General features: G+C 49.0%; 3 protein-coding genes across 6 annotated transcripts in view; 2 read left to right on the plus strand and 1 right to left on the minus strand.

The window, feature by feature from the left end:
* Positions 1–1,414: 1,414 nt before the first annotated feature.
* Dnaja4 (DnaJ heat shock protein family (Hsp40) member A4) lies at positions 1,415–19,838 on the plus strand. The gene is made up of 8 exons (XM_036191859.1): positions 1,415–2,051; positions 2,388–2,526; positions 9,243–9,423; positions 12,086–12,190; positions 12,867–13,094; positions 13,982–14,212; positions 17,756–17,856; positions 17,948–19,838. Exons 1-8 carry the CDS (start codon positions 1,531–1,533, stop codon positions 18,161–18,163), a joined length of 1,722 nt encoding a protein of 573 aa, XP_036047752.1. The 5' UTR covers positions 1,415–1,530; the 3' UTR covers positions 18,164–19,838.
* An 849-nt stretch (positions 19,839–20,687) lies between these two features.
* Positions 20,688–36,258, minus strand: Wdr61 (WD repeat domain 61). Of its 4 annotated transcripts, none has more exons than XM_036191875.1 (11): positions 36,186–36,258; positions 34,391–34,443; positions 33,669–33,696; positions 31,499–31,604; positions 30,837–31,009; positions 27,217–27,365; positions 26,935–27,028; positions 25,719–25,812; positions 23,656–23,748; positions 22,564–22,642; positions 20,688–20,972 (listed from the first exon to the last, which is right to left on the minus strand). In XM_036191875.1, the coding sequence occupies exons 2-11, from the start codon at positions 34,400–34,402 to the stop codon at positions 20,883–20,885; spliced, it is 918 nt and encodes a 305-aa protein (XP_036047768.1). In that variant the 5' UTR covers positions 34,403–34,443; positions 36,186–36,258; the 3' UTR covers positions 20,688–20,882. The 4 variants fall into 4 exon arrangements, with proteins under 4 accessions (XP_036047768.1, XP_036047769.1, XP_036047771.1 ...); XM_036191876.1 differs by having other exon boundaries at positions 36,070–36,258; XM_036191878.1 differs by lacking the exon at positions 36,186–36,258 and adding an exon at positions 36,104–36,179 and having other exon boundaries at positions 20,695–20,972.
* A 29,944-nt stretch (positions 36,259–66,202) lies between these two features.
* The window catches only part of Crabp1 (cellular retinoic acid binding protein 1), an 8,101-nt gene continuing 3,905 nt past the window's right edge, over positions 66,203–70,398 (plus strand). The window contains exons 1-3 of the mRNA XM_036191882.1: positions 66,203–66,415; positions 66,917–67,095; positions 69,663–69,776. Coding sequence (XP_036047775.1) covers positions 66,346–66,415; positions 66,917–67,095; positions 69,663–69,776 — 363 coding nt within the window. The 5' untranslated portion in view covers positions 66,203–66,345. The remainder of the gene's footprint in view (positions 66,416–66,916; positions 67,096–69,662; positions 69,777–70,398) is intronic.

Consider the following 70,398-nt stretch of genomic DNA (forward strand, 5'->3'; position numbering starts at 1 on the left):
TGTTTTGGAGGCCAATAAATATCCCTTCATTGGAAAGCCCCTTATCTTTCCCTGCCAAGTACCAGCCCTGCCACCCTAGGCTCTGGAGGTCCCGAGCAGTCCTCTCTCCCCTTCTCACTGCTCTGGTCCTCTGTGGCTTCAGCTCCTTTCCATTTTATGGCTGAGGGGGTATCTCTGCCTCACTAATGGCTGCTCTTCTGCTTTCCATCTCCTCCAGGCAAGTGCTCCCCACTGCCTCTCCTTGACCCTGTCTCTCTCCCCACACTTTTTCTCTGGGCCAGCCACTCAAACCTGTTTGTCAAGCTCAGCCCTCTCCATGAGGGGGCACACCCAGCTCTCATGGACACTGCTTGTTACACCACCCAGAATGTGAGGCTGTCTGTGTTCTCAGCTCTGGCTCCAACACTGGGCCCACGTGAGGGGTACATGCACTCCACCTGGGAGCTCTGCAATGTTTGGGATGCAGGCTGGAGTTTTAGAAGTTTTCAGATCAGCTAATGTAATGCCTCATGTCTATCATCCCAGCATTTGCGAGCCTGAGGCTGGAGGATCCTGAGTTTAAGGGAGGTCTAGGCTATGTTGCAAGAGCTTGTCTCAAAAGCCAACAGTGTATCAAAAACAGGAAAAGAATAAAAAGTTCCAAGTGATCCCCTTGAGCAAGCCAGGTTCTTGCGAGCTCTATAGCCATCATCCTGTTTGATCCTTACAGATGTCCTGTGAGAAATATGGGCGCTTGACAATACCATGTCCCGGTAGTGGAGAAATAAGCCCAGAGGCAGAGAGGTTCATGAAGGTGAGGAGATATGGGAATAAGATCCCAAATTCCTGACCAGTTCTGGATCTGCCCAAAGGTGATTGTTCCACAGGCGCAAGATCCAGAGGGGGAAAAAAAAATCCATGTTCCTGGGAACAGAAGCTAGAGGCCTGGCTTGATTTCTCGTGGGTATTGAGTCGTTTGTATCCCTGTGGCACGCTTGAAAGAGGAGCTTCAGCCACCGGATCAAAACCCAGGTCGGAGTATCCCGTGGACCTGGGCAGGGCGGCTTCTTCTTCCAGACAAAGGGCTGCACCAACAGAAGTCTAGGTAGCCTACCTAGGCCAGAGGGGCCTGCAGTATTCTGATAAGGATGCCACGGCTGTTCCACACCCACAGTCATGATGACACCCGTTGAGAGCAGCCCAGAGAAGTTGAAGATTGGACCAGCTGGCCTTGTCTGCTTCGGCGCCCCTTAGGTCTGCAATCCTGGACCCACTAAGTATGGTTCTGCCTCGGTGGTTTGGTGCACTGACATGTTGGGGGTGGGGTACCCACTCCTGAGAAAAGAAGGATCACTATCCATCCTTGGGAGACGTCACTGCTCACATGTGACAGACGTCATCACTGCTCACAGCTAGGAGACGTCACTCCTCACCCTTGGGGTACTTATGAGGTTTCCAGCTGTGGACAGTAGAGAGGCCAGTGTCCAAACTCAGGCCACCTGAAGACCACTGTTCACACCTGCAAAGGCTAAGGGTCACCCAGCCTTCAAGATGCCCAAGGGGAACCAGCAACCTCAAGAACTCGACACCACCACCACCGAGGGCAGCCACCCACCCCAACCCGCTCAAAAATGCAACAATCGGAGGCAGACCCCAGAACACACCCCTGCAGTGACCGAACAGAAGGCGACCACACCCCGGGGGAGAGGCCGGGTGGGGTCGGCGACACGCACGCAGTCCTCCCAGTCCAAGCTCCAGGGCCAGGGTTCGCGAACACGAGGTCCTCCTGCAGGCCAGCGGAACCCAGAGCGGACCAACGCCGCGGACCCAAGCAAGGGCAAGGGGCCGGCCTCGGGGCGGCGTGACAATCGGCAGCGGGCGCCCTCCAACCCGAAACCCGAGCCCTCCACTCTGAAACCGAAGCCCTCCACCACGAAGCCGGAACCCTCCACCCCGAAGCCCGAACCCTCCTCCACTCCTGATCCCCCGACCATGGCCCGCGGCGGCAGTCAGAACTGGAGCTCCGGGGAGTCGGACGGCCAGCCAGAGGAGCAGACGCCGGAGGAGAGCGGGTGAGCGAGCGCGCGCGCGCGCCCGGCTGGCCCGGAGAACCGAGCCCGGGAGCCGCCGGAACCTCCGCGAAGGTTCTGGGCCTTTGTGGCGTCACGCCTCCTAGCGGAACCTTCCGCCGGCGCCGAATAAAAGCCCGCGGCGGAGGCGCCGGCGGCTCGAGTGCGGCTGTGCCGGGCGCGCAAGTGGGTCCCGGGCGCACGCTCGGGACGGAGCCCCGGGAGCGGCCGCGACAGAGACGGTGACGCGCAGGCCGGCGGCGGCGGGGGCGCGGGCCGGGAGCCCCGGGGGCGTCGGGGACGCGCTGACCCGCCTCGCCCGCCCGCCCCACCCCGCAGAGACAAGATGGTGAAGGAGACCCAGTACTATGACATCCTGGGGGTGAAGCCCAGCGCGTCCCCGGAGGAGATCAAGAAGGCCTATAGGAAGCTGGCGCTCAAGTACCACCCGGACAAGAACCCGGATGAGGGCGAGAAGGTGCGGGGATGCGCGGGGCGCCGGGGTCACGGGAGGACCCGGGCTGTGAATTAGTGTCGGCGGCGCGGAGGCTGTCTCCAGGCGCTGCGCCAGCCGGAGGGAGGCCGCGGGGCGCGGTCAGTGGGGGACACCTAACCGGGTGCGACTGGTGCGGGGTGCGAGCCCCAGCAGTCGCCCGTGCCTGCATTCACTCTACAAGTGTTTTGGGAGCCCCTGCCTCCCGGGAGCCCAACTCTCAGAGTCACTGCTGGCATTCCTATGAGAGAGGACGTCAGCAAACCAGAAACCCCCGGCACGGGCCGGCCGACAGAAGCTGTGTGGTTGGTGGGCACCCCTGGCAGCGAACTACTTTTGTGTTTATATTCCATTTGTTGCATACGCCCCAGGGATGAGTTTCTGTGATCTCAGTTGTACCCTAGACAAACCCAGTGTCCCTTTTGAGAGGGACTGAGTGGATTTGATCTGTGAGGCCACCTCCTGCCTGGTACAGTTTTCGGATACTGAATCGTCACTTTTTTTGTTGTTGTGGCTATTAAACCGGGATGCAGAAGTCTGTAACCTGACACGTCTGTTTATAGTGAGAACTCCGGGTTTCCTGTGACAAATGACCCACACTTGACCATAAGTACCGGCAGATAATAGGCTGAAATGCATTGCATATTAGTGACCTAAATTAAACCTTTTCATCCTGTTTACAGAAATAAAACATTCTTCATGTCGTTCCCAAAGAGGACATGCCCCACCTGAATAGGGGAGCTGGCTAGCTAGCTATATCCCGTTTTCCCCTTCACTTCTTGCCACTTAATAAACAAAACAAACAACAACAAAGTAAACTTTGGATGTCCCAGATGAGTTTGGGGAGCCAGTGCCGTGGTAGAAGCTGATAGGATAGCAGTGTCACCTGGACCACTCCTGGAGCCACTGATCGACCCCATCTAGCATTTAGACCTGTGGAAATGACATTGGGATCAAAACACCTGTCTGTATTTGTGATTCCAAGCTGGAGCAGGCTTGCTACTTAAGGAAGGTTGGCTGGTGTCGGCAATGATAGAATATTTATATTTAGCCACATGTGCCGAATGTGGCTGTCACAAGTTTAAAATGCTTCCCTGGAAGACCATTACACCCATTTGTGTTCTTTCTGATCTATATTTAGGTGGCTTACTGTAGCTTTTAAAGTCACCGGCTTTCGGCATTCTGTCAGTGCTTCACAGATGTGTTCCCCTCCGTTCCCTTTTGTCTGTCACTGACATTCTTTTTTTTTTTTTTTTAATATTTTTGTGTGTATGGGTGTTTTGCCTGAATTTGTATTTGTGCACCACATGCCTGCCTGGTGTCCTTGGAGCCGAGAAGGTGTTGGGTCCTCTGGAACTGGACTTACAGATGGTTGTTGGTCACAGTAGTGGTGCTGGGAATGGAACCCCGGTCCTCTACAAACAGCACTTGCTCTTAGCTGCCAAGCACCTCTCCAGCCCTGCTGGCAGTTTTTCCTTTAAGGAGAGCTTCTAGGCTTCTGACTTCATGTTCACCTTGGGGAAAAGCCTTCCACTCTGGTCTCGGGTCACATCGCAGTCACCAAGAGGTAGTTACCGCTGTTTGCTTACCATTTGAGATGAGAGTGCATTTGGTGTGGTGAAGCTTTCAAAACAAATTGCATTTGCCCTCTTTACATAGTGTGTAACTTTCACCCCCTACACACCTGCCTGGGCGGGTTATTTGCCCTTTGTTTGAAGCTAATATTTCTTTATAGCCAGGTACCCAAGTTAGTATCACATAAGTAATTCTTCTACATAGTGAGATGTGACGGGTCTCTCTCTCTGTTTTTTGGGAGTGGAGCAGTATGTACCCAGTGTTGGAAATACAGTTCCTTCTCTACTTCCCATGAATGGGTAACCCGTTTCCTGTAGTCCTTCACTCTAAGATGTCTTGGCAGAAGTTGCTCCTGACCACAGACTGGCCGGCCAGCCCTCATCCTTACCCTACTGTGCTGGACCTTCTTAGTTAAATGCCTGTTCCACATCAGTGGGTGGGTGAGTCTAGCTGTGCGTATACATGGTGTTTGTCGGCAGGCCGAGTGAATAACAGGTCAGAAGAAGAAAGATTTAATTCTGTGATTCCACATGTAAGCAGGAGACTTTCCAGAAGGGGGAAGGAGAGCCTCAGTGAAGGAGGACCAGGAGGAAATTTGGGTTGCAAATTAGAGGGGATAAGGAGACCATGGAAACTGCTAGAGAGTTCTCCTGGAGGCTCATTCATTCATTCACTCACCAGATAGCTTCTATCATCCTGTGATGTGCTGGGCACACCATACAGGCTTGTCTAGGTTTTTGTGAGGATCTGTGTGTCATTTTGGACTTTTTTTTTTTTTTTTAATGCTACATGTGGGAGTTTGCCGTGTTTTGTCACATAAGCTTGTCACTGTATTATTAATGTCATCTTCACAGCTAGACTGAGTCCGTGCTTTCCCACCTTGCCCTGGGACAGCTAGGACGCCGCCATTGGTGTTGGTCTTTGTTTTCTGCTCTGTTGTCCTGTGTTGCTAAGCAGTGGGCAGCCTGTGTTTATCCTCAGCCATTCTGCCCTGTGTGGAGCCTGCGCTTTTTCTAACCACACTTGGTTTTCTGCAAGACACCAGGGGTGGCAGGTCAGCAAAAATAGTCCCTGTCAGGGATGACGGTAGGAGATTACTTCCTGAGATGTCTGGTCCTTTGGCCAGGTTCGTTGTAAATTTTAGTTTAACAGGTTTTCAAGATAAAATCTTAGACAGCAACAGTGCAGAAAGTTTCAGAGTCTGGGCTGGGGCTGCCACTCAGTCGGCACAGCACTTACCCAGCATGCACCATGCCCCTGAGTTTGGTCCATGGTGCCACATAAGCCAGGTGTAACGGTGTGGGCCTGCACTTCTAGCACCTGGGAGATAAAAGCAAGTGAATCTGAAGTTCAAGGCTATTTTTTGGCTACATAGTAAGTTCGTGGGCAACCTGGGATTTGTTTAGACCCTGTCTCAAAGAAAAAGGAAAAGCTGGAAAGTCCCAGGATATAGAGGAAAAGCCACCGGGAATATGCCTGGTCTGATGGTGTGTCTCTCCAGTCACCCCACACCTACCCCCCACTTCCTTCCTTTTGTTTGTTTTTGTTGCAGCTTTGTTATATTCTCATCCTGTAGTCAGGCTGGCTTCATGGCAACCGTTCTGCCTCAGCCTCCTTGGGCTGCAGGGATTACAGGAGTGAGCTACTATACCTGTTTGTTTGTTTGTTTTTCCTTCACTTAATAATTTATCCTAAGCTATGTGACTCTCCGAGCCATTTCTCAGCTGAATTCCATGAAAGATCTGTGGGAAAGATCACAGAACCCCAATCCCACTTGGGAAGAGAGGAGGTCTCAGTAGCTGAATTAGACGCCGGAGTGCTGGGTCCCATCACGTCTGGCCTACAGTTGTACCCCCCCAAGTGACAGGGCAGTTCTGTTCCAGTCTTCAGTCCATCTGTTAGGTCCAAGCCTCTTTTGGGGCATCCAGGGTATTTGGTGAGTGTTTGAGTGGGCAGTCTCCTGGAGCATACTTACCTTCAAAGAGACCCAGAAGCCCCTGGGGGCAGCCTAGCCTAATTACTTTCTGACCTTTCACACTGTGCCCTTAATCCCTGTGTCTCAGGTTCCAGTGTTTTTACGTTTTTGTTTTGCTGAAGAAGGGAATGCTCCTCCTCCGGGCGGTGGTGGCGCAGGCCTTTAATCCCAGCACTCAGGAGGCAGAGGCAGGTGGACCTCTGTGAGTTCGAGGCCAGCCTGGGCTACCAAGTGAGTTCCAGGAAAGCCGCAAAGCTACACAGAGAAACCGTGTCTCGAGGGGAAAAAAAAAAAAAAAAAAAAAACAGAAGAAGGAGGTGGCAATGGTAGTAGATGACACTTGCTTCCTTGAAAAAAGTATTATAGGAATTAATTCATCAAAAGACTTAACTACCATGTATAGGAGACTGATGACTTTGTGTGTGGTAGAGTGTAGGTGCATACAAGCCTCCACTCTGGAGGTGAGACCACTTTGGGAATCCGTGCTTCCTTGTGCCTTTTTTTTTTTTTTTTTTTTTTTAAAGCACTGTGTTTCTTGTTTCTGCTGCTGTACTGTGCTGTCCTAGAGCTCCAACTCAGCCCTCTGTCTCTCCTCCCGTCGCACTGGAGGATTACACATGTGCCCACCACATCAGCTTTTGTGTGTCCTGGGGATCTGAACTCAGGTCATCAGGTTTGCATGGTAAGCACTGTACCCACAGAATCTTCTTCCCCAGGAAGGCTTTTTAAGACTCCCTCCTAGGGACTGCAGAAATGGCTCAGAGGTTAAGAGCACTTACTGCTCTTACAGAGGACCCAAGTTCAGTTCCTGGCACCCATGTCAGGTGGCTCACAAGCCACTGTAACTCCAGCTCCAGGGGGTCTTATGCCCTCTTCTGGCCTCCATGGGTATCTACAGGCACATGTGCACATACACATAAATAAAAAAAAACTAATTAAAACTTTTTAATTTTTTTGTGTTGATGCTTATTAGCTGTTATTGCTTATTAGGTCTTGGTCAGGAAACTGTGGAACAAGGGGTGACTCAATGTCTCTGTCAATTTTTGTATCTGTGTCTCTGTGGCACTTATTTCCCTGTAGGTTCCTAAGAGCAGATAGGATAGTTATAGATACTTCTGTCCTTCAGAGTAAAGATCAACCTCAGGAGGGCCAAGAGTCCACCTCATTTATTCATATCTGACCTTCCGGGATTGAGTTGTTCATCCACATGGCAGACACAGTTGTAGGCTCAGGGATGCCTTTGGTACTCCAGGCTGACAGAAGCCCTGCCTTCATGGGGCTTGTCTTGCAGTGGTCCATAACATGAATTAATAGAGGGTAGAGCAAGGCTGTGTGGTGGTGGCGCACTCGGGAGGCAGAGGTAGGTGGATCTCTGTGAGTTTGAGGCCAGCCTGAGCTACAAAGTGAGTTCCAGGACAGCCAGGGCTGTTACACAGAAAACCCTGCCCCCCAAAACCAAACCATCCCAAAAAATAGATGGTGCACAATAGGAAGTAATGCCTTGGAAGGGCTGAGAGCCTTGTGGGTGGGTTTTGGGCTTGCAGTTTGAACGCTGGGACATGTCAGGTCGGGCTCCCTGGGAAAGGAGGCTTTAAGCAGAGGCTTGAAGAGCTGTGCTTGTCATAGGGACCTCTGGGGCACAGGTTGCAGTGTTCAGAAAGAGCAAAGAGGCTGCAGACTGGAGCACAGTGGGGATCAGGAACTTGGAAGATAGAGGCAGCAAGATTGTTGTGAGTTTGAAGTCCACCTGGATGACATAGTGAGTTCTAGGCCAGCCTGTGCTACAAAATGAGACCTTATACAAAAACAAAACGAAAATATCAGAGGCCAGAGAGGAGAGAAAGGCAGAGCTGGGTTGTAGATGACAGCAAGGACAGTGGCTTGGAGGGTCACAATTTACAGGCTTGGTGTGGAGCAGGCTAAAGGAGTGAGGAGGTTACTGAAGTGAATCAGGCCACAAGACAGCAAAGGACAGAATTGCGTGTTTTAGTGTTCTGCTTTATTTTAGAAAGGTCCATGTACTTAAGAAGAGTATGACAGGAAACATCCTTCACCACTACAAATAGTCACATAGTTATCCTATTTGCTAGAGCTTTTGTGAGTAATACGCAATTAAATACTATATGTAGCATGCTTTCCCTAAGAGCAAGGACATCATAGTAATTAGCAAATGTGTGACTTTCACATTGGAAACGTATGTAATATTTCCCTATTTGTTCCAATAGCATCTGTTATAACCATTTCCCCTATATACATAACATAGAGGCTCACCCTGGAGTGTATTTAGTTTTCCTGTCTTTTAGACTTATAGGGTGCCTCTCCCTCAATTTGGATTTTCTAGTTCTATTTGTCTTGAGTTTTTTTAAGACACGGTTTTTCTGTGTAGCCCTGGTTGTCCTAGAATTCACTCTGTAGACCAGGCTGGCCTCAAACTCAGAGATCCTCCTGCCTCTGCCTCCCTAGTGCTGGGATTAAAGGCGTGTGCCACCACCGCCTGGCCTCTAGTTCTTTTCTTACAATTGGATTCTGGTGATACATTTTTGGCAGGCATGCCACACATGGGGTATTGTGTCTGTCACCAAGTTCAAGAGTTGCAGGTGGGAGAGTAGCAGCACCAGGATTTGTTGACAGGTGAGGCAGGTGAGCATCTCCCCCATACTGAGATGAGGGAGACAGATACCAGGATCATCAGGACTGTGAAGGGAGCACAGGTCTACACGCAGCATCCTGCATGCCAGCAGGTGCTCACAGGCGGCTGTGGTTGACTGTCACTCTTGTAAACAAGTAAAATGTTCCTGTAGCTGAAAACCCTGCCAGCACCTGGAGCCCCGGGCTGCAGCTGTTTATAGATGAAGCCTTGCCGGGTCTCCTATCTCATGTGGGAGGGGGGTGTTTCCATTGTCTTCTGGCTGGTGTTGCCGGGGTGGAGACAAGCTTTATCTCCATCCCGATATCTAGCCCTGTTCTTGGAACAAATTTCTTTCAGATGTTTGTCCCTTGTGTCCCACTTAACAAGACAGCAGATATAGACTGACAGCTGGAGGGACTGGCTTTTCTGATTCTCTTGGAGGTAGGCTTGCTTATAGGAAAACATGAATCCTCTCTGGGACTCATCTCTCTCTCTCTCTCTCTTCTCTCTCTCTTTTCAAAGTTTAAACTTATATCCCAGGCATATGAAGTACTATCAGATCCAAAGAAAAGAGACATCTATGACCAAGGTGGAGAGCAGGCGATTAAGGAAGGGGGCTCAGGTAGCCCCAGCTTCTCTTCACCCATGGATATCTTTGACATGTTCTTTGGTGGTGGAGGACGGATGGCTAGAGAGAGAAGAGGTAAATGGTTTTAAATTAATCTTTTCCGTGTGTGTGTGTGTGTGTGTGTGTGTGTGTGTGTGTGTGTGTGTGTGTAACACCAGTGTGTAGGACAGAAGACAACTTGCAAGAGTTGGTTCTCTCCTTCTGAACTCAGGTCATCAGGCTTGGCAGTAAATACCCTTACCCTCCGAGCCATCTTCTCAGCCTGTAATGTTTGTAAAAATGTAAGCAAGCTTCATGTTGTCATGTTGCAGGGATCGAGATGGGTCATGCTTTGAAAGGGGGGGGGGGTGTTGTATTTGGGGAAAATAGTTCTGAATTTTAGTATGCAGGCTGCTGCTGGAAGCTCTTGTATACTTATCTGACACCTTTTTTATATTGCCCCATATAAAAAGGAGCGGATGGGATTATAGATAGACTAGAGGAACACACATAATACTAGCATTTGGAAGGCCAGGATAGGAGCATTGCTGAGTTCTCAGCCAGCCTGAGCTGCATAGTGATAACCTGTGGAAGGTCAAGTTCATTCTTTGTTGTGGGGTCAGGCACCAAAGTGTCCAAAGGGACATAATTGACACCTGCGTGCTTAGCAAATCTTCTATAAGGGTGCCCTTCTCCCCTCCCCTCTCACCGACTCTTGGGCCCCATCTGGGTCAGGGCAGTAGGCTCTTCTCATTATTGTGGTTGTCGGGACACTGCCCTGTTCAGGGTGGCCTCATCCCCAGCATCAGATTTTCTGAGAGGCAGAGTTAACCTGTTTTAAAATCTTTGTAAAATAAATGACCTTTTCAGAATCCACTCTGGTTAGCAGCTTCAAACCCAGGAGATAAATGAGCACCCCCACCTCCTACCCCCGCTGCCTGGGGTTCATGTTCCCCTTACCCTCTTCCTACCCCACCTTCTTTTTTTTTTGAGTCAGGGTTTCATGTGTCCTAGGATGCCTTCAAATTCCTTTGTAGCTGAGGGATGATCTTGACCTTGTGATCCTCCAGATTCTACCTCCCAGAGCTTCATGTATGCTAGGAAAAGCACCCTGCCAACTGAGCTCCATTCTCAGCCTCATTTCTTATTTCTCACCTCCAGCCGGCAGGCCTGCTGGCTGGCTCCTGTATTATCAAATTGTCTCTGGCTGATAGCCCCGCCCCTTCCAGCTCACTGCTGATAGTCCACTTTGGATCCTAAAATCATATAGACAGCCAAGCCAACTACACTGCTAAATAAAATCAGGAGAAATATACTCTTCATTAGTGTTAAGAAGTGTGGCTTTGGTTGGTGAGAAACCCTGGATAAATGTATTTGTTCTCACATTATAATTGGCCTGAAACTTTAAAAAGCATGGGTGTTGATTCTGTGTACACAGTGTACTGAAAATCACAGTGTTTATGAGGGAAAAATCCCTCCCTGCCTCTGGGTGCATTGCCTGCTCATGTAATTGACAACGTGGACGTGATTAAAACCCCGGGCATTCTCTTGCTCAGCTCTCTAGCCGTCCTGAAATAAAAAGCTTCACGCCCTTTAATTAAGTCATCTCTCAAAGTTGGCAGCCAATAAACCAGGACACCTTGTCCCAGTGACGCCTTGAACGCCTGGGCAGTAGGGAAGGTGTTACTGTGTTGGTCCCCAGGAGTAGGCATAGTGCCAATGCAGCCATGCTGCACCCTGAGGGCTAGCCCCCCACCCCCATCCTGAATGCAGGTCAGGGGAAAGCACTCCTGCTTGGCTGTATACTACAGAAGGGCTTGAAAAGTAAAAGGCCTGGTACCCATGCAAGATTTCAGTGACGGGGCTGGAGACTGGCACACCACATCTGAGGAAAGGCTTGTATCATGTGGAGGACTTAGTTTTGCTGCTTAACTGCCTTTCATCTCTTCCCGTCCTCAGATGTGCTCTCTGAAAACAAAGATGGACAGTTTGGTTTTTTTTTTGTTTTTTTTTTTTTTACCTCTAAATTATTGGATAACCAGCCCATAGCTGGACAGGTGGTAGTTCTCCACCTTGGCAGGGGACCTGTAGGATGGGTTGGTTTGATGCAGCATTATTTCTCTCGGGGAGGAGGGCCTTGGCCCCAGCTCTGAGTATTGGGAACTTTTTTTTTTTTTTTTTTTTTTTACTTTTTTGGCTCTTTGGGGGCCTGCTGCCCAGCTCCCAAATAAATACACATGGAGACTTATTATTATTTATAAATGCCCGGCTTTAGCTTGGCTTGTTTCTAGCCAGCTTTTTTTTAACTTTAAGCTATCCCATCTACCTTTTGCCTCTGAGCTTTTAGCTTTCTCTATTTCTGTATCTTTTCTTTCCTTCTTATCTTGTGTCTGGCTGGCCCCTTCTTTTCTCACTCCTTGATCTCTCTTGCTTCCCTCCCTCCTCCCAGATTTCTCCTTCTATTTATTCTCTCTGCCTGCCAGTTCTGCCTATCCTTCTCCTGCCTTGCTATTGGCCATTCAGCTCTTTATTAGACCATCAGGTGTTTTAGGCAGGCAAAGTAACACAACTTCACAGAGTTAAACAATGCAACATAAAAGAGTGCAACACATCTTTGCATCATGAAACAAATAATCCCCAGCATTAACAAATGTAACACATCTTTAATATTCACAACAGGGACTCCATGACGGTCATGTGGTGTAGTATAAGGCAGTGGTCTGATTAGTCCAGTAAATGGCTCTTTCTCCCTCGGCAGGCAAGAATGTTGTACACCAGCTGTCGGTAACTCTGGAAGACTTATATAATGGAATCACTAAGAAACTGGCCCTCCAGAAAAATATAATTTGTGAGAAATGTGAAGGTAAAACCTAATTTTAGAATGACTCTCATGGTTCAGGTCTCTTGTTTTCTACTTGTTTCTAGCTCAGAGAAAAATAGTTGATCTTTTCAAATGTGGGGATTAAGCAGGGTTTGTAAACAGGGAACCCTGAAGTCACATCTGTTTGAATGTTTATATTTTTCTGAGTTGAACATCTGTTCAGTATGTTGGCATTTATTCTAAGAGTTTCAAAATCTGGACAGTTCTCCTAATGTAGGGTATGACAGCAAACATCTTAGGCTCTCTTCTGCCATTACAGTGCAGAATGTGCCTGTGTCCCAGTAAAGCCTCATTTATATTAATTGTATATTATATTAATATTATATATTATATTAATATAATTATATATTTTATATTAATACTAATATAATTCACACAAATGTTTAAATTCCGAATTTTTAAGAAAAGAGCCATGTTGTCTCATGAGAGCTAGCCAAGCTGTGACAGCCTGCACTAACAAGGCTTGTGTCTGTCTGTAGTTCCTGCAGCCCCAGGTGCTGTGCACCTATGGTGTGGGTGTTAGTACCCTGGAGGTTAGATGTTAACGTCTGGATAGGATCTGCTTGACTGTAACTAGAGAGCTCTAAGCACAGTGGGATAGGCAGCCCCCTGCTGAAAGGAACACAGCTCTCCTGCTTGTTATCTCCTACCTCCACAGGCGTTGGTGGGAAGAAGGGGTCCGTGGAGAAGTGCCCATTATGCAAGGGGCGGGGGATGCAGATCCATATCCAACAGATTGGGCCGGGCATGGTGCAGCAGATCCAAACTGTGTGCATCGAGTGCAAGGGCCAGGGTGAGCGCATCAACCCCAAGGACCGGTGCGAGAGCTGCAGTGGAGCCAAAGTTACCCGGGAGAAGAAGATTATCGAGGTACACGTGGAGAAAGGTGAGGCTGCGCAGTTAGCGCTGTAGAGCCCACTCCGCTAATCATGGCGCACACTGGGTATAGGTGTCGGATGCGGCAAGTTTACAAGATGTCGGCTGTCAGGAGTCCCTTTCCAGGGCATCCTCCTATGACCTTTCCTGGCCTGAGGAAGGACCAGTGAGGTCACAGAAAAAGTTTTCCCAGTGCTCTGAAAGCCTTGACTTCAGGTCTGCCCTCACCCGTCCTTCTCAAAACATCCTTTAAGAATCTTGGACAGTCTTCCCAACAGCTTTTACTGCTCATTGGCTGCCAGAGCTTTTAAAGATTTTTGGACCTGTGTGCTTCCCCCGTCCCCCCCCCCCAGTCTTCCCCTCTGCTGCTCCAGAGTCTCCCCAAATTCAGTGCCTTTCCTTACTGTTTCATCTGGTACCATCATCTTAAGGCCCATTTCAGTCCCTTCTGTTTCTCCAAAAATCCTGATTCTGTGACTTTCTGATCCAGCAAATATGTCATATATTGGCTGAGACCAAAAATCAAACCATCAGCTGCTAAAAGACCTTTCATCTGCCTTCACCTGGTGTCTGTGAACATTCTCTCGGCCTCAGGCTACAGAGCCTGAAGTGGGTGGTGACCTCTCAGTGTGCACCCTTAGTGTAGCGCCCAGCACCTGGGGCTGAGGAGTGTGATGTGGTCAGATGGGGATCTTATTTGCCCTCCCCCTGCTTCACCTTTGACTCCGCCAGTGGTGGAAGTCAAGCCTTTGCTTGGCAGTTATTCCAGCTACTCCAACACTGTGCCCACGGGACGGGGAGGGTTAGTGAGCTAAGAACCCCAAAGATCTCTGTCCCTTCAGAAGCTCTGAGCTCCAGCTGTGAGAAGCGGCTAATCCGAAGGGTGATGTTCCATAGGTATGAAGGATGGGCAAAAGATACTGTTTCATGGAGAAGGAGATCAGGAGCCTGAGCTGGAGCCTGGTGATGTCATAATTGTGCTTGATCAGAAGGATCATAGTGTCTTTCAGAGACGAGGCCATGATTTGATCATGAAAATGAAAATCCAGCTTTCTGAAGCTCTTTGTGGCTTCAAGAAGACTATAAAAACGCTGGATGATCGAGTCCTCCTTATTACATCCAAGTCAGGTAAGCCCCGCCCTCCCTGTCCTGCACGCTGGTCCAACAGCTCATGCACAGCTGCCTGGCTTCACAACCACAGCTCGATGCTCTCAAGCTTTTTAAATAATGAAGTCATCTTTTTCTTTTAAAGATATATTTTATTTTTAATTATGCATATATGTATGTATGTATGATATGGGTATGTGCACTTGTATAAATGTTCCCGTGGAAGCAGAGGATCTTCCTGGAGCTGGAGTTACAGGCAGTTGTGAGTCACGTGACATGGGAACATTACCCATTCTTAACTGCTAAGTCATGTTCCCAGCCTACAATATGCTGTATGTGTAGGTCAGAGGGCAACTTTAGAGAGTCGGTTCTGTCCTCTACCATGAGTTCTGGGGATCCCACTCTGGTCGTCAGGTTTGTGCAGCCAGGGCCTTTACCCACTGCACATCAAATGAGCCTCACGCTGTGAAGTCACCACCCATAACAGGAAAATACGATGAATTTCTCTAATATTCTCCTAGGTAGGAAGAGGACCCTCAAGTAAGAATCTCCTGAGTCTGAAATTTTACTGGAATCTTCCAGTTAAGCTTAAAATGGACACATTTGGTAACAGAACATAGCTGACAGCAGGCCTTTCTATCAAGTGGGTCTGATTCTTGTATGTTCCTCTGGTGTCTAAGCTGTTATATATGAGAACTTTTTCAAATAGCATTTTCCTGAAGGAAAAAAAAAATACATTAGCTGTGAGCATCTCTTCAGAGGCTTCCACAGGAACTGACTGCACACAGCACCCATGGGAGCTGTCTCTGGGCTGAAAAGGAGTCTCAGGACCCCAAGCTCAGCCTCCCAGCTGAGCACCAACACCAGGCCCTCAGCATCCAGGAAGGCTGACCGTTGACACAAGTCTAGAGCACCTGTGGAGAAGGGACTGGGGTTGAGGCTGGACTAAAGGCAGCTGTGCACAGCCAAGGTGTCTGCATAGCATGGAAGAAGCTAAGCAAGCTAGGTGCCCTGGGGTCTCACCACAGGCAGGATTTACGGAGGGGGGGCGGTGCTGGGAGGGGGCCACTGACTGATGGACCTGCAGCACAGGCGGCGGGAGCTGGTGCTAAACTGAAGTCCTGTGGGGCAGGCAAGCACCTGCCCCTGTGGCCAGCCTCCAGGACCGCTCCTGCCTTGGCCCATTTCCCCTCCCTGCCTCCTCTTCTTTCCAGCCTTGTCTGCCACCCCTCTTCAATTCCTCCTTTGCTGGAGATGATAAAAAATGAGATTGCATTTCTAAACTGATCAATTTATGGTAATTTTTTAGCACTTGAGTTTCAGACTTATACCTATGCATGATGGTGTGTGTGCATATAATCCCAGTACTCAGTATGCTAGAGCCAGAGATTGCAAGATTGAAGCCAGCCTGGGCCATATAACAAGATGCTATTTCAATGGAGTGTGTGCGCACTCACGTGCGTGCGTGCGTGTGTGTGTGTGTGTGTGTGTGTGTGTGTGTGTGTGTGCGCGCGCGCGCGCGTGCTTAGTTTAGGACTCTTGAAGCTCTAGGTTCAATCCTCAGTGTCATATAAACCAGGTGTGCTGGTGCAGGCCTGTAGCCCAGCATGTGGACCTTGAGCAAGAGTATCAAACTTAGAAAAAGCTGTAAGAATGAGAGACTGTCTCAAAAAAAATATATACATCTCAAGCTTACAAAAAGTTGTAGAGATAAAAACACACAGGGTCCACCAATATGCAATTTGCCACTGACCTTTGACCCCATTTGCTCTTCCCTCTGTGGTGTGCATGCATGAACTTACATATACTTAGGGTCAGTGGTAGTCTGTGATGTAGTCTGTGAAATTCCAAAGTCAGGCGCCTTTTTATGGGCTCCACGCCACAACCCTCCCAGGTGCCGTCCCTCCTGTCACTTGAAGTATTAAGTTGAGGGACTGTGGTCCACACAAGGCCATAGGTCACTTAACAGAACCAGGCCTGGTGATTTGTCTCACACCCCAAACGTTGTCACAGCCCAGACTCCAGCCATTCTGAGAGCCAGGGCTGGCGGCATTTGAGCGACTTCTTTGGAAAAGTCCATTCTTGGCCAAGAGTGGGTAATAGGAGTTCAGGTCATCCTGGCCTAATGCCCTGAGGCCGGGCCCTGTTGCAGGGGAGTACTTCCCTCTCTTTCCTGACCCCAGCCTGGGGAACGTGGGAGTCAAGGACACAAGTGGGGGTTATGGAGAAGGAGCCCCAAAGGGAGGGAAACCTTAGAAACCCATTCCCTTGCTAGGTGAGAGAAAGTGGGGGCAGGGCATCCAGAAAACCCAATGGGGATTGCTTTGGGGTATTTTGTGCGTGCATGTGTGCGTGCATGCATCTAAGTGTGTGCGGGTGCACCTTGCTCTTTCCTTTTCTCCTTTTCTATTGGTTTCTCTTCATTTCCTCCCCCTCCCTTCCCTGTTGACCACTTGAGGACTCATGGTTGATTAAAGCAGGAGTGCCTCTGGCAGAGGTGGCTTTTCCCTCTTCTCCCGGATGGTTTTCCACTCTCAGCCTCAAGGTTCCCATCTCCCAGCAAGTCCAGGCAGCTTTGGGAGCTGGGCTGGGGGACAGCACTAGGGGGTACCTGATGAAACAGGAACAGAAAGGTGTTTCCAGACCGCCCCACTAACAGCACAGAAGCCTGTTCAGCTAAGCAGTCACCTCACCACCCAAAGTGAAGAGGGATGAGCCCTAGGATAGAGTGCATTGGCCCAGTGTGTATTTCAAAACCTCTGATGAACTGGAAGAGTGTCTGGGACAGAAAGTCCACTTTCTGTAGAGTGCTGCCCCTGGGGAGGAATAGGGAAGGAACTGCTGAGTAAGTTAGTCCTTAGCTCCCTATCCCTTCCCCACTTTCTCTGAACAGTCCTTTTCTGTCCATTGTCATCCCTGTTCTGTGGTACTGCAGACTGAACACAGGACCCTGTGCATACTAGAAAGCCCCTGGACCAGGGCTGCAGCCCAGCCATTGTCCATTTTCATAACTGAAGGGCACATTTTCCAGACACCTTTTTGTTCCCGATGTCTTCCATGCCTTGTGGGAAATAATCCTTTTAGTGTTAGGGTAGAGTCTTAAGTGCCCCAGGTTCTAACCTCCCATAACGCCTCTAGAGGTCTTGCCAATATGGACAAGGCAGAGCATGTGGTGCAGGGAATATCCCCGCTCACCGGCTTGAAGTAGAGCAAGTACTCTGTGAGCAGGAAAGGGACCACCTGGCACCCACCAGGGAGGCCCCACCTCAGGGAGCTGGGAGACTCCTGTGAATCCCTTTCTAAGCTCTGCCTGAATCTGTGAGCAGCACAGTCACCATGTTTGTTAGGAACATCCATAACCACTTGAAGAGACAGGTTGGCCCCCACTGGAGGCCAGGTGAGGGTCCCGACTTTAACCGTTTCTACATTATGGTAGAGGTTTCAGTGTGCCCGCTGCCTTCCAACGGGCAGTCCTCCCTCCTATACGCTAGCTCTCCTTAGGAGGTCCACCTCCCCAGGTACCCTTTGTCTTCCTTTTTCATAACGGAACCTTCTCTGTGGCAGGTGAGGTGATAAAGCACGGAGACCTGAAATGTGTGCGCAACGAGGGAATGCCCATCTACAAAGCCCCCCTGGAGAAAGGGATGCTGGTCATACAGTTCTTAGTAAGTGCAGCATTTACTCTCATGAGTCAACACCATCACACCCTGATGGAAAGCCAAGAAAGCCCATGTCCCCGTGTGCTCACCCCTGCAGGTGGTCTTCCCTGAAAAACACTGGCTTTCTCAGGAGAAGCTCTCCCAGCTGGAGGCCCTGCTCCCGCCTCGGCAGAAGGTGAGGGTCACAGAGGACATGGATCAGGTGGAGCTGAAGGAGTTCAATCCCAACGAGCAGAACTGGCGCCAGCACAGGGAAGCCTATGAGGAAGAGGACGACGGGCCCCGCGCTGGTGTGCAATGCCAGACGGCATGAGGGCGCGGTGTCGCGTGGCCTGGTCAGACTAGCACACGACGAATGTAAACTTGGCACAATGAAAATGGCATCGCTTTAATAGCCTCGTGTTTGGGGTGTCCTGTGTATGTGTTCAGCAGTCTCCATTGCTGAGTTGTCTTTTGGGTTTGCTTGTTTCTCTTCTGGTTGTAACTTAAGTTATAGCTTGATTTATATTTAAATGTTTTAAGTTCAATCCTGTCTAGTCTGCATATGGAATCTGTTCGTTTGTACTTTCAGGACATAGTCTGGAGATGGTAGTACCACACTGGCCCTTTGTGCGCCTAGTGGCTTCGCCATGGCTCAGTTCCACAGTAGGCACAGATGGCCACACTCGGCCCCTAACAAAGGCCGAGAAGGTGGGTGTCTGGCCCATCTCTAATCTGGGGTTTCTCTCCCCGTCCTCCCTTGGCAGAGTCACCGAGGGTATGAGCTCAGGTCTGCTAGTATTTCTGGATCTACTCTAGAACTCCCAGACAGTAAAAGCACATGTATGGCTTGCACTTGGCCCAGCATGCCTGTTCACTGAGGAGGCTGCACTCAAAAGCTGCAGGGCCAGGCTAGCTCTACTCTTCTGTGCCCTTGAATGGTTAGAGAGGGGTTTGTCTAACCATCTCATCTGTCTTGGAAGTTTTGTGAACTTTCCAGGCCTTGTGACGACAAACTCTTTTAAATAAGCCAATAAAGCCATTTGCCTGTGACCCCCAACCTTGTTCTTTGTGGTTTTAATGATTAACTGTTGACAAATTGTCCCACCAAAGTGCTTACCCTAAAGAAGGCTAAACCCTCCCATGTCCCTGGCAGCCTCTGTGCAGCTGCAGAAGCCCCCAAGGGAGAAGGCTGGTGGTTCACACACCCCCACACCCCCACCGCACAGCCGCCTAGTGTCTCCGGATGACTTAAGGGTATGCAACGGACCTTGTTCAGCTTGTTCTCCAGACAGCTCCTTCCTAATCACTCACTATACAGCCATACTACAAAGGGCTTCCTGCTTGTGAGGCTTGGTGGGAACTGAACTAACCAAGTTCTTCTAGTTAGTCTTCTAGTTAGCTGGCATGAATACCATCGACAATGGCAGCTGCCCGGGACGGGTACTAGTTAGTACTTTAACCCTGGCAGGTGGACTGCGCTTTCAATAAGGCTACCTCAGCCTCTAGCCATTACTACTCCTCTCTTTGACAAATGAAGTCATTAAGCTTCTCAATGCTACTGAACTAACCTGCTGGATCCACCCTTATTTGGTTTTTATGGTACCAGAGAGTTTGACGCAGACCAAGAATTTCCCCTAGGAAGGTTAAAGGGCAGAACAGACCCATGGCTGGTGGGGGAAGCCAGCTAGGGGACCAGGCTCCCCCAAAACATTGCTGGCTAGTGGAAGATAATTTGCTCAAAGCTCAGAAAGTCCACCTGTGCCCGCTCTGACCACTGGCCAGGACAGACTTAAATCTGATTCCTCAGCTAACCCGATTGATTCTAAACGGACCACAACTCCAGGGTGTTGCTTCTGTGCTGTGACGTCCTAATCACTGCTGGGGAGCTACTGTTCAGCTTGTGATGGGACAAAACTATATTCAGCTCTTCCTTGTTACAAATCTGCCGGGTGTTGCTTCCCACCTGTACATTTGTCACTATAAATTAAAATTGAGCTGGTATGAGAGACAAATGGCTTTGCTTTTTCTTTTCTTGAGCATGCAATAGTGTTAAGTGCCAGACTGTCTCACTGGTAGACAGAGGGAATGGACTTTCTCTTGGGGGATGGGATGAGTGCAGAGGTCGGGGTGCACTGCACTGGAGAAGAGCAGAGGGCAAAGGGACAAGGACTCCGAGAAGCTGCCATCTGAGGAGCCTCGGAACCGTGAGGGTGTAGACCTGTCTGAGGAGGAGACTGAGGCCGAGGAAATAGGACAGTGCAGGTGTAAGAAGGTGAGCAAGGTGGAGGTGGGAAGAGTCCAGCATGGACTGTTCTACCGAGCTGGGCTGAGGATGAGCACAGCACGGCCAGGCACACAGTCTCGGTAAACAAGCAGCAGCAAGCACCAGGATGTCAGCGTCTTAAACTTCCCCGTTACCATGCAGACAGTCTGGAGGTAACTGCAGAAGAGGCGAAGGTGCTGGAATTCTAGCCTGAGAGGGTGTTCAGCCCTGGCTGCCAGTCACGAGTCTGGGATGGTTAGGGCAGACCTCTCTGAAAGGGGGAAATGAGGGTGTGGCAGAGGGGGCATTTTAAATATGTCACACAGAAGGATCCCTAGGTGGGTAGGGGGATTCCTATGTATCCAGCTTGTTTCCTTCAGAATGCCATTCTGATACAGGGTGGTGTGTTTAGGACTGCCTGAGAGAACTCTGAGCACATCATCACGAGTCACCCAGGGAGAGAGAGAGCTGCCTTTCTAACCCAGTGAGGGCATGGATCTCTGTTCCCTCAGGCATACTCCCCTTCACTAACAATGCCAATTCATACTGTTCTCCAGGGACAGGGTCAAGAAAAGAGCAGCGTGTTCAAAACTGCAGGTGCTTGCATTAAGAATGCTTTATTTACAGTAAAATATGAGCAGCATTTCCAATAAAACAGGAAAAACTTTATACTGTTATCTACAAAATTTGCTACAATATACGCTGTATTTTAAGTGTGCCTAAGAAGGTAAGGAATGTCATAATCAACCCTGCATCCTCTGTGGCTCCAGCCCCGAAGACGCTGTGTTTAAATTGGGCAGTCATAGACATGGATTTCCTGGTCATCTCCAACAGACACAATTTTTGATCCATTTCCGTTATATTTTACTCCCCAGACCTGCAAGTAGAAACAAAAAGGCGTTCTAGTTCCTGGATTGGGGTAAGGATTGCTTAAGGAATGAACACTATTACTTTCTTCTCCTGCATCTAGACTAGCGCGAGGCCAGCAAGGACGGGGCCTAGCTTCTAACTGGGCCACTTCCTCTGGCTTTGTGGAACAGCACTTCCCTCTCTAAAATACAACAATCTACTATCCTTTCAAAGGTTGAGAATCCAGAGGTTACCTAATGATTCCTGCCGGGGCCCAGCACTATGCTCCCAGGAGGAGAAGGTTAGACAGAACTGCAAACCAGTCCCCCAGCTCCTGTGTCCACTCCCATCCATCCATGGGAACTAGACATCATGGTACTGAGCACCACTGGCTTGTTCAGCTGTGCTTCAATTAGCAGCTCCACACTTCCTCTTAGAACGAATGTGGCTGAGTTAACCTTGTGATTACTAGGAATTCTGTGTGGTCAGACTGTCACCCTCACCTTGAGATTGGAGGCTAGCCTTGGTGCCAGGCCATAAAAGGGCCTCATTTCCATTCCAGACGTCTTTCTCTGAAACACCATCACCACAACCCCTCACAATAAGCAACAGGTCTAGGGTTTACTAAGAAAACTGCTTAAAGCCAAAAGTGGACCACCAAGATTCAACTCTTCAACTTCACTGCCATAATTTAAATACAAAGCAGCATGAATTGTTAACTGTAAGATGCGCTCAAAAAAGAAAGTGTGTGATCTCTAAGAGCATTCAAAACATTAGAGGCCGGTTGGCTGCTCTGAGCGCGCTCATTTTCATGCTGCCTCGTGCCTCTGGAGTCTAAACCAATGGTGTCTAAGGCAATGATGGCAACATGCAGGAGAGTCAGTAGTCTCAGCCAGGCAGGGTGGTTCACACCTGTAATCCTGGCAGGAGGACTGCAGAAAGTTCAAGGCCAGTCTGGGCTAACATGTGAGATTGTTTTAAAAACCCCTTTCCCTTGCTCAAGAAGGGAGAAAAAGGAAAGGAATCTCAGGCCCGTGTAGCACCGACGGAATCAGAATCCACTTCTTTTTGGAAGGTGGAGGCTGGGACTAGGCAAGTAAACTACTACTGCAGATCCTCCAGAGTGCTGGATTACAGGCATTTGTCACTGCCCTCAGCTCAGTTCTCTGGGGAGTCTTACCACAGCAAGGACCAAGAAGGATGGATAACAATGTTACCAATTCCCATTCACCTTACAAAGATAAAGACAGTCTTCCTAAAATGGAAACCAGGCTTAGCACCATCATTATAAGTGAACAAACTGTAACCTCTATATTTAAAAAAATTACATCCCTGGATAATTCCAAAAATGTAAATGATGATTATGTTAAGCAATGGGACCTCCCAAAGAGGGAGGCTCTCCTAGAAGTACCCAGAAAAGGGTCCCAGACTTAGGTGTATAATTTCAAAGAAGGGAGTGTGGTCAGCTGTGTGTTTTGGCATGTGTAGCAGACATGCCTCATGGTCACAAGGCTAACATGTCCCAGAGTTCTACCACTCTTAACTCCAACAGAAAGGCTAGTAAAGGGATGTAGCCAGCAAGCTAAACACAAGGAATTTACATGCTTCTTATTCCGTACCTGATCCTGGTGATCAAAGAAGGTGTGCACGCAGGTCCTTGTTCCAACATCCCAAACCTTTACACTTTTGTCAGACGAACTGTTTGGAAAGCAAATGTCAGAATCAGAACACTTCCTTATCCCACACTCCTTTGCAGACTTTCACACTTGGACCTGTAGAGGCCCCTTGAGTCAGGTGTCAACAGATGACGATCTACTCACAGGGCAGCCAAGAGTCTCCTCACTGGCTTGGCCGGCCTGCCTGCCAAGTACCATCATCCAGGAGCTTCAAGCCTAATTATCCTTTTCTGGATGAGAGGGAGGTCTAGGGACGTTTCAAAAGCTCCCAGAACCATCGTGCAATGCCCTTCGGCTGCCCATCCCATGCTTCTGAAGCTCCTCGGCCTCCAGTGCCCTGGACATCACTGGCACCCATAAACACATTTTATAGGCAGATCTGCAGATTCTAAGATCCTCTTGAAACACAAGGATATGTCAAGACAGGAAGTGGAAACCTAGACTTATAAGAAAAAGCTAAGATTTCAATAGTTTAAAAGAACATCTTTGATCAAGCTAAGACTACCCAAGTTCACTACTTAAAAACAATAATGACACCCTTTAAAAGCTAAAGTAAACAAAGGCAACTTGAATTTTTGGGGTTTTTCAACAGGGTCTCTCTATATATTTCTAGCTGGCTCTGAACTCACTAAGTAGACTAGTCTGGCCTTGAATTCAGAGATCCACCTGCCTCTACCTCTCCAGTACTGGGATTAAGGATTGTGCTACCTGGCCTGGCCTGGGCAACTTGAATTTTATTTTATTACTTTAAAAAGTTTTCAGTTTTATTTATGTGTATGAGCATTTGTCTGAATGTATGTTAGTAGGACAGAACAGGGTGTGGGATCCCCTGGGACTGGAGTTTCAGATGGTATGGGCCGCCATGTGGGTGCTGGGAATCGAAGAGTGGCTGGCCAGCACTCTTAAACTGCTGAGCATCTCTCCAGCCCCAGAATGTTAAAAAGTCATGTAATGTAATATCTCAGTTTTAAGGCACATTACCAGAAGACTGCCTTCCCATGCCAAGCATTTTAGAAACTTAAAAAGCCTACGTACCTGGAGACAAAGTGAGTGTCATCAGGACAGAACGCGACGTTCAGCACCCAGGATGCATGTCCACTCAGCGTGCCAGCCAAGTTGGCATGTTGTCTGGAAGAAGAAAGATTCAAACAGAATGGCAATGCTATTTTGGGGAACTCTAATTGCTGAATTGGTTAGTGAACTATTAGCTCTGCTCACATGGCTGGGTGTGATATCAGAATGACCATATGTCATAAATTCCATTTTCAGTGAAGTAGCATCAAACACCAGACATTTTTATATCAGCATTAAGTTAAAAATATCAACAGCTTGGAGACTGGAGAGACAGCTCAGCCAACTCCAAGATGAGGAGCCTGAGCAGCAGAGGTGAGCAGGCTAGTCAGACCCTTCTGCAAGAGGATCTTTCCCACAGTGACAGGAAACAGCAAGACATGCCTGATGTAATGTATGTGGCTCAACAGAACATTTGTGACCTACTCAAGAACAAGGCAGGCAGCTGGGCGTGGTGGCACATGCCTTTAATCCCAGCATTTGAGAGGCAGAAGAAGGTAGATCTCTGTGAGTTTGAGGCCAGCCTGCTCTACATATCAAGTTCCAGGCTAGCTAGGGCTATATAGTGAGACCCTGTTGAAACCAAAATTAAAACAACAAAACCCCATCAAAACTATACCTTAAAAATCAAAAACAAACAAAAAAAACCAAACAAACCCTAAGCTAGGCCCAATTCCTACAACCATGTTCATGTTTCTTATTTTGAAGAAGATTTTTATTTTATGTGTGTGTTCCATCTGTATGCAGGTACCCATGATGTCTAAAAGGGGGCATCAAACCCCTGGAGCTGGAGTTATAGGTAATTGTTAGCACCCAGTGTAGGTGCTGGGAACTAAACTCTGGAAGCCTGGTGAGCACTCTTAACTGCTAGGCCATCCAGCTCTCCTGGGAAACCAAATGCCTATGACAGGAGACGCCCCCTGGGCCTGAGGTCAGCAATTTTGCCCCTAGAAACAAGCCTCAGCTAGGGAGAACAGAGGCAGCCCTCTCAGGATGCAGTGGACCCCCAAGAGGGTAAGAAATCCTGAGGTCCATTATTGCTAGGGCAATAGCCACCTCAGTCTGAGGGCCTCTTAGCAAAGTGGAGATCATGAAAGAGCAGCAGTGAACGCTAACAGGGAGACACCCTAAAACTGCCATTCCTGAGCTGACTCTGGTGCTAAAAAGCACACGCAGCTGTCAGCACCCCTCTCGTGGTCCTAGCATTCTCTCTCTGTAACGTCAAAAGCAGCAGGCCCTTCTGACAGCAGAGTTACAACAGCTCACAGCAGCCCCGAAAAGGACATGGATACATAGTGAATCAGGACAAGGTACATGTTGGAGTGAGAAATGTGTAGGACAGATTAAAAAAGAACTGGAGAACGACGAGGTAGAGGCACACTTAGTGGGGAGACCAATTATGAAACTCAGGACAGTACAAGGCACACACTGGCACCAGCAGTGGGGATGAGACTGTGGGAAGGAAGGACTCAATGGAAGGGAGAGCAGTGTGGGCCCTCAGTGGTGGAGCTGGGCACACAAGAACAATCTGCTAACTCCTATGCCATCAGTCCAAAACCTATCTCAAAAGGCTCCCCACCTAGACCTATGGGGCAGCTTACCCACTGGGGGTTCCTAACCAGAAGGCAGCCTGCTTACCTGCTGAAAGCAGGCCCCTGGAACAGATGCCCTAGGTTTTCACTGTAGCTCTAGGCCAGTTACAGCCAGGGCTCCATTTCCTTAGCTGTATACTACGTATCTACACAAGGATATACCAGGGAGCCAAAACACCTGGCTACTGAGAAAGGCAGCAGAGTCTAATCCTACTAGGATTAGACAGACGCACACTTCCTCCACACAGACCTTGGGGACACACTCTAAGCTCCAGCAGGAGGGGCTGACTGGGGAGGAATGACTGGGTAGTCCAGAGCATCAGAGCTGACTTATGGCCATGAGAGCAGGCAGCAAATTCCAAGAGTGGTTCCTATCAGTAAGGGGACAAAGCTGTCACTGTTGCTGAGACCTTTACTCTTGAAAAGGTAACTCACACATCATAGATCTTGATGTAGCCATCATCTGAAGCCGTGACGAGGAGCTGGGAGTCGGGGGAAAAGGTCAAGGAGCGAATGGGCATCGCATGGCCTGAAATTCAGAGACGCTGTTAGGCTGGCAGCTGCACCACACAAGCTTCCTGCTAACTCTGCCCTTTTAACGACCACTAGTCACTGAGCTGGAATGACCCTGGTGCTTCAGTCAGAGAAGACGGCACTGACTAGACCCTTCTTCCACTCCCACAGGACTCCGACCTTGGTCATGGAGCCATCTCTTCTTAGTTCCCTTCTCTAACAGCTGGGCCTCACTAAACACTGTTAAAAATCCAAACAAAACAAAAAAACACGGGGGGCTGTAGAGATGTCTCAGTGGTTAAGAGCATGTAGCTCTCTCAGAGAACCCAAGTTCAGTTCCTAGCACCCACAGCTAGCAGCTCACAACCGTCTGTAACTCTGGCTCCAAGGGATCTGAAATCTGGCCTCTGTGTACATATATACATATGTGTGCACGCACACACACACACATACTTAAAAATCTTAAAAAACAAAAACTGGCTGGGTGGTAGTGGCACACGCCTTTAATCCTAGCACTCAGAGGCAGAGGCAGGCAGATCTCTGAGTTCAAGGCCAGCCTGGTCTAAATAGTGAATTCCAGAATATCCAGGGACACACAGAGAAACCCTGACTCAAAAACAAAAAACCCCTCTGCTACAAACATAGCCAAATACGGAAGATACAGGCTCCATCTGATTCGTAAGGTCCAACAAATCACATTAGTTCTCTACCAAAACTTTTGCCACTGGGTAAAAGGTAAATTGAGGAGATATATTCACTTAGTGATAATTCAAAATCAGATACAAGAAGAGCAATCTCTCTGTCTCCTGCTCTGTCCTCCTCCCAAGGCCACCAGTGTGGAGAGTGGACACAAATGTTTCATATGACATCAAATGAGCACAAAAAAGGAACAGCCTTCCAGTCACAAAGCTCATGAGGAAAAAAAGAGAAAAAACACACATAAATAAAAAGTAACCTATGCCACTAAAAAAGTATAAGAACCACGAAGTTCAGATTAAAACCACAATGTAACACAGAGTGGCACTTCAGTTTTCCAACAGAGATGAAAACAATTTAGATTACATTCTCACAAAAGAAAATGCTTTGTGACCTGATAATCCATCAGGGAGCACAAAATAGGATGAGGAGCTATGGATACCTTCCAGCGTGTGCAGAAGCTTTCCAGTTGCAATATCAAAAATATTGATGATTCCGTCTATGGCTCCGCTGGCCAGGTATTTTCCATCAGGACTCTGTTGAGAAGAGATGGGTGATTTGAGAGACGATTCGGATAAACTGTCCCTTCTGAATACAAGCCATCCTGCTGGCCTCAGGTCTAACTGGCTGCCAGCAAACCACACAACAGACAGCAGCCTAATAAGCACCTAATAAGGTCTGTGCAAAGGACCACAGCTAGAGACTCACGGTGAGGTTTCCTTACGTATGCAATACTCAGGATGAATTTTCCTCTAGTGTCCAAAGAATATTCTTTTTTCCCACTTTCCACACCAAAAATGTTCACTTTCCCCACATGAGTTCCTGTGGCCAGATACTGGGAGTCAGGGGAGAAGGCCAAGGTCCAGGCATCCACTGGAAAGAAGCAGAGGAGAGCACCCAGTGAGAAAAGACCAGACTTTAATTAACAAACTATAGCTTGATCAAATGCTACAGTCTTCAAACTCAGAGAAAGTGTCCTGAGTCAGGGAACCATGATGTAAAAATTCTAATTCTTTTCTTTGCCAAGTTTAAATTTTAAGAGATTCTTAATTTAAAAGAAATGATAATAAAATCAGCTGAACAATACTGACAATTGATAAGGACATGAGAAATCAGATCCTCCATACTCTGGTGGCCATGTAAAATGGGACAGCCACTCTGAAAACCAGTGTGGCCATTTCTTAGGTAAAAACCAACACCACACTACACACGAGTCCACTCCTGGGAGCTACTCAGGAGGAACGGAAGCTTATACACAGAGCCCTTCCCACTCACCTCCACAGCAGCTTTATCATAAACAGTTCCAACTGTAAACAGTCCAAATGACCTCAACCGGCGAATGAGCAGGGGACTATGGTTCATCCTTGTCAGAGAATATTACTTGTCAACAAAGAGGAACAAATCTCTGCTACAAAATGGATGAAACTCAAAAACACTTTACAAACAGCGACAACTGTACATAGTCTATTGGTTCTGTCCCTTTAGAGGCCTGACACACCAGCTTTCGCCAGCCCTCATATGTCAGGTCCAAAAAGAAGGATGACTTTTTTAAAAGACCATTTTAAAATTTATTTATTTGTATTTTGGGTGCATTGGTGCTTTGCCTGCATGTATGTCTGTGTGAGGGTGTAGGGTCCCCTAGAACTGGAGTTACAAACAGCTGTGAGCTGCCATGTAGGTGCTGGGAATTGAACCTGGGTCCTCTGGAAGAGCAGCCAGTGCTCTTAACTGCCTAGATATCTCTCTAGCCCCAAGAATTACGTTAAAAAAAAAAAAAAAAAAAGAAACAACCTATTTTAATTAGCTATTTACAGAGAAAATGGTTAGTAGAATCCCAAACTTTGATTTCTCAAAGCTTAATAAAATGGATTCTTTCTTTTTTTTTTTTTTTTTTGGTTTTTCGAAACAGGGTTTCTCTGTGTAGCTTTGCGCCTTTCCTGGAACTCACTTGGTAGTCCAGGTTGGCCTCGAACTCACAGAGAACCGCCTGCCTCTGCCTCCCAAGTGCTGGGATTAAAGGCGTGCACCACCAACGCCCAGCTCTCTTTCAAATATTTTGACACATCCCTGTTAATTGCTTTGCAATACAGATCCTTTATTCCCAGATGTCTTCAGGTACAAAATAGGAACCATGTTTATCCCTCATTAAAACCTGCACCCTAATCTTAATTCTTGCAGAGTAAATGTTTAGCGCAAACGCTAAGTTCCTCCTGCTCCTCTTCTCTCCCTGTGGGCATTTTGGATATGAGGTACAGGGGGGACCTCTCCACTGCCACCGCTGCTCTCCCTCGTGTCTGGGCTGGACAGACACAGCCTGGCAGAATGCCAATCATGGGGTCATCCTCCAGCTTTACTTTTTCTATTTTCACTGTCTTCTTTAAGATCAGGATTTTCTCTCCACTCTTTCTGTCCCTTTTGAGGTGGTACATTTTCAAGGCAAGTCTGCTTTCCCTACGTTCAGTAAACCCAGACTCACCTAAGGCACTCAGCTAGTTAGCTGTGGGCAGCAAGGCTCACTCGTTATTTGGCTAGGATGTGATCTAGTTTTGACCAGATCTCCCCACCCCAAAGAACATCCACCCACTTTATTCTTTTCAGTCTTTCTCATGCCTGTAACTCTGGCACTTGGGAAGCTGAGCAGAAAGAACAGCCATGACTTCAAGGCCAGTCTGAGTTACATGGTAAGACCTGGTCTCAAAGCACCGAAACCCCAAAACCCCAAAACAAGGCAACCCCTAAGACATAACAAAACAACCCAATGGAAGAAAGAGCAAGCTGGACAGACTCAGAACCTTCTCCTTCAACCAATGACGCTCTCACGTCTTCACATGTGATGCATGGAAGGCTACAACAAAGGCACAGTGACCAGTGTCACTGTCCTGAGAGCGTGCAGAGATGGCTCAGTGGCAAAGGCACCTGCCACCAAACCTGATGACCTGAGCTCAAGTCTCAGGCCCACATTCAAGAACAGACTCCCACAAATTGTCCTCGGAGCTTCACACACATGTGCTCACACATACAAAATAAGTAACATGTAAGAAAAATATTCTTTAAAAGCAGCAACAGATCCGACTCTTTCTAACGCTCCTTATGTTCAGGGTGCTTTGCAGGATGGCTGGAGATCCCTCTTCTCCACAAACAATGCAAGCAGAGAGGAGACAGACAGCCATCTAGGAAGTCACAAAGTATCCGAATACCTTTTTCCAGACACACATTTCAGTCTCACACTCTTTTTTTTTCTTCTTTTAAGACTTATGTATTATGAATACAGTGTTCTGTATACATATATGTCTGCACAAAAAAGAGGGCACCAGATCTCACTGCAGATGGTTGTAAGCCACTATGTGGGTGCTGGGAATTGAACTCAGGACCTCTGGAAGAGCAGCCAGTGCTCTTAACCTCTGAGCCATCTCTCCAGCCCCCAAGCCTCACACTCTTAAACCATGATTCAGTGGATCCAAAAGGGACTAGGCATGAATACTTTCAACAAAAACTCCAGCATTAAGAATAGTGCGCTTCTGAGGAGAGAGGCACTGAGTTCCTCCATTACAGGGCCTCCTTACAAGTCCTGGAACTTCATTCTATGAAATGTTCACACAGCTAGGAGCATAACAGGAGGGGGCCAAATCTACTGGGGAATCAGCTCCCCAAGAACCGGAGCACCTCTTTCATAATCCACCCACCAAGGAGCGTGTGGAGCGATGCCAATCTATCTGCATCTCTGGAGCGCACTGCCCAGTGAACACAACAGGTTTAGTTAATGAGAACCACATAGGCATTTTAAGTGAACAGGAGGCTAAAAAGAATCCTGAAATGTCAAAATGTTTGTTCTACACAAATATAATCCACTAAAATTGTCCCTTACCAACTTGGACAATGTTCAACGAGGCTGAGGAGCAAGTGTACTGCTCCACAGTACTTTAAAAAAAAGACTCATGAACTTGTTTCTCCTTCTCTATGTACCACACATCAGAACCCAGGCACTCCGACCATAACGAATAGAGATAACCACTATTCCGACCCAAGGCTTCTGTAAGGCAGTGAATGTATCCTCTCAGAAGGTGTCAGGTAGGAGCTCTGGCTACGCCAGCACAGCTCCACAATCCCAAACTGTCAATTCGGAAATCCAAAACACTGGTTTGGTTTCCCCAAAGTACAGCACTACAATCCACTTGGCAGCAAAACGTGCCCTGAAATAATGTAATCACTTAGTATAATACCCTTGTGTGGTTACAAGGACATTAGGGTTGGATTAGAGTAACAGTTCTGAACTAGAAACACTATCCCTAAGTCTGAAAAGGGACACTGGACTTCTATCACCTTCCCTAAATGTAAAGTTCTTACCAGGTCCTGCATCTATAGACTTTATCTGTTTGCCATTTTCCAAGTCCCAGAGACGAATGTGGGCATCTAGAGAGCTGGATGCAGCAATGGGAAGGGTGTGGCTGATGTCCACAGACACCACCCCCAGCTGATGTCCCTCCAGACTCCACTGTAGCTCCAGCCTCTCATCACACCTAGAAGGAGGACAGAAATGATTCTTTATGCTCAATATACTATACTGTCACCAGAACTTCTATGTCCTTGGAACATATGGTCCAACAAATGGTCAATAAAATGCAGAAAGCTAAGGACTGAACACAGAATGTAGTCAAGTCTCTGGGGCTCCCCACTAGAGCTTTAATTCCAAATAATAAGCAACCACACAAAACCAGGTGGTGGTGGCGCACGCCTGTAATCCCAGCACTCAGGGGGCAGAGGCAGGTGGATGGATCTCTGTGAGTTCCAGGAAAGGTGCAAAACTACACAGAGAAACCCTGTCTCGGGAAAAAAAAAAAAAAAAAAAAAAGAAACCACACAAGAAAAATAAGCTGTTGCTTTAAAACTACTATGATGCTATTGCCTTCTTGCCCAGAAAAATCAATGCTTTCCTTATAGCAACTGGGAGCCCAGAAGCAAAACTCTTGTCCCAAATTCCCAAGGTTTGAAAGGGGAAAGGTGCTCACCATTTCCAAACCTTCACCAGGTCATCCAGAGATCCTGTGACCACAGTTTCAATGTTTTCCTTCTTGTTTGTTCCCCAGGCAACTGACCAGATGGCATCATCATGGGCTAGAACAGAAAGTGCTTCATTTGAAGTTTACCTACACACAACTCCTACATTCAATGGGATAAAACCACCTGACAACTCCCAAGTCAAGTCCACTTCTACCTATCTCTTCACGGTTCCACGGGACCCCATGAAGTGCTTACAGACTTGTGGGGGACCTATGTGACAACTAGCGGCTCCTGTTTAGTTTGAAACTTACCCTAAAGCACAAGTTTACAAGGAGGAGAGCAGGATGAGAACAAGACAGGGCTTCAGACTCCAAATACAGTGACTGAGCCATGAGTCTGTTCTCCATCTAGAACAGCAATCAGTTGACCAAAATGACTACAGTGAGCAGGGAGTCCCCCTTCCCAAGGACCAGGAGACAGTTCTATAAACAGTACTGGTCTAAAATGTATGAGGTGTCTTTTACCATCAATGCCCTTTTTTATGCCTAATGAATCACTTATTACATTAATCCTTCCCTGAGTGTGGTCTTCATCACAGCTGCCTTGATGAAGTCCTGCCAAGATCATCCCTGTGGTGACATGCCTGCAACTGCAGCATTTAGGGGACAGAGGCGGAGAAGCACGAGGATAGGCAGTGAGTTCAAGACAAGCCAGAGTTACAAGTGAAGTCACTTTTCAAAAAACCAAGAGGTGGGGACAAGCTCAGTGGTGGAGTACTTGCCTAGAATGGGCAAGGCCCTGGACTTGATCCCCAATGTTCAACTTTCCCCATCCCCCAAAAAGATAGTTTCATTTCACAAATAAGGAATGGGGGCTTGGAGATGCTTTGTAGCTCATCCAAAGGCATGAAGCTAAGAGGGGGCAGGGCTAAGATTCAAACTCAAGATATTAACACATTGTAAGTCTGGGAGCTACGTACTTTGTGAGCTATACTGTGGAATCTGCAAAGCTGGTATGCATCTATTAAACAGGATAAGTATATACAGAAGCTTTATCTATGCCTGGTTACAATTCTCCAAACATGAATCTAAAGGGATTAAACTTTAACAGTTGTTGAGTTACACATGTTGTCACCGCTTCCTTATAATCTCACTAGACCCAAGCCTGCTAGGATTGCAACCTGGATGATGTTAGCTTCATTCGGAGCTATTGCCTGGCACACCTGAACAGCTTACTAGTTAACTAAGGGGAATGCTCTGGGCTTAAACTTCGGCCTACCTAAATGTCGCTTATTTGGAGTGAAGAACTTTTTTTATTAGATACTTACACACTCCCAAGGCTGTCTCTAACCCATCTGATTGGACAGGATTACCTATCACAACACTGCTGTTGTGCAGGCCTGTCTCACCAGGGAGCTGGCCTCAGACCTGCCTCCGGCCCCCATTCCCACCCTGCCTCACTATGCACTCAGGTGCCTTGACAGAATTTTCACGGTTTCACCCTCTGCTTTTACAGAGACAAATGTCCTCTAAAAGAGTTCCTGCACTTGTAAGTAGAGGATGCTTTGTAAAGACTCCATAGTGAATTCTGAGTTAGAGCCAGGTTTAAGCCCACCTCCCTAGCAGTGTAGACACCAACAGGGGTCTGAGGCTCAAAATATTGCCTCTTTCTCCCCTGGCAGCAGGGAAGTTTAGCACTACATCTTCCTCGGGGAAAAGCGTTTTCCTCATCCTAGAATTCCCTATTATGCCATCTGACTCCTGCCTTTCTTTGTAGTTAGTTTCATATCTTTACTTACTTACTGTGTAGTACCGGGACGGGCTTGTATATTGAGGCAAGTGCTTTACCACTAAGCCATATCGCCAGCCTTCTCATTTTTTTTTTTTTTTTTATATTAAGACAAGGTCTCACTACATTGTCTAGATTGGCCTTGAACTCACAATCCTCCTATCTAACTTCCTTAGCATCTGGGATTACAGGCCCACTCCACCAGACCCAAATGGCTATTTACTTTTTGATTGAGTATACTGGTTTTTGCTACTATGGTCGATTCTGCAAAGATCTGTGTGTCTAGTTGGTGTGATAAGAGCTCAAAACAAAACAAAACAAAACAAAAAAACAAGAGGACCCCTTTTTTTTTTTTTTGCAAAAAAATGTTGCTTGATGAGGACTCCTTACCTTGCTCTTGCTTGAAGAGAATACTGTACTACAAAAGGACAGAAGAGCAGACAACCGTCAGATTTCCGTTATCCTGCACCCTCCCTGCAGCACTGCAGGTGAGGTAGTCACCACACTATTGCCCTGACCATGCTACCCAACCTCGGCTCCTACTCACGAAAGCCCTGGATAGCTACACCAGAGAAAAATCAGTTCTTCGTCTTGTTTTTGGAGGTGGGGGATTTCTAGGTAGCCAGGGTTGGCTTCAAACTGTGTAGCCAAGGCTTACACTAAACTTGCATCAATCTTCCTTCTTCAACATCCTTAGTGTTGCCATTATAGGTGTGCAGCATCACACCAGACAACAACAAACCAGACCCCCCTTCCCAAACCCAGTGTAAGACCAGTAAGTTACACTTTCTTCAGCTCTGGTCAGGAGGGAGCTGGGTCCTGTTTGCAGCCTACTCTTCACAGTTGTAGACTACGCAGCCCATACATGTCTTTAGCTTTGTCCCTCATCCTAGAGGGCTGACTGACTGTTCTTGCTCCTATTTCAACTAATCTTAGTGGGGTGCATTTTACCAGTGCCACATAACCCTGTGATGGGCAGGTACTCAAAGTCATCCACGCCTTTGGGAACAGGACAAGAATTAAACACTGGTTTCCCTAACCATACACCCAAGCAATCTATTGGGCTTGAACTTGCCAGTAAGTAAAGTTTTCCCTCTCAGTGCAGACCTTACCTGGTTGGTCATTTCCTTAACTGAGAGGATGAAGATCTAGAGGCCAGACAGCCCTGTGAAATCAACACCAGGGTTTCAGTAGGATGATGTTATCAGCACAAGTAGGCTGCAGAAGTTCCTCCTCACCAAATGGTCACTTTGTCAGACCATGAAAATGAAACTTGTGACAGCAAAACACACGTGGCTCTTTGTCAACACGTTATATAGTAAGAACGAGCAGGGTCGAAGAGACGCTACGTCAGAAGGTGATACACGTAAAACAGTATCCTGCCAGACGGTTCATAGGCCTAGTACTTTGGAGGTACTAATCCTGGCTTTATAGCAAGACCTTGTTTCAAGCAAACAACAACAAAAATCTCATCATAGCATCCTGACATGAAAATATCATGATCTTTAAAGCATTAACAAAGTCATAATTAGGGCTGGAAAAATGGTTCAGAGGTTAAGAGTGCTGACTGCTCTTCCAGAGGACCTTGGTTTAACTCCCAGCACCCACATGGCAGCTCACAATGGTCTGTAACTAGCTTCAGGGGACCGGAAACTTCCCAAGGCAAAACATTAATGTACATACAATAAAGAAAATTTAAAAGATGTTTTTTAAAAAGTCGTATTTAATGTTGTATGTTCGTTGTGTGTTCTCATAATGGGATTATATGCTAAATTTCAATGAGAGGTTAAAAAAGACAGGGGTGGTAATTTTCTTTTAATCCAAGTTCACTGCTCCCTCAACAGCTTAACAGACCATACACCTCAGGCATCCAGGCTCAACTGGCAAACCAAAAAGGCTACCAACGGTTTTTCAAGAACAGGAAATCAAACAGATACATGACTCCTAAACAGCCCTAACAGGTCTTAGTCAGGTGGGCTAATTTGTGACTCAAGAACAGGACTTTGCCTAGACTTAGACTAGAAAGAACTCGGGCCAATTTGGCTGAACAAGGGCCATGCAAACTCTTCCTGAGCATCAGCCCTCTTGGTGAGGCAGCCTCCTCTCTGCCAATCTGGACCTCACACTGGACAATAGGAGAAAAAAAAAACTATTTTAACAGCCCGAGCCTTTGAGAATGTACCACATTAGGTAGTACTTTAAATACTATACAGATTAGCTCACTGAACCTGTGAGTAGTAGGCATTTTTACCAGCTCCATTCTCCTAGCAAGACAAGAGGCTCAGCGCTGTTGAGGGAAGCGTCCCTGAGAAGGTCAATACAAGCTATAGTTCATGCTAAGGCACATCTCATGATGGGTAATTTCAGAACTAAGAGACTCCAACTTATGCCACCTTCTCTCTTTAGGAAAATCCCCAGTTAGAATTCAATGCTCATTCCTCAGTATTCCCAGAGACTAACCGATACCTCTCTGAAAGTTCCTCAGGCACGTTAGTAACGCACAATACCGTTCGGCAAGAAAAACTCACTCTCTACTTCTAAGTGTGCCTTGACGAGAAGCTTGCTACCTAACAACGTGGCTAAATACTGGAGAACGTGTGCTAAGGCAGTCCTCTATCTAGAAGAAAACTATCCCCCCGCTGCCCGCAAAGAAGCCGGCCCTCATTTCCGGGATGCAGAAGAAGTCCACCTACAGGCCTTCTGCTGCCCTCGGGACTCGTGCCTCGCGGGTTAGCCTGTGTAAACAGTCACGGAAGTCGCCCCTGGGCCCCTGGAGCCTCCGTGAACAAACCTGCTGTGGCGGCCGCCAAGCCTCCCTTGCTCACCCGCCTTCCCGCCCCGGCAGGAACAAGCCTCAGCGACCACCATGCCCAACTGCATGCCCAACTGCCCAGCACACCAACTCACCACTGTACAGCCGGCAGCAGAGCCCTCTGACGTCATGGGGCGCGACAGTGGCGCTCACGGATGAGCTAACGAAAGGGCGGGGCCGCTCCTCTGACCTGGGCCCTGCAGTCACAGCGCCCCCTGCTGCCTTTGCGCTCGGGCGGGGGTGGGTGGGTTGTAGAAAGTGGGAGGGGAGAGGAGAAGCCACGCCCCGTCCGGGTATCCAGGTTGGCCTGCTGCTAAAGTTTCTCCGTTGACTTCATGGGTTCTTTTTCCTTTTCTTTTTCTGCTTTTTCTTTTCTCCTTCCTGCTTCCTCTTCTCTCTTCCTCCCCTTTCTTCTTGAGACCGGATCTTGCTATGTAGCCTCAAGCCTTAAACTGCAGTCAGCTTCCGAAGTACTGGGATTACAGGTCATCACCCGGCTGTGTTGGTTCTTAAACTCTCTTTAGGACCTACGAGTGAGTCCAGTGTTAAATTCGCGGGTTGTGAGCAACATTGTTAAGGAATGAGATCCTGTTTTTCTGTGAGTAGAGGGTGTCCATAAACTAACTGCAAGTTCTTCGGGTAGGCTAGTGGAAACTGGTTCTAAGATGGCTCAGAGAGACAGCAAGCCTAACTCTAGCTTCACTGTAATTCCATCTGCATGCTAAGTGACACCCTAGCACCATGACAATTGGCAATTGCATGCTGAGGACTGAGAACAACCATAAAAGGAGCAAGAAGAGCCAGGACCCACACTCCTGGGGAAGTTCTCTGTCCAGTTCCAGAAAATGCATGAGTGTTCCTCGAGTACTGTTAGCCTACACCTCCCTTTTACCAGGTATGCATAGCCTCTAGGCCCTCAGCAGCTGAAGAGGTTAGTTAGGGTTTGTCTCCCATTTCCTCCATTTTTGGCCAGAATCAGGCCATTTCAGTGTTCAGTTGGCACCTGGGCTTGTTGGTTCCACAATTCCAAGCGGGAAAATGGACCCAATGTTGGATCCAGTCAAAAGGTGGTAGCAATTTCAAAAATCTGTTAACTGACTAGATAATTTTGCTAAGCAGCTAGATAAATTTGACCGACATAATTACAAGTCTCCCAGGCCCGTACCTTAGTAAGGTAACTCGTAAGGTAACTCTTGGGTTACTGCCTCAGAAGACTTTAGTCCAGGGCTAGAGGATGTAACTCAGTGGTAGAGGACTTACTTAGCATATGCAAAGCCCTGGATTTGAGCACCAGTGCTGTGCACAAAGAGAAAACAAAAAACAAAAACAACCAGAACCCCCAAAAACAACCCCAAGTCAAAAAACAAACAAAAACATTTGTGTCAAGGTGAGCAGACTGGATTGTGAAAATTCTAACCATTTTGAGTAAATCTGTGACCTTCCTTCCTTCCTTCCTTTCCTTTTTTTTTTTTTTTTTGTCGGAGCTGAAGACTGAACCTAGGGCCTTGCACTTGCTAGGAAAGTGCTCTACCACTGAGCTAAATCCCCAACCCCTTTCCTTTTTTTTTTTTTTTTTTCAATCGTTGTTGTTGTTGTTGTTGTTGTTGTTGTTGTTGTTGTTGAGACATGGTCTTACTGCCCTGACTGACCAAGAACTTCCTTATGTAGACCATGTTGTTTTCAAACTCAGAGATCTGCTTGCCTTTGCCTCCAGAAGTACTGAGGTTGAAGGCATACACCAGTACATCTTGCTCTTCTCTTTAAATGTTTTTGTTTATTACATTCATTGTGTATGTATTTCATGTTCAGCACAGCAAGCATGTGGAGGTCAGAGGACAACTTTCTGGAGTTGGTTCTCCACTCCCATCATGCCGGTCCTAGGGACTGAACTCAGAATGTATGTGGATACATGTGGAGGTCAGAGAACAACTTGCAGGAGTTCATTCTTTCCTTCCATCATGTGGGTCCTGGGGATCAAATTTAAGCTAACAGGCATGGCAGCAGCTACCTTTATCCTCTAAGTGAGTGGTTCTCAGGGGTCCTATATCAGATATTTACATTATGACTCACAAGAGTAGCAAAATTACAGTTATGAAGTAGCAACTAAAATAATTTTATGGTTGGGGATCACCACAACATGAGGAGCTGTATTAAAGGGTCACAGCCTTAAGAGGTTGAGAACCATTGCTAAGCCATCTCATTGACACCCCCCACCCCCTTTTTCTTTCTTTCTTTTTTTAGTGTGTGTTCTAGACATCTGTAGCAGGCTTTCTTGGACAGCCAGGCCCCAAACCACAACAAAAAGACTTATTAATTAAGAATGCTTGACCTTAACTTAGGCTTGTTTCTAGCTAGTTTTATTTAAAAAAACAAAAAACAAAAAACCTTAAATTAACCCATTTCTATTAATCTATGAGCTGCCCCAAGGCTCATTTACTTCATCCACGTACTGTCCATCCTTCTTCCTTGCTTCCTCCATATCTGGCTGGCTGGCCCCACAGCTGGCTGGCTGGCTCCCCTTTCTCTCTGACCACCAGCCCTGCCTATGCCTCTTCTCCCTAGCTATTGGCCATTGAGCTTTTTATTAGACCAATCAGGTGCCTTAGGCAGGCACGGTAAAACAGCAACACATCTTAAATAGTTAAACAAATGCAGCATAAACAAATGCAACACACCTTTACGTAGTTAAACAATTATTCTGCAACACAAACAAATGTAACACATCTTTACTTAGTTACACAAATATTCCATTCCACAACAAACATCAATCTCAGGTCCCAGTGTCTACATGGTAAACAGTTTACCAGCTGATCTATCTACCCACCCTACTACCCGTCTTTTTGAGACAGAGTCTCCTATAGTTCAGGATAGACTCAAACTCACTATATACTGTTAAGGATGACCTGGAACATCTGATCCTTCTGCCTTCACTTCCATAGTGCCGGTACCACAGGTGTGGACCACCGTGTCTGGTTTTATGTTGTACTAGGGATCAGGGTAATGTAGGCTAGGCAAGCGCTGTACCAGTTGAGCTACATCCTCCGTCCCTAATTTTCAACTTTTGACTAGAAAGAATTAATTTGGAGTCTTGCACTTTAAGCATGATGACATAGGCTGGGCCGTGGTGGCGCATGCCTTTAATCCCAGCACTTGGGAGGCAGAGGCAGGCCGATCTCTGTGAGATCTACAGAGCTAGATCCAGGACAGGCACCAAAACTACACAGAGAAACTCTGTCTCAGAAAAACAAAAAACAAACAAAAAGAATGATGGCATGTAGGCTGCTAAAATAGGTTAAATTGTATGATGAAGTAACTTTAAACGTGTGATTTGAATTACGACCCTCCGACCCTGCACACATACCTTAGCACATTAACTGTGAATACTCCAAGTCCAAACTATTCTAAAAGTACAATGAAATTTTCCTTATCTTGTTCATTTTTGAGACAGATGGGGACTGTGATGCAAGAATAACTGGTCTTTTATGTGCAATGAATGTCTTTGACATGACATCCAGACTATGAGAACTGCCTCAGAGTAATATTTATAAATGGCTCAAAATCCACATAGGATAAAAGGAAAAGAATTCTATCAAAATAGCCATAAAATATCTGTGAAAAAATAATACATGCACTTTCATGAACTCAGCAGTTCTAATACCTTCTGTAATTTCAAAGTATCAATGAGCATACACAATGTTTTGAATTATCTTCGATGGCTGTAACAGGATAGGAAAAAGCTGTGGTTTGTATTAGTGACCAAGTCACAATTACTTCAAATTCTTCCTGATTTATTGTGTGCACATGTGATCAAGAAAAAACAATTAAATTTCTACTAGAAGTTAAGAGAAATAAAGACATAACTATGTTTCTACCACAGTTCCCAGGCCCCCTTGTATGTGCTGTGGAGCAGTTCTGGGAGACAGAGTAACTGTGTGATTGAGCTAGCTGTAGGAAGCGTTGTGATCTTGAAGGTCAGGGGATCATGAAATGACTGCACAATAAACTCGAGCTAAACTGAAGACTACTGATGTGGCAGCACTGTGTGGCCTGATCGAAAGGCTCTGAAACCACAACCAGCCTTGCTTTAGAAGGCCATGGCCTCCAGGGGAAACTTCTTCCTAAAGAATGGCTTATTGCCTTCCCAACGAGCATGGGCAGAGCAAACGCAGAGAAAGGACGAAGCATGCAGATTGACACCAGACCACAAGATCCCAGGACTGGTCCCAGGTCGAATCACTTGGCCAAGCATTTCAGGTTCATGCCACACCTGACTTCCTCTTCCATGCTCACCATGGAGTTACAGCCTCAGTTTACTCTGTCTTGAAACCACCACCACCACCACCATCCCCTGAAAGAAAGAAAGAGAGACAGAGAGAGAGACAGAGAGACAGAGAGAGGAAGGAAGGAAGGAAGGAAGGAAGGAAGGAAGGAGAGAGAGAGAGAGAGAGAAGGAAAAGAAAGGAAGGAAGAAAGAAAGAAAGAAAGAAAGAAAGAAATGAAAGAATATAGGTCAATGGGCAGGTAGTTCCTGGAGATGCATTGATGTTATTTTTGTCACTGGTGAGATAAGGTGACATGAGGTGGGGGTGGGGCTGGGTATAAGGGTCAGGCATATTCATACCTTGTTGATAAGGAAGGAGAGATGTGTGCAGTGGATAGGAGGCTCCAGCTGCCCCTCCAAGGCCCTCTCTTCTCTGTGCTTGCCTCCTCTATAACTCACTGCCAGGACCACTGGGATTGCATATGGGGGGGGGGGGGCTACAGCTGATCTCTAGGGTCATACAGAGAGGGTTTACCATCTCTTGTCTTCTCGAGGGGTTTCATCTCTCATTGCCGTGTTGGAGAGGGGGAGATCATAAGCAGGAAGGGAGTGGACAAGGTTGAAAACATGTCTGTTGTGGAGCTAGGGGAAGGGGTCTGGGTAGAAATCCAACCCCATAAGAACACATGGATTCTTTCTCTAGGGAACCTCCTCCCAGGACTGGCTTTCTAGTCTGGGGGACACAGCCAGGAGCTTTGTCACCGTTGGCCAGCAGGTGGCAGTAACCGCCTGTGCACGGGCCGTGAGTGTTAGTGGCCTGGCAGGGACTCTGCCCTTTTTGGCTCCTCCCGTAAGAAACAATGAGCGCCTCCTTCTAAGTCATTGTGAAGCATGAGTGCTGCCTCTCAGCCTTCAGTTTTCCCACTTTCAAATGAAGATCATTATCCCATAGCTTAGCTCCTGGGGGTTTCCAACATGAAATGCCTAGACCAAAGTGTAAAACATCACCCTAGGCACAACTCTCATGCAGTGTCCAAGACCTGGAAGGAAACGCTGGGGCAGGCCGTCTCCTGTGTTGGAGGGCCCGATGAGAGCATATGATACAGGCCAATGTGTGAGAACCGTTTCCCTAGACCAAATGAGGAAGAGACCCAGGCCCCACTGAGAATTTTTGCTCGGCTCTGGAATGCATAGGAATCTTCACAAAGCCTGGAGTGAGGCAGATGTAAACCCCACATTCTTTAGATTCACCAGCTACTGGCCAGAGGCTTAGGCTTCACTACTGCCCCTGGCTGCTCTACCACTGTTTACTAACTAGGCCTATACAAGGCTAGCTGGGGATATTCAAAGGAATGAAAATTCCTGTCTCCAAGGAGTTCACAGTGACTCTGCCTCACCAGGACTCTAGGCCATCTTCAACAGAAAAGTTCCACTCACTTGATTCTCACTGTATCAAAGGTCTGTGAATTATACATATCACTACTCCATAGAAAAGAAAAAAGTGCCGTAAAACTTGAGCACAACAGAAGGGGAAAAGCCAGAACAGAGGGGGGACTAGAACTCAAGTCCTCACATAACCTCACAACCTGGCTTTCTGCTCCTGGGCATGAGGTGGGCACAGCCCACAAAGACAGGACAGGAAATTAGGATCCATGCCCCTCCTCCACAGCCTGCAGTGTCCACACCCTTCAAAAACAAAAAAAATCCACCACCGATCAGGAGTGGATTCACCCATGCTGGGAGCCAAAGTCCGGCTAGAAGGACCAGGCCTTGTGTTGGCAGAGGGCATCCCCAAAATGTATGAAGTAACTAGGCCCACACCATCTATCTACAAACACAGGAAGTAGTAAAGCCAAGCTGCCCAAGAATCTGAGAGCAGGAAGGTGGCCAAGGGGGCCAGCATGATGAGCCTGCCAGCCCTAACTTGAAGCTGTGAGCTTGTGCCAAGCTCTGCCAGGGAGGAGATGGGAGACCTTGCTAGTCCAATGGGAAGAGGGCATAGAGAGGGCCCTACCTGGGTGACAAGAGTCTCAAAGCTGCAGAAAAAGAGGCAAGAGTTCCTGTGGTAGGCTGGCAGCTGTTGAATATGGGGGGCGGTGGGGGGGGTTCAACAGAGCAATAATGACCACTTTTTTTTTTTTTTTTTTTTTTTTGGTTTTTCGAGGCAGTGTTTCTCTGTGTAGCTTTTGGAGCCTGTCCTGGATCTCACTCTGTAGCCCAGGCTGGCCTCGAACTCACAGAGATCGTCCTGCCTCTGCCTCCCGAGTGCTGGGATTAAAGGCGTGCGCCACCACTGCCCAGCGACAACCACTTTAAAACCAGTTTCTAGCATTTGCCCATTCTTGCGGTGTAAACACCACTCATCTGGGCCAGTCGCCAGTGACCTGTATGGGCAGGCTCCCGTACACCTCTGAGTGGTTCTGCCGCACCACTGGGGTATCACTATCGACCCAGAGTGTACATACCCTGCTGCATCCACTCAGGAGCCTGCTGGGAAGTAGGGTTTTCGGAGGAGAGCTAGGTGTGGTGACCATGAGGTTGGGAAAAGAGATCGAGAGCTGCAAAATGTAGGGTCTTTTATTTTCAAAGTCTGGGACAGTTGGAGAGTTAATGGCAGAGTGGGAACCATGGGGCTGAGATGCTGAGCAGAAGAGCCCGGGACTAGCAGCCACCGGCAAAGCAAGCTCTGGAAAGAGAATCCATCTCCTTGAGCAGTCCTTCCTGGGGCTGCCAGAAAGGGCAAATGCCAGCCCCAAGCCAACCAGCCTGGGAAAGTTCCACAGCGCCATATCAAATGCACTTCTGAAAGACACGGGAATTTAAGACACCTTATGGTGGCTTTGAAAGAGCCCCGCTGCAAAGCTCCCCCCAGCCCCACCCTAACCCTGTAGCAGGTGATCGTGCTGGTGCCACTAGCTGAAAGGCCCCCTCCCCCCTCTGCTCCTGGGCCGCTGCGGGGCTAAAATCGAGAGCCGAGGAATCCTGTGAGACCTTTCTGCTCAGCGACACCCAGCCAGCCAGGAGGCTGTGTGACACCGCAGCCAGGCTCCTGTAAGAGCTGTGAGCTGTTTGTCTGTCACCCCACGCTGGAGCCCTAACTGTGAGTCCTCCACGGCTTTGAAAGGGAGCAGACTGCCTCTGCCTGGGCCCTCTCCAGGCCTGTTTCCTCAATCCTTTGTCTAGTGGGAGGCGCTTGGCTCTGAGCTCTTTTTGGTTTTCATCTGATTCACCTGAGCTGTACATTTCCACTGGTGTGTTAATATCCTGGTTACTGTTTGCTTATTTTCTTATTTTTGTTTTTTCAAAACAGGGTTTCTCTGTGTCATCTTGGCTGTCCTGAACTTGCTCTCTAGACCAGGCTGGTTTAGAACTCACAGAGATCCACCTGTGTGCGCCGCTGCCGCCGCCGCCACCTGGCTTTATTTTTTTGTCAGCTTGACGCAACCTAGAGTCACGTGGGAAGAGGGAACTTTCAGATCAGATTAGCCTGTGGCCACATCTATGAGAGGTCATCTTGATTGATGATGGATGTGGGTGAGGGAGGACCCAGCCCACTGTGGGCAGCACCATCCCTGGGCAGGTGGCTTTGGCTATATAAGAAAGCTAGTTGAGCTGGGCAGTGGCGGTGCACACCTTTAATCCTAGCACTCAGGAGGCAGAGGCAGGCAGGTTTCTGAGTTCTAAACCAGCCTGGTCTACAGAGCGAGTTTCAGGACAGCTAGGACTACACACAGGGAAATCCTATCTTAAAAAACAGAAACTGGGGCTGGAGAGATGGCTCAGCCGTTAAAGGCTAGGCTCACAACCAAAAAAAAAAAAAAAAAAAAACGGAAAGGGGGGAGGAGAAGGAGGGAAAAAAAGGGAGGGAGGGAGGGAGAGAGAGAGAGAGAGAAAGAGAGAGAGAGAGAGAAGGAGGAAGCAAGCTGCGTATGAGCCTGTGGACAAACCAGTAAGCAGCCATGGTGTCTACCTCAGTTCTGTCTGACTTCCCTGAGTGATTAGTCGTGACCTGAAATAAGCCAAATAAACCCTCTCCTCCTCAGGCTGCTTTTGATCAGAGTCTTATCACTGCAGTATAACCCAAACTAGGATAGTCACCTGACTGTGCCGCCTGCTAGCCAATTATTCCTTACAGTACAGGAGACTTCCTGTCTCTTGCTCCGTGTCCTCTCAGCTCCAGCTCAGTGGCAGCCTTTGTATCTGTGATGGCTAATCTTGGCTGTCAACTCGACTACATCTGGAATCAACTGTTTTAGTTGCCCAAGATGCAGGGCACACCTGTGAGGGATTTTCTGTTTTGGATTATTTGAGGTGGGAAAGCAGGTTCAGTGGGGAAGGCTGGCCCTGGTTTTCCCTGGCTTCACTGATGGCCTGCCAAACAAGTTATCCTGAACAGAGCTGGATGTGAAGGGACTGATCTAGGTCCTCTGCTCACCTTGTTCAAGACCTCTGCAGAGTCTATAGGGGCCAAGGAATAGGGAGAGAGGCCCCCCAGCCTGCAGGCATGTGCCCAGACTGCTCAGTATATCCCCAGAAGAAAGGTAGTACATGGGCAAGACAGTTGAACCCCAAGAAATGGCTGAAAACCCCAAACCAACCAACTGCAGTATCTTTGCCCGCAGGAACCTGGGAAGCAGAATTGAATGGGTGCTGACCCTCCTCAGCAAAGTCATGCCAGTCGGAGGGATGCAGTACGCATGAGCTCTGACCTCGAGGCAGGCCAAGAGCAAGGGGTCAGCCACAGCAGGTTGTTGGCATACAGCATGAGGTAGGCAGAAGGATTATCCCAGTGGGGCCTGCCTCATCGGCACTTCTGTCCTGGGGAATGTATTCATTGCATCTGAACAGTTCAACACAGGACCAGCAGGATGGACACCAGTACAATGGCCTGCTAGCCACCTCACTACTTCCTGCCATGACTTCCAGATTGTCCCCACTGCTGAGCTGCTGTCAAGTGGGCTATAAAAGACAGCAAGGGCCTCAGACAGCTCTGAGCACTGGACTCCATCTTCCAACAATTATCCAGCCCACACCAGGCTCTCCCCTATAACCTTCCCCATCAGCAACCAGACCTGGGGCCTCCTGCTGCGCACAGCTGTTAAAATCAGGGATATCCCTGGAGCTTGAGGACCGTTGTAAACACTTCCTTGGAGAAACACAGATGTGTATCTGTCAAACACAGATGTGTATCTGTCCCTTGCCCACACAAATAGATATGGGCAAAAGATCAGAGAAATAACTCCCCCCCAGTCAAGCTTGGTGAAGCAATGGGTTTGTCTGGCTTACTTACAGAAGCATGGGAGAGGGGTTACATACAGGAGTGTGAGTGACCCCAAAACAGCTGCATCATCTGGAAGTCTCACTCTAGCATAGATGAGGATCCCCCTATAGCTGCATAGATGGAGTCTCCTCTCAGTTAACCTGCCACACCTTATTTACTCCAGTACCTTCCAGTACCATGGGACTTGCAGCCGGTGGGCAGAATTTCATACAGCCTACAGAGAGGCATAGGAAAGAGGCTCCAGAACCTTGAGTAGGGTGTAATGACCTCCCTAGGCCCTCCTTCTGTGACAGAAGGTCAACAGGCCAGATCAGTCTTGAGGATCTCTTGCAAGTAGTCCTAGCTGCTCCGCTGAAGGTGGTAATGTCTGTTTGTTCAGAGGACAGCATTCCAGAGTGGAGACTATGGTCTGGGATGAGGCCCTTCTCTCTGGCTCAGTGTTCACGGACTTCCTAATACGGCCTTCCTTCTGAGCCTCCAAATCCAGGCTGTTATTCTGCCCAGGCAGTGCCAGGAATTCTTTGAACCCCCAGTCCTCAGTCTTCCATTTGATGCCCTAGTGTGATAACCAACAAGGTGCAGAAGGTCCGCAAGATAGGCAGCCTGGCCTCGGGCCATGGCTCCAAGACATGCAACTAGAAAAGGACTCCTGGGAAAGTGGAGCAGGGCCAGAAAAGCCTGGTCTCTGGGCCTAGCTCTGTTCAATTTTCTGTGACAACCAGGCTGAGGCTACCTGAGAAAGTCTAGCCCAAAGGAGGAGCTGGCTGCAGGAGACAGGGTGTTCCAGCAGGAAGTGGGTTTGGGAGTTCAGAACTGGTAAAGCTATGAGCTTTCTCTTTGCACTGTATTCTTCCCAGTGACCAAATAACACCCCCACTCTGGAACCCATCTGACTCTTCCTTCTCTTGCTGGACCTGGGCCTTTCCTTGAGCCAGGAGAAAGGCTACCTTCTAACCTGGCCTCTTACAGGTGATTTCACCTCTTTGAGCCTGTTCTCTGCGCTTCTCCCTGGGCTCCCCCCACACCACCCGTGTACAGCTATTTTTCCTAGAGTGCTGGTAAGATTTAGTTCCCCAGAATCTATAGCATGTCACTCAGCACTTGGTTCGCAGAAAGTGCTCCATAAACAGAAGTTTGGTGATGGAGTCTTTGGTTCCTGTTTTAATCTTTCATTTTGCTAAATGCAAACCTAGTTCTAAAGACAAGATGTGGCTGACATGAGATACTGCCAACAAAGGTGCAGGAATGTGAACAGGCACCTCTCCATCCCTCGTCATCCTCCAGCCTGGGCCCTGACTCAGTGACCTGCAATCTGTGATTTCCCGGTTGCTGGCATTCCCTCTGCTAGCACCCTGGCTGGAGTGGGGACACTCCAGAGAGATCTGTCTCTGGTTCCTTTGCAGCTTTCAGATATTGAGACAACGGACCTCAAGAATGCCTTGGAATTCCCCCAAGAATCTTATGCTGGGAAAGAAAAACTAGGACCTTGGTGCCAGACAAAGGGCTAGCTTGTCCCCCAGGGAGGTTTCACACAGTTCTGACCACTTCCCAGACCACTTGCAGGAAAGGTTGGAGCAGAGACAAGGATGGGTCAACATGGCTGGGACCACGCCTTCGCCAGGATGGCTTAGCTACATGCACCACTTGCCCTTTATTTAAAGCTAACCCTCATGTCAGGACCCCAAAGACAGACCGGAAGTGAAGCTAGTGTCTGGACCTCCTTAATTGTTTCTTCTCCCAATGTGGCTACATTGAATAAATCTCCATTCTTTCCGATTCACAACTATTTTTTAATTGTCCTGTTGAGGACCCACAACCCAGCCACAGGGTGCCAGGGCCCAGGCTCTGATCCTAAAGACTCTGGAACACATCCATTGTTTTCCCTACCCATCCTCCGGACACCTACATCTTAAGAGGCCTTCCCATGTCTGCACCAAGCCCAAGGACTTGCTAGCTTTGTAGGAAGAAACAGGCTGGAGATGGCAGTGCCTCCTCAGGGGGTGGAGAGGCCTGGCCAGCTTGGCCACCAGGGGGTGAAAAAGCCTTAGGCTCTAGCCTCAGCCCCAGAGTCCCACGGCTGTGCACTTGAAGTGCATTGCAGTCCCTGGGATCCAGTTTTCTTGATCACACATGCATGAGGCCCCCTGCAGTGACCATGGTCTCAATCAGCTTAGGAGGGCGCTGAGCTTTGGCCCGGCGGGGCACAATTCTGTCTTCTCAGGAGATGATGATGGCTCCTTGAGCCAGGACTCTGAGGACGGGAGTTCCTGCTCTGTAGAAGCTGCCTCCAAGGGCCCCTTGTCAATTAATTTGGCAGCTAAGTGTCCAGGGGCAAGTGGTCTTTGAGAGGCCTAATGTATCCACGTCAGAATGAGTGATGGGATTCGCCCTGGGGCTGTGGTCATCCTTCGATTCTATCTCCTCTCCCCTGGAGACTTGCTTTGTCGTCCAGTCCCTGGGTTTGCATGCCTGGTTGCCTGGCCAACCCTTGGTCAGGCATCGGCCACGTGGGACTCATTGAAGGCCCATTATCGGCTACTAGTTGTGAGGGATGACGGAGGGGCAGGCCCATCTGCACACACATCAGGCCCTTTGTCTAGGGGAGGAGTGGAGAAGATGGATGAGGTCTGTTGTTGGGCCTCTGCTGCCTGGGGGACATGTGGGCCTCAGGACAGACCTTGGGCCGGGTGATGGGAAGAAAGCCCCCTATGCCCACCTGTTCAGATAGCTCCAAAACAAACAGGCTTAACTAGAGCAGCTGGGGGAAAGCAGTGGGGATGAGGGTCCCAGAAAGTCATACAAGTCAGGTGGGCCCCAGGCTGACCCATGACAGTGCCTTCCCTGCTAAAGCTGACGCTTGGATTTAGGGTGAGGGCCTGATTTGCATTGTGTAAATGCAGGCCGATGCTGCTCAGACGAGTTCATTCAAACTCAGCCTATGGCAAGGAAACCAAGAAAGCTTGGGAATGTGCCCAAGGTCAGCTCCAGACAGTAGCAGGGCCAGGGTGAGCACCGATGACATGAACCCCCAGACACTGTACTCTTGGCACAGAGCCCACTAAACACAACGATGACTCTGAGACAAGATGCAGCTTCCTGGGGTTGAGGGGGTGGGTGAGAAAGGGCCAGACAGGGTCTTGTCCTTTTCTAAACTTGCAGAGTTGAGCTTGGAGCTAAGCTGGCCTCTGGGTGTAGGAGGATGTCTTGCTTCAGAGCGTCAGGTAGGTACAGGAGCACTCACACATGCCAGGCAGGCCCTAAATTTAGAGGTGTTGCTCGTCGTGGCCCTAGTTGGCATCCTATGTGGTGAGAATTCCCTCAGCAGTCCTCAACCTTCCGTGGCTCTCCATGGCCACAGGACTCAGTCCTAATTCCCTGGTCTGGCCTCCAAGGCCCTCTGGGATCTGCCTCTGCCCCCTCTCTGGAAGGCAATCCAGTTTTAAACATCACTGGCCCTAGGGTACCTTTCTGGTGACTCAGTTCCTATAACACCCTGCTGACGCTAAGGGTCATCATTTCTAGGTCTCTCTGAAAATTTTTAATATTCTGTTCCTTACCTGGATCCCCAGTCTAAAATGCAGCCCAGCGGGGGTGGGGGGTGGGGGCGGCGGTGGGGAGGGGACTCAGTGGAAGGAAGGAAGGAGGGACTACTGACCCTGCTTGGGAGAAGCAGTGCAGGGTTACTTGCTAAGAGCCCTTTCACGGTCCTACCCTCTGGCCCAGCCTTCCCACTCTTACGGAAACAATCTAAAATCAGGTGTGTGTGTGTGTGGGGGGGGTGTTGAGAGGCATAGTTGCTCTATGAAAAGCCTTTAATAGTTTTTTGTTTTGTTCCCAGAACACATGTAAAAGTGGAAGGAGAGGACTGTCTCTTCAAAGCTCTCCTCTGACCCCTGAATGCATGGTATGTCCTGTACACGCCACCCCACCCCCATCACACACACACACACACACACACACACACACACACACACACACACACACACACACAAATAAATAAATGGGGAACTCCTGAGCATACCATAGCAGGGAATAGTGTTGTTAGTACCCATCCATGTGACGTCATGGTCCACACCAAAGCTGGCAGGCGAGGCAGAGAGATTAGTGTAGTCCTAAAATATTTGGCCATTGTATAAATATATTATTAATTTTCATATGTATATGTGGTGTTGGATGCATGTGTGTTTGCATGTATGTTGTACATGTACACGTGCATCCATGTACATGTGGAGGCCAGAGCTGATGTCAGGTGGCTTCCTCAATCTCTCTCCACCTTATATATTGAGACAGTCTTTCACTTGACCCCAGAGCATCTTGACCTGGCTAGTCTAGCTAGCCATCTTACTCCAGGGATCCTGTCTCCACCTGGGGTTACAGGTGGGCCATAATACCCACCTGTAATTATGTGGGTGCTGGGGATCCAAACGCTGATCCTCAGTGTTCCCACAGTTGTTACTGTATGTACCCATTGAGCCATCTCCAGCCTCTAAATGTATTATTTTTGAAGAGCACCTTTTTATACACTTCATTTTTCATATGTTTGCACAATACGTCTCTGAAATCTTTTTTTGTTTTGTTTTGTTTTGGTATGGTTTTTTTGAGACAGGGTTTCCCTGTGTAGCTTTGGAGCCTTTCCTGGAACTCGCTCTGTAGCCCAGGCTGGTCTCGAACTCACAGAGATCCGCCTGCCTCTGCCTCCCGAGTGCTGGGATTAAAGATGTAAGCTCCCACCACCCAGCACTTCTCTGAACTCTTTATTCTATTGATCTGTTTTCTCCTGTGCTAATCTCTATGGCTTTAAATTACTAAAGCAGCGCACACCTTTGATCCCAGCACTTGAGAGGCAGAGGCAGGTGGATCTCTGTGAGTTTAGGGCCAGCCTGGTCTACATAGCAAGTTCCAGGACAACCAGAACATAATAGAGAGCCCATGAGTTAAAAATAAATAAATAAACTACTAAACCATTAACACAGTTTCTACATCTTGAGACAATTTTCTTCTCTTTGTTCTTCGTTTTCATAATTGCCTTAGCTATCCTTATGCATTTATTCACCCATAAAAAGTTTAGTGCCAATCTGCCAAATAGAAAAATCTTATTAGCATTTTGATTGGTTTTGAATTGAATTAATAGAGTGTTTTAGGGGAGAATGTGAAGTTTCACAATAGTGAGTTTTCTTAATCGTCCTAATGTGTTATTGTTATTGAAATGAAGGCTTAGCACTGTTGCCCAGACTGTTTCAAGCTCTCAGGCTAAAGAGATCCTTACACTTCAGTCCAAGAGCAGCTGGGAGCACCACGTACGAGCACCATGTTCAGCCTCAATCTCTGAGTTTTGAAATTTTGTTTAAAAAAAGTAAAGTCGGGGGAAGCTGTGGCTAGGATGTAAAATAAATAGATGGGGGAAAAGTAAAGTGACTATTCTACAGCAGCGTGGAAAAGTGCTTATGTCATTAAACTAAGGAAAATGTTCATAATTATGTTGCCATGTGACCATCTGGAACAGACGTGGAAGAGAAAGCCAGAAGGAAGCACAAACATGCAAACAGTGAGGGTTTTCCTTCGCTTCATTTTCTACGACATGTTTTTACTTAAAAAATACGTGCTTATGTTGGGCATAGTGGCTCACACCTATAAGCCCAGCACTTAGAGGGAGGTGGAGAAAGGCCCAGAGTTTGAAGCCAGGTTGGGTTACAAGTGAATTCCAGATCAGCCTGAGCTGGAATTGGATCTTTAGCATCCACATAAAAAACCAGGCATGGTGGTGTGAGCCTGTAATTCAGTTACTGAGAGCCAACGGTGACTGAGGAAGACAGCCACTACAGACCTCTGACCTCTGCACACTTGTGTACATATGTGTATAAGCACCCACATGCACACACAGAAACATGGACACACGCATACACCATATATACACTCAAGTAATAATCCTGGTGTCTTGAGGGTGCACAGCTCCCTTCCATTGTCTTACCTTACCTCAAAACCACCCAATCAAGGGATTGGACTGGTGTCCCGATTGTACACAGGCAGAAGCTGAGGTCCCATGACAGGAGACGCAGCTTGTCCAAAGTCCTACAGAAGGGGAGTGATGCAATTCACATCCGACCCAGCCCATAGCATTCTGGGATTTCAAAGTGGGTGAAACAATAAGGAAATTTTCCAGATTCTTCCTTCTCTAGCCCACCAACCCCCACCCCTCCGCAGAGTGTAATATGTCAGCTGCTGGGGCAATGGATGTGTCACAGTGAGAGACAAGACAGATGGACCGTTGTTAATGAGTCAAGAGAGCCTGATCCCTCCTCGATGGCTGGAGCGGATGACTCTAATGACCACTGAGTCTGACCTCCCTAAAGACTGGCAGCCCAACCATGGCTATCTTTCATTTGTGCCCCTCATTAAACGTGGCAGGGAGACCCCCAACTCCCCTTGGAAACTGACTCTTCCCGGCTTGAGGAGCCCATGCCAGGTAGGAAGGGTTGTCAGAGCTTCTCCAGTAAGGTAAAGGTGGAGTCAATAATGGTGATATAACAAAGCAGACAGAAGACAGGGGACAGGGAAAGATCTCCTCAGGCAGGTATGGAGTTACCTAGGCCCAGAAGAACCTTCCGGTGGAGGCAGGCACACCCTCAACATCTACCTCACCTCCTGAGGCCAGCTGCTTCCTCCCAGGACTTCATGGGATCTTATTTTTTGCTTCCTTTCATGAGAAGGACACACAGTCTGATCAAAGACTTCACACAAAAGCCCCTGCCCTCCCCCCAGGGGAGGGGAAGATAAAGGACCCGCTAAGCTGGTCAGATCATAGGGCCTCCCCTTGGACCCCCAAGGAGCTTCATTTATTAGACAGGCTACAGATGTATGGTGCCTTCAGCCTCCACCTCGCCCTTCTCCTCCCACTCCCATCTTCTCCATCTGCCAGGGACCCCTTGCTCCTGGCCCTGCGGAGTAGTACAGACAAAGGCCTGGGGGAGGGAGAGAGGGCAGCCCTCCTAGACAGCTGCTGTGTGTGGGGACGTGTCTATACGTGGGGCCAGCTGGCAAGCCTGTCTGGAAAATCTCACCACTCACCATCTAGCCATTGACATCATCCATGCCCACCCTGTGCCACCCGCTGAACACAGAGATACATAGACTTGGCCCCTACCCTAGCCCTGCGCTGGTGGCAGGTGTACACACACCTAGGATGAATGTCGTGGAGGTGTGCAAGAAGAAGATGGAGCAGGCTTCCAGAGTTGAGCATCTGTGAGCTGGATTTTGGGTTATAGGAAGGGAGCCTTGCCAGGCACACAGGGGAAAGCCGTGCCAAGCAAAAGAAGTAGATGCCGTCTGTGGTCTCAGGAGGAAGTCAAAGGGGAAATGGATCATCACAGCCTTTGAAGCCAGAGGGTGTAACACTGATGCTAGGATTCTGCACAAGAGCTCTAGGCAGGGGAGGCCACAGTCGAGTATGGGAGCTGCCTTATGAAGGCTGGTATTGAAACTGAGAAGCCCCAAAAGGGCCAGTCCCCTGCTAGTCTCCTAGGGCCTGTGGTGGACTTCAGATGAATACTTCTCAAAACCAGCCTTGCCTGGGCTCCGTGGGGGATGCCGGGCATCGTTTCCTGTGGAAAGCCCCCTGTAATGAGGATGGTGCTCAGATGACCCAAGTCACAACAGATCTAGACTCCTGGCAAAGCTCACTCGTGGCCCCAGCTTGTACTTTATCTGAGGGAGGAAAGTTCTCTCACGGTTCCCTGTGGTGACAACCATTGAGCAAACGGGAAAAAAAAATTAATAGCTCATTTTCTTTAAAATGTTTTATTACATTGATCAGTTAATTGTGAGAGAGAGAGAGAGAGAGAGAGAGAGAGAGAGAGAGCACACGCACACGCACGTGAACATGTGCCCACAGACAGCCGTCAGTTATCAGTTCTCTCCTTCCACTCTATGGGTCATGGGGCTCGAACTTATGAAGTAGGGTTTAATGGCAAGCCCTTTTACCTGCTGAGTCATCTTGCCGGCCTCTAGGTGCTCGTTTTCTACTTCTGCTGAAGAAAAATCTCTAGATAAGGCATCTGCTAGATCGTGCTTATAAGCAGGTTTCTTTTCGTCTTGGGGACTCAGTTTCCCCATCGCTCCAACTGCACCCAGGTTCAGACCAGCACACTCCTCTGCCTTGTGCACGGTGGCCCTTCAGCATGTCCCAGCAGCACCATCACCCTATAGACTTAATAGAAGCGACATCATCATAGCCACAAAGTAGGTGTAAAGCTGAGGCCAGCCCGCCTACCCAAGTGCGGTAGCAGCAGAGTAGGGACAAGAATTGGGCTCTGACCCCGACTCTGATGCCTTTCCCTCAGGGCCTTGCATGTGTCTTGTTCACACCACAGCAGCGTGCTGAGTGAATTTGTCTCTAGGTAGAGAGTGGGGAGAAGTAAATGCCTTCCCCTGGGGTCATTCCCTACTCTCTGTGAACTAGGGGCCTGCTGAGTCAGCTCTCCGTCCTAAAAGCCATTTTCAACATCTCCTTGACTAACTGCCTGGCCTACGGTGTAAAGCAAGGTAGCCCCTGATTTCTACTTTGAGGCCTGTGGAAGGGAACATGGGCTGTGCCCAGACCCAATGCCTCTAGATGGGCTGAATCCTGGATGGGCACTGGTGGGACACAGGGGGCTGAGCTGCCTCACAGTGAATTGTTTCTGCCCTCAAGCTGCTGGCTGGTGGGAGGGTTTGTGAAGTGTTCTGCTGAGGTAACAGTACAGCCCATGAATCATATTTACAAACACTCCAGAGAGTAAGAGAGGGATGTTGATTGAATATTCACATCCTGCAGGGCCCCAGGGAGCAGTGAAGATGGGGACATGATCATGCAGCTCGGTGGGAAGCATGGTGCCACCAGAATGCGGAGCAGCCATCCTCTCCATCAGCAGGCTGGCAGGTCTTATTATAATGATTCATTTTGGAGTTGTCAGCACTAATGCAATCACCATCCTAACCCAGGAAACCTCCTTCATCACTCACAGGCCAGGCAGAGGCAGCCTGGGGAGGAAAAGGGCGCCGAGCTAGCTTGTCACCAGGGCTAGAGCGAGAAGCAAGCGGGGTCCTCAGCTCTGTGCTCAAAAGCCTGTCTGAGCTGGAGCCCTTTGATCTGATGGCCTGCTCTGGTGCAGCTCAGGGCCTTTCAGGTAGGCCTCTTAGGGCTCTGCCAGCTGCATCCAGGATCAGAAGAGAATAGATCCCCCTGGACATCTGGGAAGGCCCAGGCAGCTGCCTGCCTGCCTGCCCCAGGAGGAGTAGGCTCAGGCTTCTACTGGAGCCTGGGGGTATCTATAGATGTTCTGTCCCATATCGGTCAATCTTGATTAAGAAGGGCCTCAGGGAGCTTGGGGCTTCTTCAGCCACTCAGTATTGTCTGGAGATGCCTGGCTCAGGATAAGGGGAAGGAGGTGGGTAGTTGTCACATCTGAAAAGCCATTAATCCAGCTGCGGAGATCAAGGACCCGTGACAAGCTTGCATTGTGCTACAGCCGCACGTGCCACACCGGGGGCAGGGAGAGGTGATCGATCAGAGACCAATGAGTGTCTCTCTCTCTCTCTCTCTCTTTTTTTTTTTTATGGACTTTCAAAGGCACCATTTGTCGACCTGAGCAACGGGATCGATGAGAGGCAGCTGACCCCGCTGTGGCCACCCTTAGGCAGCAGGTGGAAGGGCCTGCATGGTCAGAGCCACATGCGGGGGACAGTTGGAGGGTCATCCCTGCTGAAGCTTCACACTGTTAGCTGGGGTGGGTGCCCACTGTCACAGGCCTTCCGGGGCTGGGCTGCTGGCCATCAATTTACCGCCTCCTTTCGCACTGAAAGGAAGGCTGGAGCTGCTGCCATGTTTTCTGATAAATTATAGCCCCCTGATCTGCAGCCTTGCAGCCTAGAGAATCCCAGCACTTGTGTAAATCACATGAATGAAAGCTAAGGTTGTTTCCAAGAGCAGAAACTCATTCAGGAAACCTTCTGCCCACTAGGTACTGATTGGGCACTGAGTACTGGGAATGCAGTTTCAGGCTGCAAAAGGTCCATAGGCCCCTGAGGCAGGCAGGCACCCACAACAGGGAGTGGTGTGATATCCCAGTGAAAACGTTCAGACTCTGGAACCAGCTTCATCACCTCGTAGCTGTGAGACCCTGGGCTGGTATCTTGGCTTCTCTGAGCTTTAATTTCCTCGTCTGAAAAGCAGCCATGAGAACACACCTACTGTGTGACAATGCAGTCTAGTTCCTGGGAGCTGGAAGGCTCAGGAAACAGAGCCTTCCCTCTCTTGCCTGCCTCTGCCCACCTGTGGAAACAAGCCACCTGGGGTTTCAGGAGACTAGAGATGGAAATGTTTGATTCTGGGAGTTGGGGTGTGGCTTTGCAGCGCAAATGGGATTGAGGTGACCCTGAAAATGATAAAGAACTGGAAAGATAGATCAGGCAAGCATTCATGGAGGGTGCTGAGAGAGGAAGGTGTAGAGTCAGGAGGAACCTGGGGTGTCCAGTTATGCAAAGATCTGAGGTAAACAGAAGATCCTGAGGAGTCCTGAGGGTGGTGGGTGCTGTGTGGTGGCTCTGGCCTGGGGCTGAGCAGGGGCTGGATTCAGAAAGGGATAGACATGAGAACACAGGACATGGATGGAGAAGGAATCAAGGACATGCTGAACTGCACAGTACCATCCTCAGTCCTATATACAGATACACACACACACACACACACACACACACACACACACACACATATACATAAATACACATATACACACGCATACATACACATGCACACACATAACACACATACACAAACACACACACATACACAGATGCATAGACACACATACATACATAAACACACACATACACACGCATACATACACATGCACACACATACACAAAAACACGCATACATACACATGCACACACATACACAAACACACTCATACATCCATATGCACACATACATGTACAAACACATATTCATACAAAGAAATAGCAATGATATGCATAAACACGCTTACAAAGAGAGACCATTCTACAGCCTGCAGACATACACATACAGAGCCTGAGATACACAGTCAGGGTAGGGGGCATGGGACACAGGATAGACAGATGACCAGGATGACACAGGAGAGGCATGTGACAGGTGCAAAAGCTGACACACTCAGTAAACAGCACACACCCACAGCTGTGCACAGCAGGGCACAGGGAGGTGTACACATAAAGAGAATCATAGAACCTGCCCAGGTAGTTGCACTCACAGTACAAACAGGATTGCCCCAGTTCACCCAAGACTTTCTCGTGTTACCGCTGGAATCCCGTGTCCTTCCAATTTCCTCAGTCCCAGGCATACTGAAGTAGCTGGCACTCTAACTCAGCACCCAAACACATATAAAGTCACACATGGGCCAGGAATGATGGTACAAGTCTGTATTCCAGCATTTGGGAGGCTGAAGCAGGGTTCTGAGCGGACGCTAAGTGTGGAGCTCAGTCCTCATGCATGGCATGCACTGTACCAACTGAGCCATCTCCCCAGCCCCTTAATGTCACTTCAGTACTTCCTTACGGTGTGTACGTGTGTGTGCACATGCACGCTCATGTCATAGCACTCAGGTGATGGTCAGGAGGCAACTCTTCCGTCAGGGAGGTTCTGGGGCTCGAAATCAGATCCCCAGATTTGGCAGTAAGCACCTTTATCTGGTGAGCCATCATGCCAGCCCTTCTTTTATTTGTTTTTGTTTGTTTGTTTGTTTGTTTGTTTGTTTGTTTGTTTTGAGACAGAGCCTTGCTGTACAAACCAAATTGGCCTTGAACATCGATCCTCCTGCCATAGCCCCCCAAGTATTGTGGTTACAGGCATGCATACAGTCCCTTTTCTAGGACTCTGAAGTCCCAAATGTTCTGAAGTTGAAATCAGACCAGAACTGACATGGAACCATTCTGTACCCAATCTCATGTGACTGTTCACGTGGTTTTCTACTGTAATATTAAAGTGTTTGGCTATGAGATATCGTACCATCTTGGAGAATCTGCAAACTTAGATTTCTGAGGCACACCTGGCCCTGAGAGACTTAAGTGGGGAAACATGGACATGTGCAGACATACTTGCCTTTACAGGCCAGTACTGTATGGTTGTGTGTGTGTGTGTTTGTGTGTGTGTAGTGTAGTGTATCACATAGGTCCCACCCTTACCAGTATAGAGAACAGGAACATCTCTCCAGTGTGGGCAATGTCCCTGGTATACTTTCACATGAACTCTTTCTTGTGACTGGCCCAGATCTGTGGCTATCAGTGTTACTCCAATCCACAGGTGTGGAGCCCAGACTCGGAGGGGTTTTATACCTAGGCCAAAGTTCACATAGTCAGTTAATCAGGAGCAGAGTCTCAAATCTGGGGTCCCAGAACTCCAGGCTTCATACCCTTTCCCTTACACTTTCCTATCCTCTACCTTTCCAGTCACTGTGGAAAACGTGGGTAGACATTATGTGAAAGTCCTGAAAGTCCCAGTTAAGAATCACTGACTGATGGCCACAGTATGAGAGGAAGACCCAGACACGGGAGCAGGGTCCCCCCTCTGCATCTTCCTGGGATCCCCCCTCTGCATCTTCCTGGGATCCCCCCTCTGCATCTTCCTGGGATCCCCCCTCTGCATCTTCCTGGGGTCCCCCCTCTGCATCTTCCTGGGGTCCCTGGCTGGTTTCCAGGATGGAATGTTTTCCCTTCACCTTTCATTAGAACCAGTGGCAGCCCTCGTTGCCTTTCCAACTTCCTCAGAACTACACCGTGGTTTTCACAAGAGGGACTGAAATCAGCTCAGCACTTTCAGGACAAATCCTCCCATGAAGCATTTTCTAGACTCCAAGAGATAGAATAAACTTTGAGCAGTAACAGGTCATCCAAGCCCCCAACCTGTGTGTCCCATCTCTGCCAAGAATAGTCATGGGATCTTGGGCAAGTCGGTGTCTTTGGGCCTCACTCACTTTTTCAGCTTCCTCATCTCAGCACTTGTGTGCTATGGTTCAGGCACCAGAACTTTGCTCAACCCAGCCAGCTGTGCCCATGCCTTTTGCTAGTCGGGGCTCTTGTGCATGGGTCTCTGTCCCAGACAGCCTGTGTCAATGTGGGTGGAGAGGAGGTTTTCCTTAGGACTACCATTCTCCCGTTGGTACTAGCTACAAAGCTTTTGTGACAGGAAGTGGGGCTGGTGTAAATGCCGGCAGCAGAACAAGCTCTCAGACGTGGCTGGGCATCACAATTGTTGAAAGGTGTTTCAAAATCCAGTGTCAAACCCTAGAATGATTTCAGTAGGGTTTCTGGGGAGGTATCTAGGTGTTGCTAGCCCCATGGAATTCTATAGTATAGCCATGTGATCTCTTGAACATGATCCGGGTATCCTGGGGAGTATGGTACATGTGCATTCTCATACAGCAGCTCAGGCTGGGACCTGGGGTTCTGTTTCTAACACGGTCTCACGTGATGTTGATGCCATCTGGCTATAGACCACAGGGTGCGAGGCATCAGGAATCCTTCCCAGTTCAGACTGAAGAACATTTGCTTTTCCTTGCATGGTGGTCAGTTCAAACCTCACCAACATGGCGGGCCTGCTGCCAGCCCATCAAACAAGGGGCCTTGAATTCTTCCCACCCCTTCTGCAGCTCCAAGTGAACCAGGGTTGGTGGAGCATGCCCTCAGAACTCCTGCCTCACAGTGGGGCAGTTAAACTGGGTGAAAAGGCAGTCTCCTCCTCCACTGCCTGGTAAGGCAGCAGCCGGGGAGGGACAATGAGAACTTGGGAGGGATTGGGAGGAGATCTAGAGGGCTCCCTTGACCAGAATCCAGACTGGGCTTGCTAAGGGGTGTGTATTGATTGGCTAGGGCTGTGTAAGGAAATATCACAACCTGAATGACTTGCACTTGGTTCCGGAGGCTGAGCCTGAGATCAGGTAGTGGCAGGGCTGGCTCCTAAGCTGGACCTGTTCCTGGGCTCTCTATCTGGCTTGTGGATGGCTGTCTTCTCCCTATGTCTGTTCTGATCACCTTCCCTTTCTGTGTGTCTCTGTGTTCAAATGTCCTCCTTTCTCTTTCTTTCTCTCTCTTTCTCCCTCCCAGCTCCTCTCAGTATGTATATGTATATATACAGGTGTATTCAAGTGTGTGTGTGTGTGTGTGTGTGTGTGTGTGTGTTAGGATCACTTTGTCAATTTCTCTCTACCTTATTTTTTTGAGATGGGATCTCTCAGTGAACTTGGATCTTACCTATTCTATTAGGCTGGCCAGCAAATAAGCTCCAAGAATCAACCTGTCTTCAACTCCCAAGCACTGGGATTACAAGCATGTGGTACCATGTACAGTTTTTGTTTTCATTGTTTTAATGTGGGGTGCTGGGGATCCAAACCTGAGTCTCACACTTTCGTGGAAGCACTTTGTCAACTGGGTCATCTTCCTAGACCCCAATTTTCCCATCTCATAAGGACACCAACAGTACACCATTAGAGCCCATGGTGAAGACCCTCATCTGATTTTGATTACTTCTGTAAAGAGCCTGAATTTAAGTTAAGCTTACATTCTGTAGACTAGGACCTTTGGACATCAACACATGTATCCAAGGGCAGAATTCAATCTATCAGAGGTTACTAGCTGAGAGACCAGTCCTGGGTCACCAGATCATTTCCAAGAGAAGTTGGAAGCCTGATTGAAATAGGATTGATTTTGCATTGTTAAAGACTGAACCCAGGACCTGTACATGAAAGACAGTCACTCTACTTGTGAGCTATACCCCCAGCCCCTGAAATTTAACATCTTGATATGAGTAGTAGATGCTATTTTAGGGCAACCCTGTGTGGACGTTATGCAATGTGGACGTCATGCAGTGTCCCTGCAATGTTCTGTCTGTACCCTGGGGGTGTGTTCTCCCTGGGGTAGCCATGCTTTGCAATGAGAGGCAGCACCCTCCACAGGCATCATGGCTTCCTCAGGCTCATCTTTGCTGCCCTACAGCTTGTCCTCTAGCTCTCCTTCCACACTGCCCCTACTGTGTTCTGTTGCTTGCTGCTCTGCCTTCCTTCTTCCTCTCTATCCCCATCATGGTGGATGCTGGACCGAGCCTCAGCTATGAACCCTGCACTGAGACTACCATCGATTCAAACCGTGGCTCTGTCAGTTATTCCTCTGTGGTCTTGAGTGGGTCAGTTTTCCCTCAACCCTCAGTTTCTTCATGTATAAAATGGATGTCAAAACTCCTGAGGATTGCAAGATTGGATCAGAGTGTGTCCAGAAGAAAAATGTTTGAGGGATCAATGAAATGACTCAAAGAAGAATTCCTGGCCTCCATTTCCACTGGTGGACAGGCCAAGAATGAGAGCAGTGTGGATCACATTTATTAATTCATGCTAGCTCCAGAAGCAGGCTCGGCTGGAAAGAGACGTACCACACTCTCTTCTGACCCTAAGTAGAGATGTTCTCATTAGCATTCAGCTGGCAGAAATCTCCCATGATTCCAAGATCACAGGTGACGGGGAAGGGATGAAGGCTGCCCCCTGCTTCACGGTGTGGCCTAGGAACAGGCACCTGGGCTTCAGGACCCCAGCTGTGCAGTAACCTAGCGTGAACCTGGGCAGCTCCCTGCCACCCTTCAGTTCCCTTCCAGCTCTGTCCCTTTGCTGAGGGGTCTTGGGCATGGCCCGTCACTGCTAAAGCCTTGGTTTCCTCGCCTGCACGCCTCGTTGGACAACTGAGTGAAGACATGTGAAACTTTTGCTGTGGTACCTGGCATGAAGTAAAAGCTCAGTTAATGCTGCCTGCAGATGCCAAAGTCCTCAGATGCCGCCGTCATCCTGAAGAGTCTGAGATTCACAGCATGCAATCAGTAGAAGAGTTGGGATCCAAGCCAGAAAACTCAAGCATTCTTCCAAATAGACCAGCTCCTTCCAACATGGCCATTGTCATGTATACCAGTGGTTCTACTGGCCGGCCCAAGGGAGTGGTGATGCATCATAGCAATCTGATAGCTGGGATGACAGGCCAGTGTGAAAGAATACCTGGACTCGGACCAAAGGACACCTACATTGGTTACCTCCCCTTGGCTCATGTGCTGGAATTGACTGCAGAGGTATCTTGCTTTACCTGTGGCTGTAGGATTGGGTATTCTTCTCCACTGACATTATCTGACCAGTCCAGCAAAATCAAGAAGGGAAGCAAGGGTGATTGTACTGTGCTGAAACCCACTCTCATGGCTGCTGTTCCGGAAATCATGGATAGAATTTATAAGAATGTTATGAGCAAGGTTCAAGAGATGAATTATATTCAGAAAACTCCATTCAAAATAGGCTATGATTACAAATGAGAACAAATCGAGAAAGGATATGATGCACCTCTTTGTAATCTGTTACTCTTTAAAAAGGTGAAGGGCTCTACTGGGAGGGAAGGTCCGGATGATGCTTTCTGGCGGGGCCCCACTGTCTCCCCAGACACACTGATTCGTGAATGTCTGCTTCTGCTGCCCCTCATGCTGCCTGCCTCAAGACTCCTAACCCAGCGCTACTTGCATTCCCTAACCCAAGCAGGGTGTGCAGCCCGCATGCCACTCTTTCTGGAAACCCGCTCTTTGTCCTCCTTTGCTGACTCCCAGACCGTCCTGGGCAGAGCACAGCAGCCCCAGCCCCCACTATGGAGAGCTGCCTCGAAGATTCCTCCTGGGGCCGCTCCAGAGCCCCCAGCTTTCGGGGACTGAACTCTGACCCCCATTCTTTCAGCATGAATTGGGTCTGCCTGAAGGCAGGGGCCAGGACAGCGGTGGGGGTGGGGCGTGGGCAGGGAATAGGGAAGTGAGGGGGGTTTCAGGGGGCCTGGCATGCCTCCAAGTAAGAATAGCAAAGCTCAACAGAAATGTCCCCGCAGAGATGCAGGTCAGTGGCCTGGGAGAGGTTGGCAACAGGAATCAGCTAAGGGGCCAGCCGAGGAACAAAGAAGCCTTGGAGAGAAGATGCAGGCCTGAGCTCCACTCCCTGAGAGAATACCTCCACAGGCACCCTAGTGCTGGGGAGACCTCTTGTGTGAGGCATGAGGGGAACAACTGGAGTCCTAGGTCCTCAAGGATGGTCACCTACTCCAGTCCCTTACCTCTGTGGTGCCCAGAATGACTTTGTCTCCCTGCCTTCAGAGCCCAGACTCAGTTTGGTCCCCTGCAATGCGTGCGTGCACGCACGTGTGCGCGCACGCGCACACACACACACACACACACACACACACACACACACACACCTGCAATCTGGTCAGGCCACCTTTCCCCTTAAATCTTCCCCCGGCCCCCACTGTTTTTGAGTGGCCTACTGAAGTGGTTCTCTGAAACCTCAGTCCTGCAGGATATCAGGATAGATAAGTTTAGAGAATGCCATACGCCGTCTGGTCTGTTTTATGGCTCGTAGGTACATCAGCATCCTGCAGATGGTTCATTACCAACCACAGACCCCAGCACCTCTGGCTCTCACTGACCACCTACCCAACAGAGAGGCCTTCAACCTCAAAGCGCTCACATATCTATGAGCCGTTCCACCTCTCTCCAGGCCCCAGGTCCCTCTCACCTACACTCTCTCCATCTTCTCTCCAGACCTCCTGGACCTCCAACTCAACACTTTCTCTTTTGGAAAAAAAAAGATTTCATTAACTCATTTATTTGGTGTGGGGTGTACTGCTGGTGTACATGTGGAGGTCGAAGGACAACGTGTAAGAGTCAGCTCTCTCCTCCTACCATGTGGGCTCTGGAGACTGAATTCAGGGTGTCAGGCTTGGCCACAAGTGTCTTTACCAGCAGAGCCTTCTTGTCAGCTGCCTCATACTTTCCTACTTTTCTGTCTTTGGGCCTCAGGCCGCATATCCACCATGCTGTTCCTAAGGGTTAGCAAGAGGATAGAGATGAACATGCTCTTGGATAAGCTGGAGCCAGCCCCAGTTCTGCTCTTTGGTTCCCCTGCAGCCTGCCTGGTAAGCAGTGTGACTTCTCTGTATGCAGTTACTTTTAGTATTCACAGAAGGGGCCCTTCTGAGGTTTGGCCAAGGAGTGCCCCATCTTGCAACCTATCCCTCGTTCTTTACAGAACACCCATCATGCCCACCACGCCTGGATTTTTACATGGGTGCTGGAGATCTGAACTCAGGTCCTCATGCTTGCACACCAAGCACTTTACCAACAAAGCCACCGCCCCTGCCCATCTCTTTACCACGATTCCTTCTGCTTTCTCTTTCTTTCCTTTCCCTTTAGTCCTTGCAGTGTCTCTGCTGCAAAAGCTGCCCGTGGCTGCTCTGCCTCATCCACAGCGCTGTCTTTACTAGCTTTTCCAGGCCTATAAACTATGGCACTGGCTCCAGCTTCTGCTCCCTTAGCCTCTAGCTCCATCCCTGTCTTTAATAGGTAATGCCTTGTGGTCAGAAGCAGTGAACGGAGGTGGAGTCCTGCATTAACTTCATGACATCCTTCCCTTAGCCCCATCACTGTAGGCACACACACTAAATTCTTTGTGGAGTTTGATTCTATGGAAGCCCATCCTCTGTTTGCATGCCCAGGACAGGATACCCAGCTTGTAGATCCCAGAAAACAATGTAAATGCAGAGCCCCTTGTTCAAAGAATAAGAATTTCAAGATGGAGGGCTGAGGAACTGGCTCAGATGGTAAAGCGTTGTCACACAAATCTGAGAGTCTGAGTTCTGATGCCATGCATCCACATGAAGATCCAGGCATAATGGCGTGCAATGGGATCCCAGTGCTGGGGAGGCAGAGATGGGATCACTAGGGCCAGCATCTGGGCATGCTGGCCAGCCCGCCGTGCCAAACTGGTGAGCTCCTGATTCAGTAAGACCCTGTCGCAAAGGATAAGGTAAAGAGTGATAGAGGACAACCCCTGATATTCACATTTGACCTGTACACATATGTGCACGTGCACAGACCACACACATAAAGACATAGAAATAAAATATTTCAAGATGTCAATGCCAGAGCTGCTTTCCATTTCCCAGTCCAGTTACCAAGTCCTTCTAAGTATCTGACGCCCTACAATGGCACAGATGGCCCATGGATCAAGCTGTCTCCACCCATGCCCCTTTTCAGCCAGTGATGGCTCCTCTTCACTCTCCTGTCCTCAGCTGGCTTCTCAGAGCCCCTGGGCAGACCAATCTCAGTCCCTTCCAGTGCAGAAGCCCCCCCCCACTTCAGTTAGCACTCAGCACAAATCACCTCCAGGTCTTTGGGGAAAGCTCACCCCACAGCACCTCTAAGGGGAGGAGCATTTGCATCTTCTGAAAATCGATCCACGTAGGAGCCCCACCTGGCTGAGCCCGAGGCAATGAGGATTCATTGATCAACGTTGATCACCAAGCTAAATGTTCAATGCTCAGCAGTTAAGACTGGAGTAAGAGCAGGCCCCAAAAGGACCCTGTGTGTTCGGAGGACGTAATCTGGTTAGGAAACAGAACTTTATAACACATTCGTCATGCCGACAGCACTTTGGGGAATAGGAGAGCTTCTTCTTTTTTCAAGGCAAGGAGAGAAAATTAACTAGGAAGAGAGCACAGCATGGTCAAAGGCTGAGATGGGGCCATGTGCAGCAAGTTCCGGGACCCGGAACTGGACAAACTGGCTGAGGTGTCTTGATGGTAAAACAGGAAAGAGGTTGCAATGAAATTTTGAGGTATGAAGGACAAGCCGGGAAGGCCACGATGAAGTGTGTGTACCCCCTCATGGAGACTCCGGGGAGAGGCATTGCTTTTCAGCTCAGCCCCTGTCAAAGCAAGGGCAGGAGCAGAGCTGGGCTTCCCCACTAGGCCTTCCCACTTGGCCTGCAGAGCACAAACCCACAATTTTAGGCAAAGCCAACTGCTGCATTTCCCTGCATTTTGCTTGTTCAATCTCTTTGGCAACTACCCTGTCTTAAACCAACAACAAAGGGACCGTGATGGCCTGGGCTCCCTTCTAACTTAAGCAGAAGACCCGCGCGCTTGGTTGCTAGCCTGAGTTCCATGACTGGCGGGGTGGGGGTTGGGCCTTTCCCGCCACTCGTTCTAAGTGGTCTTCCGAGTAAGTGCTAACTCAAATGCTAGAGCAGAGGGGGCCCGACCGGCTAGTGGCAATCAAAAAGTATGGCTGGGTGGGAAGACAGTGGGTCCCATCCTGATGGCCTTACTATTCACTGCATCCTTACAGAAAGGACATTTTCAGACATAGCCCAAAGCAGAGAAATGAGGTCATGATCCCCGAGTCCCCGCTACCTAGCTAGCTTCACACATCTCCTCCAGTCCGACCTGGCTTCATTAAACCCTCTCCCACCACCCATTTTAAAACAGGATGTGGGCGGCGTGGCGGAGGAGGCACTGGGGAGAGCGGGTTCCAAACTGCATCCCTGGCGGCTGGGAAGATGGAGAATGGATGAGGGACACCGTAGAGCGGGGAATTGGGCTCACCCTTCGTGGGCCACCCCCGCCCCCGCCCCCGCTCGGGCTCGTGGGCCCTCCCTCTCCCCACCCCCTACCCCCAGCTCCCGCGCGCAGGGCAGGGGCGGGACCCGAGGGCGGGGCCCCAGAAGGGCGGGCGTGGGGGGCGCTACCCTGGTGACTCCAGGCGCGTGCGGCTGGGCGCAGAACGCCAGTCTCTCCCTGAAGCGCCGCCGTGTGTTACCGCTCCGCAGCAGAGGTCGGTGCCTGCCGCTGCCTTCGCGCCGCCGCCACCATGCCCAACTTCGCCGGTACCTGGAAGATGCGCAGCAGCGAGAATTTCGACGAGCTCCTCAAGGCGCTGGGTAAGCTGGTGCGGAGGAGAGCGTGCCGGGTCTGCCGGGAGCCGCTGCGAGGTACTCCTGACCCAGTGAGGGTGGCCCGGGGAGGTTCAGGCAGGAAGGGAGTCAACGGAGTGATAAATCTCTCTGTTTCCCGTGCGTCCCCCGGATCGCACAAGAGAGTTAGCTCCGGAACCAACCGGCTCAACTAACGTTTGCTGGACATTTGGCGCCTTTCTCGACGGTTCCGTCTTTATCTCGTGCTAGACCACAGTGAGGAGCAGGAACTTTCAACTGGGGCCTGTTTGAGACCAGATCTTGCCATGAAAGCACCGGGTAGCTCAGGAAAGCCACTTACCATCTCCCGAGCCTCAGTTTCTCTTCTCAAAAGCCCAGGCGAGGGCAGAGACAAGTGGAGCTAATTTAAGAGCCCTGTCCGAAGTCAGAGGATTTGGGAAGTGTCAAGCAGGTCTGGGGGACCAGGGAGGAGGGACCTGAGACCCGAGCCCGTGCTTCCTCGTGCAGGTGTGAACGCCATGCTGAGGAAGGTGGCCGTGGCGGCTGCGTCCAAGCCGCACGTGGAGATCCGCCAGGACGGGGATCAGTTCTATATCAAGACGTCCACCACCGTGCGCACCACGGAGATCAACTTCAAGGTCGGAGAGGGCTTCGAGGAGGAGACAGTGGACGGACGCAAGTGCAGGGTGAGGCCGCAGAGACCACCGCACCTCCTTCCCGGGTACCCCTTCCAACCCTTGGCCCGCTGCAGCGGGCGCGCTTTCGTTGGCGGGTGTGTCACGAGAGATTTGTGTGACCTGCTGGTCCTGGGCTCCGGAGAAAGTCCTACCCCTGTTCCCTCCCTGTACCATCCCCCGGGCGCAAATCGGCGCGCTTAAAGCGCGCGCTCTGGGTGGCTGTGTGATCCTGGCTGTGGTTAGTGCCTTGCTAGCCGGACCTTCAGCGCTAGCTCTGACCTTGTGAGTAGAGGTTCCTGGGGCTGCTGCTGCCTTCTGTTCTGCGCAGCTGCCGAGTTACCTGTCTTGGGTAGGGTGGCTGATCCAGGGTCCCTCCCCTGGGTCCCTGGACCGTGGGGGGTAGGGGATGGGGGGGTGGAGACGCTTTGGATCCAGTTGCACAGTGCGAATCGTCTGCCACCCCTTCCTGCCTATCTGTGTTCAACCGAGGTCTTGCAGGGATTGATGGAATTCTTCCGAAAGTAAAAGCAACGCGGGTTCTAGCTGAGAAAATGTACTAAATGTCCTTTTTTTAAGTCCTCAGGGGTGAGAAACAGGAGGAGGTGGGTAGGGGGAGAGGGAAAGTGAGGAAGGGAGAGAGACGGGGTGGGGGGGTGGGGGGCTGGGGGGGTGTTGATTTATGAGAAGACAGGGCTTGCTATGTAGCCCTGACTAGGCTAGCCTGAAACTCTCGGTGTAAACCTGGTGACCTCGAACTCAGGATTCGCCAGCCTCACCCCCGGAAGTGATGGGATTACAGGTGTCCACCACCACCATATCCAGCAGTCAGGAGAGGTTTTTTTGTTTTTTTTTGTTTTGTTTTTTTTTTTACGTTTCTGACACACGAGCCAAAGGATGGGTGAGTGGTCTGGAGTGAATGACTTCACACTGCTGTGTTTCTGTGCAGAACTTGCACTGATTATAAAGCCGGCTTGCTATCTCATTTAAAGAAGGTCCCCTTTCTCCACGGTGGGTTTGGTGATGTTGGTTTTGTATATTTTGTTTTCTTTGTTTGGGTGTTTGTTTGAGACAGGATCTCAGGCTATAGCCCAAGTTGGGTCCAACTACATCGATCCTGTTTCTACCAAGTGCTGGGATCACAAAGTGAACCTTCAAGTATCCAGCTTTTCCAATGTTCTAAAAAAATGTGCAGATGAGGCCAAGTGTTGTGTCCCATGCCCTTAATCCCAGTACTCAAAAGGCAGAGGCAGGCAGATCTCTTGTGAGCTCAAGGCTAGGCAGGCCTACCTAGTGAGAAAAATTGTTTTTGTGTTGTAACAACATTCTAAAGAACGGGAAGTTATTTCTTCCCTCTCTCCCAAGTCCATACCTGTCTGTTCCAACTGTGACTCTGGTCACCATGTTTGGAAGGACAGAGAGACACAGCCCCCAGTAGCAGGCTCACTCAGGAATTGATATCTGCTTGGCCTGAGGTTCAAGTCACCACATTGTTTGGGGGTAAAAAAGAAAAAATTGCATGCAAGGCTGGGAATATAGCTGTGGTAGAGCATGTGCCCAGCATGTGGTAGGCCCTGGGTTCCATCCTCAGCATCACAGGAGGAAAAAACATAGAGTGCTCAGAAGGAGGAATGGGCATCTAGTGGAGAAGTTGGCTTGGCAATGAGTAGGGCTCAGTTTGGATACATCTAACTCTGGCCACTGCCAGAGAGGGCAATTCCAATTTCAGAACAACAAAAGAATCATGTAACACCCTGGAGAGAGCAGGGCTTACAAAGTCCCTGTCCCTGCCCCCCATCCCCGCCTAATGAAGGAGTCCCATGTGTTAGTTCAAAAGTGATTATGTGCACATTCAGCTCCACCCAGCCCAGCTGTACCTCACCTTGCTGTATGTAGACACTGGAGAAACTACAGGGGCTGCCCGTTCGCCTGTCCACCTCAACCCCATGAAGAACCTTCAAAGTGGCTTGCTTTTTAAAATGTTTCTAGAAGGATGTCACCTGGAAAGTGGAAGCAGTTTTTTTGTTTGGTTGGTTTTTTGTTTTTGTTTTTTAATCCCCAGAGGCAGGCACAGGTTTATTAGAGCAGGCTGTGTGCTGTGTCTGGTGAGGGATGCCGAGAAAGAAAGGTCTTAGTCCAGAATCTGGGCACAGACCCACTTTCTCATCTGCCCACCACCAGCGTGGATGCAAACACGTGTCTCAACGGTTGTTACGTTTTGTGATTCTGACGTGAAGGTACTTTAAAGTCCCAATTGTTTGGAGAGGCTCTCTGTGTTGATGTAAGTGAATCATGGTGTGCTCTGAATTTTATTCTTAGAGATGCAAAGCATGCCTAAGGCTTTGCTGCTCCAGTGGATCCGTGTACGTGTGATATAAGGTATATTTATACTCCGTGAAATCGTGACCAGCACTCTGAGTTTGCACTTTATGTGGCTCAGCAGAGAAGACACTGTGCCCTGCTGACAAGGACCATGCCTTGCTTTTCTGCCTGGCAATTATTCTCCAGTGTTCTTTGTGTTCTTCCCAGCCCGCTGCTGAGACCATAATTAATATCACTAATGGTTTTCCTGCCTGCAGAGTTTACCCACTTGGGAGAATGAGAACAAGATTCACTGCACACAAACCCTTCTGGAGGGGGATGGCCCCAAAACCTACTGGACCCGAGAGCTGGCCAACGATGAGCTGATCCTGGTAAGGGCCCTTGGACTCTTGAGACAACCCCCAGGGTTCCCCAGGTGGTCCCCAGAGGTGGGCCATACAAGTGTGCTGTCTCCATGCTCACATTTTGAGAAAGTCGTTTGCCACAGGTTAAAATTTGAGCAGAAAGCTTGGGCTGACAGTTTAGATCAGAGAAGATCATTGTTAAATGATTGCGGGGATGAGGGGACTGAGAGGGCAGGATCATATCTGAGACCAGCTGGAGTGCCAGACCTTTGTCCAAACTGTTATATGCCAACCCCAGAGGCAGGTGATACCCAATCTCCCCTCTGTGCGATCCCTCAGCATATACAAAACAAGATCCACCCCCACCCCCACCCTGACCTTCTCAGGACTCATTTTGCTAGTAGAGATAAGTATCCCCAATTTTATCACATCAGCATTCAAAGCCATAAAGAATATTTTTTAGTCCAGCCTTACAAACTCCAATGGCCCCAGGAGCCAAGCAAGGAATGCTAATTTGGAAATGTCTGAATGCACTGATGTGGAAAAGTGGACTCTTTAGGGCTAGAGAAGGCGAGCGCTGTTTAAAAGTGTGCAGATGGAAACTTTTTTTGTCTGTTTGTTTGTTTGGTTGGTTTTGGTATTTTTGTTT

This window comes from Onychomys torridus, chromosome 7 (genome assembly GCF_903995425.1).
Source record: "Onychomys torridus chromosome 7, mOncTor1.1, whole genome shotgun sequence".
Taxonomy (NCBI): Eukaryota; Metazoa; Chordata; class Mammalia; order Rodentia; family Cricetidae; genus Onychomys; species Onychomys torridus.

Bases quoted from the DNA above. Each gene is read 5' to 3' on its own strand.
- Dnaja4 (XM_036191859.1), top strand. From the start codon at position 1,531: ATGCCCAAGGGGAACCAGCAACCTCAAGAACTCGACACCACCACCACC. The intron at 2,052-2,387 runs GTGAGCGAGCGC...CCCACCCCGCAG, and splicing joins CAGACGCCGGAGGAGAGCGG to AGACAAGATGGTGAAGGAGA. The intron at 17,857-17,947 runs GTAAGTGCAGCA...TCACCCCTGCAG, and splicing joins TGCTGGTCATACAGTTCTTA to GTGGTCTTCCCTGAAAAACA.
- Wdr61 (XM_036191875.1), bottom strand. The intron at 31,605-33,668 runs GTAAGGAGTCCT...TTTCTGTTCTAG, and splicing joins TCTCTTCAAGCAAGAGCAAG to CCCATGATGATGCCATCTGG. The intron at 25,813-26,934 runs GTATCCATAGCT...TCTGAATTTCAG, and splicing joins GCTTCTGCACACGCTGGAAG to GCCATGCGATGCCCATTCGC.